Source organism: Eleutherodactylus coqui, chromosome 6 (genome assembly GCF_035609145.1).
Source record: "Eleutherodactylus coqui strain aEleCoq1 chromosome 6, aEleCoq1.hap1, whole genome shotgun sequence".
Lineage (NCBI taxonomy): Eukaryota > Metazoa > Chordata > Amphibia > Anura > Eleutherodactylidae > Eleutherodactylus > Eleutherodactylus coqui.
In genome coordinates, this window is record NC_089842.1 from 23,063,077 (window position 1) to 23,135,165 (window position 72,089).

The window sequence follows — 72,089 nt, forward strand, 5'->3', positions numbered from 1 at the left end:
AAAAAAAAACGTTTCGGCGCGGGACAACCCCTTTAATGGAATTCGCAGGTTTGAGAAACTATCAAGTTGGACCAACAGGTCTCACAACAAATATAAATCTATCTAGCTGCCATGGTAACTACGCTTTTAACCTCATAGCATATTAAATTTGAAGTAGGTAGTCTTGGGCCAAGTGTATTGCCTCATGCTCATTCATTGGCTTAGGCATGGGCCCCAGCCATAATTTTTTCTTTTACTTTATACCTAGTCTTTGCATTCCTTGCCTTCTCAATTTAGCCTGAAGTGCCTTTGTAACTCATAACATCCAACCCTCTTCATTCTTTCCATTTCTCCTCCTTCACCCCCCCCACTTCCCCTACCTTAACCCCTGTACCTATTCCCCTTCTTTTTACCCTTATTTCCCTTGTTTTCTACTTTACATATGTGTTTAGGAGGTTGAAAAATGAGACATTTCTTCATTGTAGCAGTGTAATCGTTAAAAGAAAATGTATGTACTTCTTACATCTACCATTGTAACGCATTTGTATTTGATTTCAATTAAAAAAGAATTTACAAAAAAAAGATACTACTTTGGTTTTTTTTAGAGACACGTTTTCACAATTAATGCTAATCTGTTAAAGACTTTCAAACTTTCCAAAAACAGTATTCAGCATTTTAATTTATATTTTCAACTTTGTAAACAAAGTTATACTGCTGTGCATTTATTTTTCTTCCAGGAAAAGAGGTCTGGGTAAAAGCTTGTCACTAGAGGCCTCTCAAACCAAGATGGAAGGGTCTCCACACTGTTGTTATATACCCCCCCCCCCCCCATTACGACTGCTGTTAAAGTTGCTGATCCACCTTCTCATAGTCAATTTGGCCTACACTGACTGTGCCTGCATAGCACACCCAACAGATCCCCTGAAGCTCATCATCAAAACCTCCAGAAGTGTTCTGGACAAGACAGACTATGCCTCCTATTGGTAGCCCGGAAAGTGGGGAGGCATCTGCTGACAGATAAGTGTGCTACACACAGAGACCGTTTTCCCTTTAATACCTAGAAGAGTGTGAGAGGCACAGATGCAATACAACAAGAAGAATGAAAAGCCTACTAAAGACTGTGTTGGGTGTGGTGGGATTTCTTCTGATGATCTGTTTATAGATATGATAGGCTATAAGCAAGGGATAGCTATCAAAGGGAGGAAAATGTAGTACAAGGAGATAGAAAAAGTAATATTCTGTTATCATCCAGAAAACTGAGGTATATTATACACTTCTCTGCTGTTTCTAAACGTTTCTATGCACATAGGATGTAGCTACTGTATACTAACGTTTGCCTTATTAACTTCTCTTCCTCTTATGGAGAATGTAACTAACTAAAATGTTTTCTTCTAAAAATACTATATACTGTTGGACTGTATCTAAATGACACTATTGTAATTTGATACGGATAAGGCCCTAAGTTACATTCCCCCCTCCCCCTTGCTCTACTGTTAAAAGTGAAAGTAGATTTTCTCTTCCGTGTTCTTTGATTGAAGTGAACGTGTATTTTAAGCACTAACCATGAATCTGTGAATAAGACAACCTACTTGGTATAAAACTGTGTGAAATTCCTTTGTTAACACACTCTTCGCATTGGAAGTGATATCCCCCAGGGTCTATATATACACAAATAAAATTGCTCACTTCCTGAAGAGAGATTCTGATGTGTCCTGTCTAATCTCATACTACAGCGTTGCTTTCAGGGTCCAGGAGCGTCTGCTCCGCAGACCGCCAGAAGTTAGGGAGGTCCACAGAAAGTAGGAAACAGCGGTCAGACGGGTGAGTGGTAGTGACGGCTGCAAGTAGTAGTCCGGCCCGAGGCTGGATAGGCCGCACTAAGCCTCAAGATGTTGCAAGCCTCTGCAATGGTTTTCAGGCTGAAGAAACCCCTCTTTCCCTTGTTTAGAGGGACTCTGTCTCCTTGTTCCGAGGGGCGGATGGAGTCCAGGAGATGAGGGATGACCCGGCTTGCTGTGATGTTAGGACACACCCAGCATTACTTTTTTAAAGCTGGCTGTGCTTTTATTTTCTTTTTAGATAGATATAATTTGGCGCTCATTAGTTAGATACTTTTGAGAGGGAAATATATGTGTATGTAGGTAAAAGATATGGATATATATATATATTGCTATATGTCCTTCCTTTTTTATGTGTGCAAATACTATGCAATACTGTAATGGAAAAACTTAATATGGACTTAAATGATAATTGAGGAGATATTACACCAGAGTTTTGCAAGAACAGAGAGATGTAATCTGAAGCCAGCAAGAAGGACAGAATGCCTGACCACGTAACTCCTTGCAAAAAGACTGGAAACTGGAAGTGTCTCACCTGGATAATGATTAACTTTACTGCCTATATGATTAACCCTGCCTCAGGCGGAACTGCGGACGTTACATATATGGATATGCGATGGATTTGAGCCAATGGGACAATAAGACAGTCACGCATTCCTAGTGACACAGCAAGGGTTATAAATAGAGATGAGCGAGTATCTCCCCACTTGAGACTGAAGGTTCGGGTGCCGGCAGCAGGCAGGGAGCTGCGGGGGAGAGCGGGGCGGAACGGAGAGGAGATCTCTCTCTCCCTCTCTTCCCCCCCGCTCCCTCCTGCTGACTGCCACTACTCATCGCTCCCCCGCGCTGGCACCCGAACCTTCAGTCTCGAGCAGGGGAGATACTCGCTAAAGGCAATGCTCGCTCGAGCAATTGCCTTTAGCGAGTATACTCGCTCATCTCTAGTTATAAAACAGCATGTAACCTGCAATAAAGTGCACAGTTACTCCCCGTGTGAAGAACTATACCAGACCTTCGTGTGTGGTGTTATTTCTTTACCGCCGGCAATGGGGCATTGAGGTGGGCCTGATTGGTGCTGTACGCAGAATTACCCTGACACTTGTAAGACTATGAGGACCCTTGGCGTGGGTTGAGAGCTTAAAATAATTTTGCAATATTTAAATATTTTGTATTTTATTAATTCCACATTGGCTTCGCAGGAAACTTTAATATGTGTAAATTTCTGCAAAATTAATAGCCAATCAATTGTTTAAGGCGTGTCTTAAGAATGGTCCATATTACTTTGTAGTGAAAAAGCGTTTTGGTCCAGTATGAACCAAACCCATGTGTTGTCTGCCCCAATATTGGCTTAGCAATGTGGTGGAAAGCGGGGGCATTGCCAGCAAGGGGCAGCAGGCACATGAGTGCTCTGTTTCTATGTGGTCTTTTGCTTTCAGACATTGTGAGAACCGAGATTGGAGCAGACTGTCAGAAAGCAGCGTTATACCCATAAACCACCAGGCGTTGGTTTGTTTACAAATTATATAAGAAGCGAAACAAACAAATACTGAAACCTTTTCTTCATTTTTCAATAAGATTGCAAACATTTTTTAGCTAATTGCCAGCCTTCACACCTCCCGCCAGTGCCTCAGGAGGCTCATGCCACTGGTTTCAGCCTGGAGGAGGGGGGGGGGGAGGAGGTCAGGGTAGGAGGGGCGATTTGGAGCAGGGTAAGCACTCCCTTTTGTAAACAATCTGAGACCCATGACCAGTTTCAGAGGACATATATCTAGGGTAAATGGAGGGGGTGGAGGCGGGGTGATGTGCTGCAGCATGCAGTTGCCGCTGATGGCTAATGTGCCACTCGTCTAAAGCGGGAGATTGCTAGTGAGTCACGTCGTTCTGGTCAACGGGCAATCCCGGAAGGGGCTGGGCAGCTGTGCCATGCCGCCTTGCACGAGGCATCTGGGTAATGTCTCCAGAAGTGGAGGAATGGGAAAGCTCCTCTGCTCTGTTTTGACCCTCTGGAATGCTGTGCGGGAAGGAGGATGTGGCAGCCGTCTCCGCCAACCCACCTTCCTCCTGATCATCTTCTCCAAAGTTATTAGATGGCCTAAGTGAAGGAAAAACACATTGTATAAGCCAAAGGTGTGGACAGTGGATATGGTATAAGCAAAGTGACACACAGGTGACACATATACTTCTATTATGCCATGAAGCACGGGTAGGCATCTATTTACTCTTAATGGATCCAACATTGTGGATGTAAAACCCCCGTAGTGTATTGAATGTCGACCATTTATGTGGCCATTACCAACATTGCACACTGGTAATTTATAGGAGACATGAAGGACCAACATGGCCCTGCATACTGTGAATCTCCCCACACTTCGTAATTATAGAAAATAATGACCCCCCAAAAATAGCATACTAATAGGACCTCTAACAATTGGCACAATATATAACTTTTTGGGCAAACAATAATAACGCATAGAGAATAATCAGTGAAGCGCTGAATTCAATTGGCAATTCAATCCTATAGAAAAAAAGAAAACACTTACGGAGCCATTTCTACAACACATTTCTTGAGGTGCTGGTAATTATATGGCCTTTTGGTAGGGGCCCCGAAGCGGCTCCGCGGGTGTGTGCTGGCCTCCTGGCAGTATTGGTCGCAGGCTGTCCGCCAGCTCGTCTTGACTTCTGCCACTATATGGTTACATAAAATATAGGAATCAGTATATACAATAGACCTCTGAGGCATGCTAGCCGGCCCCCTTACTGAGGGGCGCAGGCACTATGGGCGCTGTAAGCTCTGCTAGAACAAAGCTATCTTTATAGCTGGAGTAACCAATGCCAGTCAGCTGCTGCAAAGGCAAATAAAGTCTTAGGGTGCATTAAAAGAGGTATAGGGGCGAGGGACAAAAACATTATCCTTCCATTATACAAGGCACTTGTCAGGCCTCACATGGAATACTGCGCACAGTTCTGGTCACCGGTGCTCAGGAAACATGTTACAGTACTGGAGGGGGTTCAAAGAAGGGCAACTAAACTAATACATGGAATGACGGGACTGGAATACCCAGAGAGGCACCAAAATTGGGACTATTTACTCTAGAAAAAAAGACGGCTAAGGGGCGACCAAATAACCATGTATAAATACATGAGGGGACAATACAAGGATCTCTCCCAGGATCTGTTTATACCCAGGACTGCGACGGTAACAAGAGGGCATCCACTACGATTAGAGGAAAGCAGGTTTCATCACCAACACAGAAGAGGGTTCTTTACTGTAAGAGCAGTGAGACTGTGGAACTCTCTGCCTGAGGACGTAGTGATGGCAAAATCCATAGAGGAGTTTAAAAGGGGACTTGATGTCTTTCTGGAGAGGAAGGATATTACAGGATATAAATCTTAGGTTAAGTGTCAATCCGGGTATACAGGCAGGTAGGAACTATTAGGGGTTGATCCAGGGAACAGTCTGATTGCCATTAGGGAGTCGGGAAGGAATTTTGTCCCCAAAAGGGCTAATTGGCTTCTGCTCTTGTTTTTTTTTTGCCTTCCTCTGGATCAACACAGGAGGATAAACAGGCTGGACTAGATGGACATTGTCTTCATTCGGCCTAACGAACTATGTTACTATGTATACTGTTGCATTGTACCGGGCTTTGCTATACTCAAACAGAACAAAAATAATAGATGTAAAGTGAAATAGTAATGCAGACTTAAAACTAAAGTGTCATAAAGAATAGGCTTATAAATATTTTTATATTGCCCCATGTCCTGCTTGGAGTCAGAACTTGATAAATATGATTCAGAGACATAAAAACTGCAAATGTGACAATATTTTAATAATTTACAATATTGCTATTTTTGGCTGGGCATTGCCTGTGTTCCACCGTTCCACAAACCCCTATTCCACCTCCTGCCAGCAGGTGTCCTTCTGCAGATCCCCCTTGTACTCGGAGGGGCTTGCAGAGTGCCGCCTCTGCTCTACTAAAGTTATCAGCAACTCCGTCTGCACTTGATGTAGCTTCCGAAAGGAGTTTCTCAAACACCCTCTCCAAAACGTCTGTCGTGCCCTCCCTGCAACTAGCTGCAAACACCCTGCCAGGTGGCAGCGAAATTACTCCACTTTTTACATATGTTTGTGCGTATGTTGCACACCCCCATAGACTACTATGGGGACCTTTAGTGCGCAGATGTGCACAAAAATAGAGCATTTCACATGAAGAAGCCCTAAAGGGAATCAGAATAGATCATCAGTATCTGATCAGTGGGGCCTCCTCCACTCAGGACCACCACCAATCAACTGAGGCAGTGAAATGAGCACCACGACCTCTTTACTGCATACCAGGCACAGCGCTGTACATCTCATAGTGACTGTGACCGGTGTAGCAGCTCAATCCTTTTCACTTCAGTGGGACTGAGCTGCTCTCACACCACGTCTGATGAATGTGATGTCACTTCAGATCGCTGATTGCAGGAGTCCCTAGCGGCAGATCTCCACCCATCAGATACTGATGACATCCTGAGGATAGCAATACAAGCTAGACAAGCTGATAGGCACCACAACGTTATACAGTAGTGTGTAGCCACCCAATGGTCATGAACATAAGGGGTTAACCCTATTAATATGCCTTTCTTTACATAGTTTACATTATACACAGTAAGGCCTCATGTCCACGGGTGGGGTCTTTGGGGGGGTGCGTGTCAGATTTTGCATGTGGGAGCCCGCAGGCGGCAACCACATGTAACTGACCAGGTCTTCATTTTTCTGTACTGCAAATATGTGTGAAAGCGGCGTCCAGCCTACCGGCGCACATGCACAGTACAGGTTTTGGTTTTTTTTAAACTCCTGTTTTCCCACAGAATCTGCGGCCTGTCCCCTATTCAATTGCAGATGGGCCGCGGATCAGACGGCTTCCATTAACTTCAATGGAAGCAGTCCGTGCGGGAACCGCACTGAAATGGAGCATGCTGGGATTTGTTTTCCGCACTCAAATCTGCATGCTTTAATTCAGTTGCGGATGCCCATGATTCCGTAAGTTAAATCTGCACATTGGTCCTAAGTGTATAAGGACCCTCAAAGGGGTCACATGGTTAAACCAGTAAATCCCTGATACAGTATAATGGCATATTCATCTTTAAATTCCGAGCATGCTTAGAATGTGGAAAACACAGAAACCAGACCTGTAGTAGTGGGCAGATAAAGGGAAGGGCAGACAGACCTATGTAACGTGACAGCCTATTGAAGTGGCGGAGGCCGCTGCAACTTCACAGTGCTGCACAGACTGTGGAGCAGCCTCATTGTCATGTCTCATCTACCTGACTCTATTCATTAACATGTATAAGCTGTATTGTATCTCTAAGGCCTCATGTCCACGGGGAAAATCAAATCTGCTCCGGATTTGTAACGCGGATTTGGGCCGCGGATGCAGTGCGGATGAGCTTAAAATAGTATTTTATTGTATTTTATTGCATGCGGATGACACGCGGATGCGTTTTTTTTCACGCGTGTATGCACGCGGATGGCATTTTTGCATCTGCGTGTGAAAAAAAATGCAAGGCCACTGAAAAAGAAGCCAAACCCCTGGCCAAGCCCCAAATAGTAGTCCAGCCCAGTGGGTCACACCTCGGAGCCATTTTACTTTGCTTTAAGCATTGTACCGAGCAGGATGGCAGTTTCTGATGCCGCAAGAAAGGCCCTTACGTCATGGCTGCTGTACTCCACATTTGTGGAGGATGATCTATCTACAGAAGAGGAGGAGGAAGTGGTGGCGGAGCCGGTCCCCAAAAAACGCCGGTTTTGGGTGCACCCACTAAGCTTGCAGCGCCCTGAAAAGGGGCATTTTGTCACGCTGTATGAGGACCTGCGGATGCATGAGGACAAATTTTCAGCATTCTGCAGAATGTCAGTTGGCACATTTGATGGCCTTTTGGAGTTGCTGCGCCCCCATCTTAGGCGTCAGGACACGAACATGAGAAAGTCCATCAGTGCAGAGGAGCGTCTGCTAGTCACTCTCCGGTAAGTTTATAAAAAAAATAATCTTTATTTCTGTAATTTTTTTTCTTTAACATTATGTGTTACCCTATTTCCCCTCCTCTGAAATATTTGCGTTGCCGCAGCTAGACACGTTTACCTGCATGAACACACCCAGCTGTGCCTAGCTGCGGTAATGCAGCTATTCATGCCCAGCTGCGATACTGCAACTAACCATACGTACCTGCTTTACCGCAGCTATACATAACTACGCATAAATGTTCCCTTTTTGCTTTTTCATTCTGCATTTTTGGCATTTCTAAAATATTATCTTTCTTTCTTTCTTCTTGTTACAGATTCCTGGCCACGGGCAACTCTTTTGCAGCCTTGCATTTTGAATTTTTGCTTGGCCAATGCACGATTGCCCGCATCGTGACGAGGACGTGCAATTTAATTTGGGAGCATTTAAAGACAACTCAACTCCCGGCTCCCTGTGAGCAGCAATGGCTCGCCATTGCTGATGGTTTTCAGCAGGCTGCGCAGTTTCCTAACTGCATTGGGGCCCTGGATGGGAAACACATCCGTGTTAAGAAGCCGCCACGCTCAGGGTCCCGATATTTTAATTACAAACATTTTTGTTCAGTAGTCCTGTTGGCAGTCGCTGACAGCGACTACCGTTTTGTAATGGTGGATATCGGGGCCTTTGGAAGCTCTGCTGATGCTCGCATCTTCAAGGCTTCCAGAATGGGCAAGCGGCTTCTTGCCAACCAGCTGGCCCTGCCAGAGCCGCGGTTACTGCCTGGTTCTTCAGGTCCAACAGCCCCATTCGTAATTGTCGCGGATGAGGGCTTTGGCCTGTCAACCCATATTCTGCGACCATTTCCCCGCAGAGGGTTGGACACCAGAAGACGAGTCTTTAACTATCGACTCACGCGTGCTCGGCGTTTCGTCGAATGTGCTTTTGGAATCCTCTCTAGTAAATGGCGAGTTTTCCTGGGCACCATTCAGATGCAACCTGAAAATGCGTGCTCAGTGGTTAAAGCAGCTGTGGTTCTGCATAATTTTTGCCGGAGCAAAGACGCGGGTTGGGCGTTTGAGGATGGTCAAATACCAACAACTCCAACAGTTGACGGTGTTGACCAGAATCAAGCGATAAGGCCTGCGTCTACTGGCCTTCGGATTAGAGATCACTTCGCAGACTACTTCCTGACTTCTCAGGGAGCAGTTCCGTGGCAGCTGGCCTCTATCCGTTAAGTCTGAAGGTCAGGACTTTCCAAACCGTGAATTTGTTTTTTTTTACCGGCCCAAATTTTTTTTAGGTAGTTTTTTTTTTTTTTTAGTTAGGGACTTGCAAGACAATGAGGACCCTTGACGTGGGTTGCAAGCTCAAGTAATATGGTCAAAATTTGCTCTAGTGACTATTGTCTTTTAGCTGACTTTGACCATATTATGAACCAATACCTCATTTTTTCCTTGTGTTGGAATTTGAAAAAACAATTAGTCCTAATAAAAACTGTTTTTAGAAAATCTGCTTCCTGTCATTTATGTTATAACTTTATGCAGTGTCTTTTGAGCGATGATCGTTGTGTGTAACTGCACTTACTTTGTCCTGTTTTCTTTAGCAGTCACCCATCATTGTCTTTCACCATGCTGAAAGACAGAGATGAGCCTTTTCAGCGATTCACAGTGGGATACAGCTGATACTATTGTTTCAGCTGTATCCCGCTGCCTGATGACAGGCGGGGTATGGAAAACAGAGTGGCCCAGCTGTCTTCTGCATTCCCTGCTGGGAGCACTTCACTGTAAACCAGCTGGGTCCCCTTTGACCAGACAACCCCTGCATGTACAATAAAAGCGGCTCCCCGCTTGTCCTCTGCATCCTCCACTGGGAGCACTCGGCTGTATGACAGCCGGATGCTTCCAGTGGTGAAACGCCAGATACTGAAGACAAGCGGAAAGGCTTGACCTCTATATCCCCTGCTACGAGTGCAAGGGAGAAACACTAACATGGAAAGCAGACTACATTAAATTACACATTATAAATGATTACATTTAAAAATGGCTAGTAAAAAAAGGAATAGCAAAATGTATATTAACAAATTTTTTATTGTAATTTTTTATGATAAAATATTTAACTTAAATCTTTTTCCTTTGTAACAAAAGAAAACAAAAAACATAAATAACTTTGTAGTATTAGCATTTAAAAAAAAAAAAGGCCAAAAAACATTAACAGACTACAAGTTGTGGTAATGAGGGACATTCGTTTCTGATGTTGAGGGCAATTCCTGGGCCCAATCTTGCCCGGAGCTGCCGCTGCGTTCAAAATGACGGTTGTGCGGCTGCCAGACCGTTGAAGGGCCAAGGTCCCTTGATTGATGCCCATAATATGGATAAGGACTTTGTGGGGGATGAGTCGGTGGCGGTGGTGCTGGACGCCCTGCAGCAATTTGCCCTTGCAAGAATCTTAATTTGGACTGGTCCACGGATGCAATCACCTCATATGGGTTGTTTGGTGGCGTTGCCATTTCTATAATGTAGGTGAAGCACCCCTGTACCCTAGATCGGATGTCATGCGGCATAGCGCGCAGAGAGGCGGTTAAATATTGTCCATATGCCTCTATGGTGTCTGCAGGTTCCTTTGACCGCCGTACAACTTCTAGGACCTCTTGTCTGATTTCTTGTTTAGTAGCTGCTGCCTGAGCTTTTGCAGCTGCGGCTTCAGCGGCTAATGCGGCGACAGAGGGCCTGCCTCTTTTTCTTCGAGCTGGTACAGCAGCAGAAGTAGAAGATTCGCCACAGCTATCTGACTGCTCTTGAGCTGCGACCACTGACGCTGGTGAAGTCGGTGAGGCCACATTGCCTTCCATGGATCCAATCGTAGGGCTATGCTCCGGTTCAGGTAAACTATCTGTTGTCCTGTGAAGAAGAAATGAAAAATTAGTAGTTGACCTCTCTGAGCAGCTGTTTGTAATCCCTTCTCTTCACTTGACGTCAGGGTAGGTCTTGGCAGTGGGGTACTTTCTACTACTGAACGTATCCTTATGTCATAGGGATAGCACGAGATCATAACAGATCTAACGCCATATGGCAGAGGGAGCTGGTAGCCACTGAAAGATCAAAATTATGTACAAAAATTAAAAATAGTAAGAAAAAAGTAAAAAAAAAACCCTTCATATAAAGAGAGTTCTTCCATACTTCTCTCTTGAGTTATATGAGTTGCATATTGAGCTATACTTATACTAAAGAGAGCTTACCGTTCTTTCCAAATGATATGGACTGATACTACTCTGAGCCAAATACTTGAGGTACTTTTATGGTTTCCTCAAATCATATTATTGGCTAAGTAACTATCAAATCCTGTGATCATCAACCTATCCGAATGTGACCACTTTGTTACAGACGGTCGCCACACTGATGCGTGACACTCTTCTTATAGTTTATAGGTACTGCGGCCCCACTTTAGTGACCATTGGATTAATTAATCGCAAGTGACGACTAAACCAGTGCGATCTCCATACGTTTTTTGAGCAATTTTGCTCCAGTACCAAAGTGTTCCTAGACTTATATCTGATACCCGTGGTTCTACTCATTAAATTACGGACTATCTGATGCATCACTAGCGACTCTTCAGTCTCGTCTTTACCATAGCCTAGGTGGGGTGATTCTAATAACTCCATTTACCCACCTATCCTTAATATTCTCTGTCTTTATGTTTGTCTTGTTCTTAGCCCAAGTCATTATTTTATGTTAGTCTTGAATAAAAGTTATATTTTAGTCTGTCTGTCACTGTGAAGGGCTCATCTTTACAGAATGTTTCTTCATCATCTTTGTTGTCATCGTAAATTCTGTAAATGACAAATTTATAGAAATGACTGTTTTTAGCTTTTCCCGCTGTATGTTGGACAGTGTTTCACTATCCTACGACTCTCCAGCAGATACAACACTACAACTCCCAGCATGACACTTGTTGGGAGTCGTAGTCTAATATGTGTTAGAGAGCTGTAGGCTGAGGAGCAGCGGTGTAGGGCAATGTAATCCCTTGTATTGGTGACAGCTTACCCCTCCAGTGTTGGCTCTTGGATGAAATTGTTCTTTCTCAAGAAGGACAGGAAAAGAGACAATAGATGAACTAAAAAAAAAATATATATATATATTAGATTTTCACTCCACAACATGATGTCTGAAGAGCACTCCAGCAAATCTGGGCTCAGGAAGCCACACAGCGCTCTTTCCCTTCTGAGTCCGGCCGTGTGCCAGAGCAGCAGCGAGCCACCACATTTATGGCGTTTACGTGAAGCCAACTGTCGGGTGTTTTTCTCCTACTTTTCTCTGTAAAAGTAAATGATTTGGGACTTAAAAACATTGGAAAAAATGTTATTTTTAAGGGCCAATGCGGATAAAGTTCTATGAAACATTAGTGGGGTCGGGACAATCAATATACACCTTGTTGAACGCCTTGAGGGTGCAGTTTTCAAAATGCGGTAATTTTGGGTGAGACACATTAATTTTGGCACCTTAGGGGCTCATGCCCACAAGCGATGCGGAATACACCCGCAGATTTACGCCCCAGGAGTACCGTGAATCAAAACAAAAATATGACAGCAAGTAATCACGTTTTTCCACGGTTTTGCTTCCATTGATATCGATGGAGCCCGCCCGCTGCGAATCCGTGGTAAAATAGATCATGCTGCAATTCTTTCACTCTCTGGGTAATCTGTGGTAGAAATCCCCACATGTGTGTTGGCAGGCAGAAAGCTATTAGCTTCAATAGAACCTTGCGACTGTGAAATTCACACTCGGATTGTCCGTGGGCATTCACCCTAAGGGTGAGGTCAGATGCGTGTTTTTTGGCGTGCGCCTATGTGTGTAAAAAAAACTGCATCTGATAGAACTATTGGTTCCCTATGGTGTGTTCACATGTCCCTCTTTTACAGGCACACAATAATTGCACCTGCAAAAGATAGGACATCCGTGCAGCGGGAAGGTCCGTGCTGCACGAAAAATATCCCCGCAGGGACTCCCCTCATCACTGAACACTGTGACAGTGATGATGGGAATTCCCGTGGGGATGAAAGAATTCCCTGCCACAGCTGTGGTAGAGGATCGCGATGTTCTCCCATTGCTTTCAATAGGACCGGCGCTATTGCAGCCCCCCCATTGAAAGCAGTGTGATGCAGTGATTTTCGGGTAAGGGCTTAAAATATGAGCCCCACCCTGAAAATCATCCCTAGCTGTTTTAAAAAATATATAAACATTACCTTCCACCGCTGTCAGGGCTCTGACGCGTCTTCCCTCTGGCTCCCCAGCTCTGCTCTGAAGCACTTTCTGCTGGCCGGGAATTTAAAAATCACCGCCTCCAGAAAGTGCTGGGTCTGATTGGCTGAGTGCTCAGCCAATCACAGGTAGCTTTCAGGCATTCATTGAATTCAATGAATGAATGATTTTTAAATCCCCGACCAACAGAAAGTGCTTCAGAGCACTCCCGGGAAGCCAGCAGGAAGACGCGCCGGAGCCCTGACAGAGGCGGAAGGTGCTGTGTAAATATATATAATTTTTTTTTTTTTTTTAATTTCCAGCATCTAGTAATGATTTTCAGGGAAGGGCTTATATTTCAAGACCTTCCCCGAAAATCACTGGGTACGGAGCTTCAGTGACACGCATTTTTAACATGTGTGGAGTGGGTTTTTTTTTTTTGCTCAAATAGGTGCGCAAAAAAAAAACACTCGTCTGACTGAGCCCACATTTGTGGGCTCCATTGACTTCTATAGGGATATTTTGTGCGCAAATATACAGGGAAATATGCATCGGAAATGCTCATGCAAAATACGCGCATGCGAACGACCCCATTGAAATTAATGGGTTATATTCACTGTGTATTGTCCATGCAAAAATATCTGTGTGAAGCCGGCCTCAGGCTACATTCACGCGAGGAAGCACAATATCGCGCTTGACAACATCCGATTTTCATGGTGAATAAAATTCGCATCGCACTGCTTCTGTGAAATTGGGAATTTTTACACCTGTTAATTGATTGCAATCTTTTCCAAGGTCCCTTAGGAAACAACAGGCGATTCCTTCCATGGGAATGCCAAAAACAGAAAATATGGCGATTTATTTTCCTCGCAGCATCGCTTCCAGGAGAAGAGAAAATAAATAAAATCACAGCAAAAAATCGCTTACGTGGATTTCAAATTTGTGCGAGTGTTCTCGTTTGTGGGAATAAGCCCTGAAGCAGGTATCCCCTGTATATAATTATATATGACCAGCAGGTATAAGTTATATATCCTGTATATAGTGATATGGAGCATGCTGGTATAACCTGAGTATATACTGTATATAATTATACATGTACGGGTGGTATAAGTTATACCAGCTATACATATATGATTATATATCAGCATAGTCCACTGACTCTGCTCTACTCCTCTGATCCCCGCCACTGTCACTGCACCGCCGTCCGGACATCTGCCATCGATGTGCTATCCATAGACTAATAGAGACCCCCATGTACAAACCCTTCCCCTCAAAACTTCAGTCATATGAGAAGAATTTCAAGCAGTTGCCTCATTAGCCTCATTAGCGTTGGAGCTCCTTGCAGAGCCCGAGTCCCAATTCTGTCCCATGTCATACATTAAGTGCAGTATGTATAAGACACAAGGAAGAAGTTAGCACTCTGCAACGAGCTGCAACGCTCTAATGAGGCAACCGCTAGAAGATAGTTTGGATGCTCTGCTTGTGTGACTACTGACCAGCTTGATTCTAAGATAGTGGGGTGATTTGGGCAGCCTTGGTCTGGGGTGGTCACCCAAACCGTTCCAATTATAACCAGTGCCCCCTCCTCAGCTGTGCCCGGGGCACATGCCCCAGTTGACCCTTCCTGCCTCAAGGCCTCTGCAAGCCTGAAATGGTTCCTGGAAAACATTCTAATAAAACAGAGGCCCCAAAATCCAGGAAGTGCTTCTGTAAGGGGTTAAAGTGGCATTGTGGTGATATTAAAGGGCACTCCTATAATTTTTATTTAATTTATTATGTAGCTATTCCCTCAGTACATATAAGTGGGCTAGTGAATGTGGGAGGAACCCGGCAGCAAGGGGAGTCAGTTGTTGGGTTCCAGAGTAACATGTGAGCCAAGAACAAAGGGCAGACAGATAGAAAGCTCCTGGGATCTTAACCCACTCTGCCATTTTTTGTGCCAGTCCACGCTGTGAAGGGGATTATTGTGTGATGAGCTCTGAGGAAGCGAGACAGAGCTGGAGCTAAAGACAGAGAGGATAAGTTGTACAAGGACCTCCCTGCGTATGCTGTTTCTAACTTTTGGTGGAGAGCAGTATTGGTCAGCTAGCACGCTGATGAATTGGCCCCGCATGCGTTCTTCCAGGTACCGCGGGACGGAACGGAATTGTGAGTACCAAGTGAAAATTGTAATGCAATGTGAATGGAGCCCCACAGCAGAGGTTAATCTAAATTGGACTGTGTATATCGAGAATTGAATCTTTTAGCAAAGATATTCCTGCTACTGGCTAAGTAAAAGACATTTCCAAGAGTATCAATCGCTGTATCGTCAATAACTCTGCTGAAGCAGCCATCTTTAAAGTCACGATAACCAAATGATCATCCATCAACTGCTTATTTGTAATACCGCATGTTATGCTTTGATTGACTTGTAACCTGGAATGTACATAAGCAACTGCAGTAAAGTTAAAGCTGTTTCATGAATTCTAAGTGTCAGAAGTCCATCCTGGACTCCGTATAACTGAAGCAGCTCCCTTGACAAAAGGGTGTGGTGTGGAGCCCGGGACCCTCAGGTTAGTGAAGGCATCCTGCCATGTGACATGCGAACTACAGCCCTTGTTAGTCTGTTGTATTAACCCCCAGTGCAACACACATGTGTTCCCGAGATGATCCAATCCCTAAATATCTGAGATGTTTGGATCTGCATGCATGGTTGCCAAATGGCACAGAACCCAAGATACTTGTTTTCATCTTCAGCTCTTATTTCCTCATATCTCATAAGAATGTTCATGGCTTCTACCCACAACACCTTGGAGGGAGTAGTTGTGGTACTTGGGATGGTCTGTCTGGCCGCCACAACAAGAAGCGCAACAGCTCTTTCTTTACTTTGGAAATGGGTCCTAGAAACATTGATAGGAGGGCAGTTTCCTGATTTAAGGCAACAGAGGAATTGCACGCCAAGTTGTAGAAGGATGTAATATCGCCTCATAGGCTGGCTACTGGAGAACATTCCCACCATCGGTGGATCATGTTGCTCACCTCAGAAGTGCATCTCCAACATAGGGGAGAGTGCTGGCTATACATTTTATGAAGTTTCTCTGGGGTTCTGTACCATTGGGTTAGGATCTTTTAATTAAGCTCCTGCAGTGTACAGTTTGCCACCACCTTGTGCGACAAGAGGAAGGCCTTATGCCAGAGCTCCACCGGGAAGCACATGCCTAGTTCCCTCTCCCACACAACCCTAAAGCTCAGCCTAGAGTCCCCCATCTCTCGACTCAGCAATGCCCTTTAAATCACTGAGATAAAGTGTCCTGTGGGGGGTCTGCAGATACATACAGAGCCTCGAATGGCATGAGGGATCTGGTGAGCGTCATCCCAGGTGTCAGGGAGCCAACAAAACCACTTCACTGAAAGTATTGTAGGCAGACACCAGCAGGAGTCAGACTTTCCAAAGAAGTCCCTTAGGGGTCTCAATCCTGTTTGTGAGTAAATATCTCTCAAGCAGAGGGTAGGAAAGCCAGGGAGAGATAGCAGAGAGGAGCACTGCGGTGTGACCTTAAATTGAAGATTACCTTCCAAAGGGGTTGAACGGGCCTGGGGAGGTAACTAGTTTAAATGAATCAGGGAATCCCACCCAGATTTCCAATATCCGCTCAAGGAGTAGTGAGGATACCTCTATATTGTTATGAAACTTCCTCGGCATCCTGAATACTCCCTGTAATCAATCTGTTTCCTGGTCATATTCTTTTTCTACCCATATTTTGTTAGGGCTGTGGCGTAGAAGGTCAAGAACACAATTACTGATACGCGCTCTATACTATAAGGAAAAATCAGGTAGACCTACTCCATCCAAAAGTCTCACATGCATTAGTAGTATGTCATGTTTTAATCTTGGTCTACGTCCCCTCCATGCAAATCTGGAGATAAGATGGATGCTTATTAAATGGAACCTGTTTAGTTTCACGGGTAGGGTCTGGCATAGAAAGAGGAACCATAACAAGATATTCATCTTAATGGCATTAACCCTGTCAAACCATGGTAGATATAGTGGGCTCCATCTCTCCAATCCCTCTACATAGCCGACAGGAATGGTTTCAAGTTTAGGGAGAAAGCCTGAAAGGGGTCTGCTGGCAAGTGTATCCCCAAGTATTTGATGGAGGTATGATGCCATCTAAAGGTGACCTCCAGAGATGACACCTCGCTTTGCAGCATTGTGATATTTAGGATCTCTGATTTTGGTAGATTAAAGGGGTGGTCTCGCGAAACCAAGTGGGGTTATACACTTCCGTATGGCCATATTAATGCACTTTGTAATGTACATTGTGCATTAAATATGAGCCATACAGAAGTTATTCCACTTACCTGCTCCGTTGCTAGCGTCCTCGTCTCCATGGTTCCGTCTAAATTCGCTGGCAGCTTGCTTTTTTAGACGCGCTTGCGCAGTCCGGTCTTCTCCATTCAGCACGAGCCGCTTCAGTGTGCTCCCCGCTACAGCTCTTCTGCGCATGCGCAGACGAGCTGTCACTGCTCGGGAGCGCGCTGCAGCGGCCATTCTGTACCTTCCTCTGTTAGAGGAAGGTGCAGAAACTGGAGCTGCCCAGCGGAGAAGCCCAGCCCAGCCCAGCAGCCCCGAGAAGCCTCCCAGGTAAGTGATTTGTGGGGGGGGAGGGGGGCTGCCGCTGCGCCGGGCTGCGCCGGGGGGGGGCTGCCGCTGCGCCGGGCTGCCGCTGCGCCGGGGGGGGCTGTCGCTGCGCCGGGGGGGGGCTGCCGCTGTGATGGGGGAACTAGCGCTAGGCCGGGGGGGCTGTCGCTGCGATGGGGGGGGCTGTCGCTAGGCCGGGGGGGGCTGCCGCTGCGATGGGGGGGCTGTCGCTAGGCCGGGGGGGGCTGTCGCTGCGATGGGGGGGCTGTCGCTAGGCCGGGGCGTGCTGCCGCTAGGCCGGGGGGGGCTGCCGCTAGGCCGGGGGAACTAGCGCTGGGCTCCGGAACCTAGCGCTGGGCTCCGGGGCCTTCACCTGGGCTGAGGGTCTAGCGCTGGGGAGCCGGGGGCTAGCGCCTTACCTGCTGCCTGGCGGTGGGCGTCTGGTCGGCGGCTGCGGGGCGTCTGGTCGGCGGCTGCGATGCGTCCGGTTGCCATGGAGACACAGCTGGCGGCGTCTCGGGAGCGCGCACGTCGGGCTGCAGCGAGCGACGGGGAAAGAGCCGGCGGCCATCTTGAGGAAACTTTTATAAGTTGCTGAAACGCTGGAACGGTAAGTACGAACCAGCTAGAAATGTCATTTACAGGGGGGCTTAGTAATGTGTACTTAATGGGGGAGACTGGGCAAAAAAAAAATGTAACTGCTTCCTCGAGACATCTCCTTTAACTTTGAAATTACTGACCCTCCCGTATTTCCGAAAATTCTTGTTGTAGCACCAGGATCCCCACCCTTGGGCATGACAGATTTAGAAGAAAATTATCCATGAAAAGTGATATATTAAACTCAGATGTGCACACTGTTGCCCCTTTAGTAGAGTTGTTTCATCTGATCGCATTAGCTAAGGACACCATGACAAGAATGTACAGGGTGGGAGAGAGGGGGCATCACTGGCATGTGCCATTGTGACTCTGGAGGGGTTTGGAGGAAAATCCATTGACCCTAATCCATTTGCTGGAAATGGTATAAAGGGCCATTTTCCAGTCCTCGATCCGGGGGCCCATCCCGATTCCTTCCAGTATTGCAGCCAGGAACTCCCATCTCACCCTATCACATGGCTTCTCCGCGTCAGCCGTCAGACGGCATAAGGGGGACTTCCCTCTAAGGGTCCAAGCTATCAGAGACAGGGATTGAAGGTATTATCCCTGGCACCCCTCCCTGGGATGAATCCTACCAGGTCCTTATGGACCTGAGATGGTAGGTGTGCCTGCAAGCGCGTTGCTATCACATCAATATTTATAAGCAATATTGGTCTATAGTTGCTGCTAACTGAGGTGTCTTTCCCTAGTTTGTGGATGACTACTATGTCCGTTTGAAGGGCCTGTTGCGGGAAAGGACATCCACCCGAGACCACATTAAAGGAATTCAACAGCAGGGGTGAGATATCTTCCTAGAACATTTTGTAGAATCTTGTGGTAAAGCTGTCTGGGCCTGGGCTTTTACCAGGTTTCAGATTTTTTATAGACTCTAAAATCTCATATGCCAGGAAGTCTGTATCCAGGGCCTGGGCCCGTGTTCTCATCGATAGGGCTGGGTGCATATTTGTGAACATAAGTGTCCTGTTCCCTTCTGGAAGAGGGCCCCGAATGATCCTTGCCCCTCTTAGCATATATAGCTCTCATAAAATTCACAGAACTCTTCCAATATATCTGCTGTAGACTGAACTATCCCACCTCTTTGGGACTGAAGTCGATATACATGGGTTAGAGGGAACCTAAGGTGCAGGTTTCTGGACGGCATCTATCCGCATTTATCCCATATTCAAAAAACCCTCTTCCTGTCCTATCCCATAGCCCCAAGAATCCCTTATCTAGGATAGACAAAATGTGCTGCTGTATGTAGGAGATTTAAGCTTTTATGTATCTGCAGGATGTTTTTATTGGCAGACTCCTTGGTGTTCAATTCTGCTAGGAGGGATGTCAATTTAAATGAATGTTCTTTTTTGAGTCTGGCCCCGTTGGAGATGAAAACTTTTCTCAGGACACATTTCAGCACCTCCCATTGGATAGGCGCCCCTGTGGTGTTGCATTGGTGGAAGTGTGCAAACTTGACTATAGCTTCCTTAATGTTTTTCATGCAAAGGAGGTCATTAAGGAGATTGTTGCTTAGTCTCCTGGAGTGGGATCTACGATCTTGCTGGTTCAAGACATGAAGCAATCTCCTAAAAAACATTTACCTGCGTTTTGCAGTTTTAGAGGCAATGTGCTCACCCTAGAATCCCCTGTACAGTTCACCTAGAAGGCCCTAATGCCAAACACAGGGTAACCACCCTGACAAGAGCGACCCTGTCCAAAACCTGTGTTGTCGAGGGAGTGCTAGATATGGGGTAGATTTTTAAAGGCCTCACCTGGTATAAAATCACAGAGGTGAGGAAAAAGAAAAAAACAAACACATTATTCACTGAAAAAGCCTAGAGTGCCAGCTGTCTCACCTGGCGATTATTTTCCATGTGGTCCTATGTCCAAAGGCATCCACTTGTCCAGGGGAGAGCTGCTGGAATTCCTGGGGTTCACCAAATATAGTGTGCTCCCATACAAAAAAAGGAAAAGATATTCAGTTAAAAATCCCTGCGCTCACAGGACCCACTTTTCCATGGGATAGTATAGTAAGGTGACACTTTCCAATTGTAGTCACTTACTTCGAAGGAGGGGGTTATGATATCCACAATTCCCCCTCCTATTTCCGATGATCTCCATAGGAGTTATACATCAAATGGTTGGATTAGGGTAAACCTCTTCTTTATTCCATATAAAAGCACTTGACACAGCAAAGTACAGCGAGGCAACGCGTTTCGCTACTTCAAGTACCTTTTTCAAGCCTTAATAATATGTACAAATTACAGATATATATATAGTTTTTTACCTGCTGGATATTCGGTGTCTCTCATTCCAATGCCCATAGTGGGGGAGTGGTTTCCAGTGTGCGCGTCATCACATTACTCACGTGTGACGCTAAAACTGTCATCACGTTGGCGTGTGCGCCATCACGCTGCTCCCATGTGACTCTAAGGCCGTCATTACTTTATTCCGGCGTGACAGACGTGTTCCCGTCATCGTGCCGGTCTTACATGGATGGCGTCATCGCATCATTGACGTGATTAATGTCATAGCGCCTATAATTTTATAATAAAATTTTGTATAGAATTAAAAACTGTTTGCTTACCGAGTATGAAGTGATATTAAAAGAAAGACACTAAATCCAGGAACAAACTAATTGTAGATCAGAAATCCCAGAAAATTACTGTAAACTAGAGATGAGCGAGTATACTCACTAAGGCACATTACTCCAGCGAGTAGTGCCTTAGCCGAGTATCTCCCCGATCGTCTCTAAAGATTCGGGGAGCGGCGCGGGTGACAGGTGAGTTGCGGCGGTAAGCAGGGGGAAGCGGGGGGGGGGGGAGAGAGGGAGAGTGAGATCTCCCCTCCGTTCCTCCCGCTCTCCCCCACCGCTCCCCGAATCTTTAGAGATGAGCGGGGAGATACTCGGCTAAGTCACTACTCGCTGGAGTAATGTGCCTTAGTGAGTATACTTGCTCATCTCTACTGTAAACCTATAAACAATTTTACTTGTTCATTTTTTTTTAAATTATTTTCACCATTAATATATGTGTCAATTCATTAAAAAAATTAATCTACAAATATATACGATTCATAAACTTTATAACATGTAAATATATATATATATATATATAAACATATCAATTATATATATTTCATATTTTTTCCAGAATTTCAGTTAAACCTCCTGGTTGTTCCCAACTTAAAAATCCCAAGCATTTCTCTGCTTTCTAAAGCTGACCACACTCCTGTATATTCTCTATTGGTGTCATTTTCAATAACGTAAAATCTTTATTATGGTATTTTAAAAAATGTTTGGACACACTGTGATTTAAAAAACCATTCCTAATGTTCCTCCGATGTTTTTTTTTTGGTCCTTAGAGCATTTATTGTACGACCCGCATACCTCAGTCCACAAGGACCCCCAATAGGTAGATCACATATATTGTACTGCAATTCATGGATTTCTTTATTCTATACGGTGCCCGACCTTCTCCCATACAGATCTCTTTTAAACCATGGGATATATTCTTGCAGCATTTGCATTTTGATATGCCCCATCTATAAGATCCCTGTATGGGTACCTGTTCTAAAAGGTTACCTTTTTCTTTCTTTTTTGATAGCCTAGTAACATTACAATGTGGACTGGAGGGGGAGGGGGGGGGCAATATCATTTTTGATTGTTTTATTCCTCCTAAAAGTGACGGTGGGGTTAGATGATGATATTTTGTTTAAAAAAGGATCTTCTTTAACAATATTCCAATGGTTTTTTTACAACTGTTTTTATTTCTTTGTGTTGAGAATTGTATTTGGTTATAAATCTAGATTCCTTTGGTAAATTTCTCCTCCTTCCTTCCAATTGTGTAGATTGGTGTTTATCTTGAAATGTTTTTTGATATGCGGCTTCTATTAGATGTAAAGGATATTTCTTTTCAGAATTACAGCTTGTTCTTTGTATTCCTTAATATCCGTACAGTTGTGTTTTATCCGGGCATATTGGCCATAGGGTATGTTTGTCTTCCAACTTCTTGTGTGAGAGCTTTTGTAATCCAAATAGCTGTTAGTATCGGTCTTTTTAAAAAAGGAATCTAGATTTATAACCAAATACAATTCTCAACACAAAGAAATAAAAGCAGTTGTAAAAAAAAAACATTGGTATATTGTTAAAGAAGATCCTTTTTAAAACAAAATATTATCATCTAACCCCACTGTCACTTTTAGAAGGGATAAAACAATCAAACATTATATTGCCCCCCCCTCCTCCCCCTCCCATCCGCATTCTAATGTTATTAGGCTATCAAAAAAGAAAGAAAAAGGGAACCTTTTAGAACAGGTACCCATACAGGGATCTTATAGATGGGGCATAGCAAAATGCAAATGCTGCAAGAATATAAGCCATGGTTTAAAAGAGAAATGTATGGGAGAAGGTCGGGCACCATATAGAATAAAGAAATCCATGAATTGCAGTACAATAAATCAAAATAAATCATGGTATTTGTATAGCGCCAACTTATTCCGCAGCGCTTTCAGGTAATATGTGATCTACCTATTGGGGGGTCCTTGTGGACTGAGGTATGCGGGTCGTACAATAAATGCACTAAGGACCAGACTGAACAAACATCGGAGGAACATTAGAAATGGTTTTTTAAATCACAGTGTGCCCAAACATTTTTTAAAATACCATAATAAAGATTTACATTATTGAAAATGACACCAATAGAGAATATACAGGAGTGTTGTCAGCTTTAAAGAGTTGGGAACAACCAGGAGGTTTAAATGACATTCTGGAAAAATATGAATAAGATATAATTCATATGTTTATATATATATTTACATTTTATAAAGTTTATGAATTGTATATATTTGTAGATTTATTTTTTTATGAATTGACATTAATGTATATATATATATTAATGGTGAAAATATATATTTTTTTTAAATGAACAAGTAAAATTGTTTAGAGGTTTACAGTCATTTTCTGGGATTTCTGATCTACAATTAGTTTGTTCCTGTATTTAGTGTCTTTCTTTTAATATCACTTCATACTCGGTAAGCAAACAGTTTCTAATTCTATACAAAATTTTATTATAAAATTATAGGCGCGATAACGCCATTCATGTAAGACCGGCACGATGACGGGAACACGTCTGTCACGCCGGAATAAAGTAATGACGACCTTAGAGTCACATGGGAGCAGCGTGATGGCGCACACGCCAACGTGATGATGCCTACAGCGCCGCTAGAGAGCGGCGTGATGACGCGTCCAGCAATGTGATGACGCAGATCCTAACGTGATGACAATGTTAGCATCATACGTGATGGCGCACACACCAACGTGATGACGCGTCCAGCAACGTGATGACACGGATCCTATCGTGATGACAATTCTAGCGTCATATGTGATGACGTATACACCATCGTGATGATGGTTTTAGCGTCACACTTCAGTAATGTGATGACACGCACGCTGGAAACCACTCCCCCACTATGGGCATTGGAATGAGAGACACCGGGATATCCAGCAGGTAAAAAACTATATATATCTGTAATTTGTACATATTATTAAGGCTTGAAAAAGGTACTTGAAGTAGCGAAACGCGTTGCCTCACTGTACTTTGCTGTGTCAAGTGCTTTTATATGGAATAAAGAAGAGACTTACCCTAATCCAGCCATTTGACGTATAACTCCATTGGAGATCATCAGAAATAGGAGGGGGAATTGTGGACATCATAACCCCTTCCTTCGAAGTAAGTGACTACAATTGGAAAGTGTCACCTTACTATACTATCCCATGGAAAAGTGGGTCCTGTGAGCGCAGGGATTTTTAACTGAATATCTTTTCCTTGTCCACAACCTGACAAATACCCTAGATCACATATATCAAACTCAAGGCCTCCCACCCAAATGTAGCCTGCCACCGTGCAGCAAATGTTCCGAGCCCAGGTTAAAGAAGACATAGACAAACTGGAGCAAGTTCAGAGAAGAGTTACCAAGATGGTGAGCGGTCTGCAAATCATGTCCTATGAGGAATGGTTAAAGGATCTGGGAATGTTTAGCAGAAGAGAAGGCTGAGAGGAGACTTAATAGAAGTCTACAAATATCTGGAGGGTTGTCACAGTGCAGAGGGATCAGCCCTATTCTCATCTGTACAAGGAAAGACCAGAAGCAATGGGATGAAACTGAAAGGGAGGAGACACAGATTAGATATTAGACAGTGAGGGGGATCAATGAGTAGAACAGGTTACCTCAAGAGGTGGGGGGTTCTCATTTAATGTAAGTGATCAAACAAAGGCTGGACAGACATCTGTCTGGGATGATTTAGTGATCCTGCACTGAGCAGGGGGTTGGACCCGATGACCCTGGAGGTCCCTTCCAACTCTACCATTCCAGGATTCTATATGTTGGTACATATATTTAACTTGTTATCTGCCCTCTAAGGAGACCCTTTAAAACGGGGTGCTTTAGGGTATCTGTTGACTGGGAAAGGTTCCGGTCACCCTGTGTTAGGCATTAAGGCCTTATAGGTAGACTCTACAGGGTATTCTTGGGTGAGAAAATTGTCCCTGAAACTGTGTGAATCATCAGAAAAAGATTTTATGGAGACTGCCTCATGTCTTGGATCAGCAACCTGGAAGCATTCTTCGTCCTTTATGCATACTGGGTACTGGAGCATTGGATTTGGGTGAGGCACAACCATTATTTTCATGTATTGATGTTATATGTACTCATGCCTTGAGCCGTATATTACAGATTTCTATTATATTTTAAGTTTTAAAGTGTTCATACCCCTATACATACTGTTGTCATCTGTGGCTATATTTATGAAACCGTCTAACAGATGACTGGCTTCGTTGTCCCTAACAATCAATCAGAGGTCAACATTCAAAGCAGAAAACAAAATGTAGACTGCACTGTGATTGGTTGCTAGGGGTAACTAGAACAGTTTTTTTTTTTTACTTTTTATTTAAAAAGTTTTATAAAAGTCCCCAAAAGTTCTGTTTTTGCATATTCAGTGATTATCTCTAGGGGGAGATCCTTATACAGATGGATTGATCCATAATGTGGGGACAGATTTTGGCTTGGATGCTTAGTATGAGACAGATGAAGGCAGATGGCAGCAATAATGAGTGAACTTTCTAAATACTCACCAAATATTGCGATGATTAGTTCACATGAACACAGGATGAAGTGACAGCATTTGAGCACCAGCAGCAGCAAATTATAGACAATTAGGTTGACTTCAGAGCAACATCTGCAGAGATGATGGAGAAGTTTCCAGATGATCTGGCAGATGTGCCAGAAATTCTTAGTTACATTCCTCCATGACTCTGATATAGACAGCTCATATGATTGGGTTCCTCCAATTTGGTCAGTGACCCCTTCACAGGACCCATTCTCTGGATCAGGAGATTCCGCTGCTCCATCGCTCCTGTCTTCATTCCTTCCTTTCTGAATTTTTCCTCTAGATAGATTATTGAATCTATCGGTTTCATCGATGCTCAACTTGATGCTCCTGGAGACAAAAGGTGAAGATATTTGTATATTAGAGTCTACTGTTTGTGCAAGAAACATTGAAATTAGTGAAGATTGTGGATACATTAATCATGGGCCCATAGAAAATGTCAGAATTAGCTTGGAGTGCAGCCATTGAGGTGCGATGCAGACAGTGCCAAAAGGAACAGCCACTGCTTCTTTTAGGCTTACAGTGGTTCTCCACTTCAGAAATGTCCTACTTTCTACACAGATCCCTTAAAAATAAGCTGATCACAAAGTGTCTCCCTGCTGGGACCTTCAGCGATCAGCTGTAATCTGTGGGACAACCTGGCAGTAAGTGTTCAATTTCCCTACAGTGCCCCCACAGGGAATATGAAGCATTACACAGGGTCTATTCACATCAATGGGCCGTCAGTGTAATGCAGGACAGATCCTTCAGAGAGACATTCTTTATAATTGCTATTAACTCTGGCCAAAAGATGATGATCCTGACCGGAGGACCCTCCGCTTCCCCTTTATTAAAGAGGTTGTCCCGCCACCCAAACTGATTTTGTTTCCCCATTAATGCCCTGTGGAGTAGAAGCATCACACACTACAGCTTTACACATAAAACAACATATTTTGCTCACCTTTTTATTCCTTTTCTTCCCCCTTATAAAGCTGTCCTGACGGATTTTTTAAAGATGGCGCCGCTGGGTAGTTCCCATGATGCACTGCTGCCTCTCTCTCCTCAGCGTGCGTGCTCCCGATGACGCCGGTCACATGACTGGAGGACCGGCATCATAATGGCGACGCACGCTTCACTGCTTTGAATGGAGCCAGCAGCCGCCCGGCTCCGTTCAAAGCAATGAGAGTGCAGGGAGAGCGGTGCGATCTCCTGCTGTGACAGCTGTAGTAGGAGATTCCTTCATCTCCCCGGCATGTCTCCTCATCACTGGACACTGGGACAACAGTGTCAGAGTGTCCAGTAATAAGGGGACAAGATGAGGAGATGAAGGAATCTCCTGCTAACAGCTGTCAGAGCAATAGCAGGAGATCGTGATCTGTAGCAGCACTTTCAATAGCAGAGGATCGCGATCCTCTGCTATTGAAAGTGAAAGTAGCACCAAACAGGCCCTACACACACACATGCCCCCCCCTCACAGTGCCCACACACAGTGCAACCCCCCACAATGACCTCCCCACAGTGCCGCCACACAGTGCACCCCGCCACAATGGCCTCCCCACAGCACCGCCACACAGTGCACCCCCCACAGTACACCCCCTCAGTGCCCCCACAACACATATGCCCCTCCACAGTGTCACCCCCCACAGTGCACCCCCACAGTGCCCCTACCACAGTGTCCCCCTCTAGTGACGCCCCACAGTGTCCCCACCCAACCCCGCAAGAAGTCTATGTGACAGCACCCCACAGCGACAAGTCTGTGACAGCACCCCCACCCCCGCAAGAAGTCTATGTGACAGCACACCCTACAGCGACAAGTCTATATGACAGCACTCCCACCCCCGCAAGACATCTATGTGACAGTACCCAACAGCAAAAAGTCTATGTGACAGCACCCCCACCCCAACAAAAGTCTATGTGACAGCACTCAACAGCGACAAGTATATGTGAAAGCACACCCCACAGCGACAAGTCTATGTGACAGCACCCCCGCAAAATGTCTGTGACAGCACCCAACAGCAACAAGTCTATGTGAAAGCACACCCGACAGCAAACAGCACAGCGACAAGTCTATGTGAAAGCACCCCCACCCCCGGCAAGAAGTCTATGTGACAGCACCCAACAGCGACAACTCTGTGACAGCAAACAGCACAGCAACAAGTCTATGTGACAGCACCCCACCCCACAAAAAGTCTATGTGACAGCACCCAACAGCAACAAGTCTATGTGACAGGAAAAAGCACAGCGACAAGTCTATGTGACAGCAAACAGCACAGCGACAATTCTATGTGACAGCACCCCCACCCCCGCAAGAAGTCTACGTGACAGCACCCAACAGCGACAAGTCTGTGACAGACAACAGCACAGCGACAAGTCTATGTGAAAGCACCCCCCCCCCCCCCAAGTGACAGGCCGCCCGACTCCCGCTAAGTGACAGGCCGCCCGACTACCGCACCAACCCCCCCCCCCCGCTAAGTGAAAGGCCGCCCGACTCCCGCCCCCCCCCCCCCAGCTAAGTGACAGGCCGCCCGACTCCCGCACCCCCCCTGCTAAGTGATAGGCCGCCCGACTCCCGCGCCCCCCAACACCCTCCCCCACCCGCTAAGTGACAGGCCGCCCGACTCCCGCACAAGAGACCAGTGACTTACCCAGAAGGACGGTCCGCCGGGGGAAGCTACTCCTCTTCTGCCGGAGCCAGGGGAAGCTGTTGCCATGGAGCAGAAGACTGCGCATGCGCCTGCATCAGGCTAAATATACGGGGGGGGGGGGGGGGCAGGATCAGGTAGGTATATATCTTCTGTATGGCATAATTACAAAGCACACATTATATTACAAAGTGCTTTGTAATAGCCATACAGAAGTATATAGAGCCATTTTGCACAGTGGGAGAACCCCTTTAACTCAAAATTTGCTCAGAATTACCACCGTGTTATACAGTACAAGTCTCCCATGTGACCAACTATGGAAGCTACAATGACAACAAACTACAGCCATGGGTAGGACATATGTACTTACTCATCTGCTGCTGCCGCCATTATCTTCCTTGACTTCTTCTGTAAACGAAAAGAAATTAAACTTAAAGGGGTTGTAAGAACTCTGGACAATTCCTTCTCCATGCATTACAATAAGAAACGGTGATATACTTACTTCAATCCGCAACAGTGCTTAGTCCCTTGCTCGAGTATTTCTTATTGGCTCACAACACGGACAACCCTTTTAAGAAGAAACATTCATCAGCAAGATCATATGCTTGTAGTAACTCAAATTAGACTGTGTCAGTTTCCTGCAGCCTCGCTGTGGTCCCGGTGCTTGTAGGGATAGCTGCCTCCACAGAAACTCAGCTGAAAATGAGAGGCCGTAGCGTCATGTTCCTGAACTCCTGGCACTCAGGATGGGAGCACCGATGCCAGGAGAATGAGCGGTGACGCTGCAGCCTCTCATTGGCAGCTGAGTTCCTGTGCCGGCAGCTATCACCACAATCAGCGGGACCACAGCAACGCTGCAGCGCTGCATCCAGTGTCAGTGGAGGGGTAAGTTTTAGAGATGTGCAAGCACCAAAATGCTCGGGTGCTTGGTACTGGAGTCGAACTTTTCGTAATGCTCAAGAGATTGTTTTGAGTAACGAACCCTATTGAAGTCAATGGGCGGCTTGAGCATTTTTGTGTGGGACGGATGCTCCGCATAGGGGTTGATTTGTGAAACACCTGAAAACATCAGAAAGTCTTTGAAACACCACAGAAACTGATAGAGAACGACAGGGGCAGCATGCATGGCTGCATCTGAGGCATCAAATGGGGGCAAGAGCCTGGCGGTCACCCCCCTAATTATTTACTTGGGACAGACCCTCATTAGCAAGGCATTGCTGTCCAGCCCCCCGCACGACCCTGCGTCCACAGCGCACACAAAACTTTCCCTGCGCAGCATTTAGCTGCCCTCATGCCACACGCTCGCTTCATAGCTACACCGCCCTCATGTCAATTTATAATTGCATCTGCGATGAGGAGGAGCCGGAGGCACACACTGCAGAGGGTTGGCAGGGCCAGGCAGCGACCCTCTTTGAAAGTGTGGGCGATAGCCCAGAATGCTGTTGACAATTGATGATAAATTGATGTACGATCATCATTCCAATACCGTGCCACCTCCATCACAAAATTGTCAGGAGCTGCAAACGTGGGCATAAAGGGGACTCAAGTGCCAGCACTTCTACACATCTCCACAATGCAGCACATACTAACACCAAAGATTGGTTCAAAACTGGAGGTGCTACAAAAGTAGCCACCACACGTATACAGTGACCCTGTGAATGCTCCAATCAAGTATCTCGGATAACTGTGGTAATTTGTAGCATGAGAGATAATACATGCCGAGCAATGCTGATCCCCAGACCCCAAGCAGGAGGAGGACGTGGCATAATAACCCCGAGAAACCATGACCGAGGTAGGACCCGCAATACTCTGTGTGGGAAGCACGTGAGCGGGCCCAGGGTCAGGCTCGGTCACAGCCCCCACCTTGTGTGACCCAAGGTGCTGCGAGTTACATAGCAATGGGAAATCTAGGTGTCCCCACACAACTCATTCTGTGTAGGTGTTAGATAGCTGAACACCGCAATGGGAAAGCCTTCTGCACCCTACCCAAGTCAGTCAGTGTATTTGTGCCAGATAGGTAAAACACCGCAATGGGAAATATTTGTGCACCCACAGCATAGGCGAGCCCAACTCAAAGATGGTATTACACATAAAGAAATCACAGTGCCCAGACATGGCAGAGTTTCACCCCACCAAGGACCTCATCCTCGGACCACATTTCTGCCCAGTTCATTCTTTGTATGTGTCAGATAGCTGAACAACGCAAAGGGGAAGCCTTTGTGCACCCACAGTATAGGCGGGCCCTTGGAACTCAGGCATGATATTAAACAGGAAGAAAAGAGAGTGCCCAAACATGGCAGAGTTTCACCCCGCCCAGGACCTCGGCCCACACTTCTGCCCTAGTCAGTTAGTGTATTTGTGCGGAATAGGTAAAACACCGCAAGGGGAAAACCGTCTACACCCTTGCCAAGTCAGTCAGTGTATTTGTGCAAGACAGGTAAAACAACGCAACAAGAAGTATATGTGCAGCCACAGCATAGGCGAGCCCCTGCAACTCAGGGACAGTATTAAACAGAAAGAAAAGAGAGTGGCCAAACATGGCAGAGTTTTACCCTGCCAAGGACCTCGGCCACGGCTCACACTCCCAGTAATCGTGGGCATAAAGCAGACTCGGACGCTAGTACAGCTGTGAACGTCTCATTAAATCAGTTACGGTTGCTTTCATCGCTCCAAAGACTGGATGAACCACAAAGAAGTTCCACAGTCCAAACCTGGCGCAGTTGCCCCCCCCCCCCCCGGAGTTCGGCCTATGCCCACACCCTCAGTAATCATGGGCGTAAAGCGGACCTGGATGCTAGGACAGCTGTGAATGTTTCATTAAATCAGTTATGGTTGCTTTCATCGCTCCAAAGACTGGATGAATCACCAAGAAGTTTCACAGGCCAAACCTGGCACAGTTGATTCTCCCCCCCCCCCCCCCTTCCCCAGGACCTCGACCTCTGCCCACACCCTCAGTAATCGTCGTCATAAAGTGAACTCCGATGCTAATACAGCTGTGAATGTCGCATAAATTCAGTAACGCTCCTTTTGTGTGGCCCAAACCACTGTCACAGATAACAGTGGTAACACGAGAGCAAAGACATGTTTCCCAGCACTGATTCCCAGACCCCAAGCAGGAGGAGGAGGTGGCATATGAAGGCCAAGAAACCATGACCGAGGTAGGACCCGCAATACTCTGTGTGGGAAGTATGTGAGTGGGTCCTGGGTCAGGCTCAGTCCCAGCCTCCACCTTGTGTGACCCAAGGTTCCGTGAGTTAAATAGCTATGGGAAATCCATGTGTCCCCACACACTTCATTCTGTATATGTGTCAGGCAGCTGAACACCGCTATGGGAAACCTTTGTGCACACACAGTATAGGCGGACCCCTGAAACTTTTCTGTTGCAAGAGTATAGGCTAAGCCCAGTAACATTTATGTAGCAAGAGTATATGCGGACCCCAGTAACATTTCTGTAGCAAGAGTATATGTGGACCCGAGTAACATTTATGTAGCAAGAGTATATGCAGACCCTAGTAACATTTTCTGTAGCAAGAGTATCGGTGAACCTCTCAAACCTTTCATTAGCAAGTGTATAGGCGGACCCCAGTAACATTTATGTAGCAAGAGTATAGGCGGACCCCTGTAACATTTGCTCTGTCAGACCCTGCAACAGCTCGGGGGCCGTGTGCCTCTTGTTACCTAAGCTAATTAGTTTCAGCACAGCTTGCTGACACCTTCCCACTGCTGTGCTGCCACGCCGCGTGCTACCGACTGCTGGCGACATGCTCACACTTCTTAATTGAGAGGTAGACGTGGCGGAGGAGGAGGAGGGGGAGGAGTTTGGAGGAGGTGGCATAATACGCTGCAGATACCAGCACCAAGGTAGGACCCACTATTCTGGGTGTGGGTAGGACGTGAGCGGTCTCAGGCTTTGACTCGGTCCCAGTCTCCACCAAGTTCACCCAATGTGCTGTCAGGGAGATATAGTGGCCTTGCCCGCCAGTACTTGTCCACGTGTCCATGGTTAAGTGGACCTTCCCAATAACTGCGTTGGTGAGGACACGATTTATATTGCGGGAGACGTGCTGCTGTAGGGCGGGGATGGCACACCAGGAAAATTTGTGGCGACTGGGGACCAAGTAGCTCGGGACCGCCGCCGCCATCATGTTTTTGAAAGCCTCCGTTTCCACAAGCCTGTACGGCAGCATTTCCAGGCTGATTAATTTGGCAATGTGCACGTTTAAAGCAAGTGCGTGCGGGTGGGTGGCGGCATATTTCTGCTTTCGCTCCAATGCTTGTGTTAGCGACAGCTGAACGCTGTGCTTAGAGACATTGCTGGATGGAGTGGAGGATGGTGGAGGTGAGGGTGTGGGTGCAGGCCAGGAGGCACTTGTGCCTGCGTCCTGGGAAGGGGATTGGATCTGTGTGCCAGGTTGTGGCACAGGGGAAGAGGCAGTGGTGTGACCCGGAGGCAGTGAATGTCCTTTGTCCCGCCTTGTGGGGTGCTTGGCCGTCATATGCCTGCGCATGCTGGTGGTGGTCAGGCTGGTGGTGGTGGTTCCCCGGCTGATCTTGGTGCGACACAGGTTGCACACCACTGTTCGTTGATCGTCTGTGCTCTCACTAAAAAACATCCCCACCTTTGAACACCTAGCCCTCTGCACGGAGGCTTGCCGCGAGGGGGTGTTTTGGGAAACAGTTGGGGGATTCTTCGCTCTGGCCCTGCCTCTACCCCTGGCCACTCCACTGGCTCTTCCAACCTGTCCTGCTGCTGCACTTGCCTCCCCCTATTAAGCCCTGTCCTCAGTAGACTTAGCCAACCAGGTGGGGTAAGTCACCTCATCGTCCAGCTTCTCTTCCCCCGAATCCTCTGTGCGCTCCTTCCTCGGACTTACTGCCCTTACTACTACCTCACTGACAGACAACTGTGTTTCATCATCTTCATCCACAAAAAGCTCTGAGACAGTTGCCGAAAGTCCCCAGCCTCATCACCCGGACTCCGGGAACTTTCCAAAGGTTGGGCATCGGTCACAACAAACTCCTCAGGTGAGAGAGGAACCATTTTTTCTGACTCATGGCAGGGACCCGAGAACAGTTCCTAGGAGTCTGCCTGCTCAGAATATGTCATTTTCGTGGAGTGAGGAGGCTGGGAGGAAGGAGGAGCAGCCAGAGGATTCAGAGTTGCAGTCCCTAGGCCGGGAGTAGTGGACTGCGTAGAAGACTGGGTGATCGATACATTGCTGGACGCGTTTTCTTCCATCCACAACAGGACCTGCTCACACTGCTCTGTTTGTAATAAAGGTCTACCATGCGGACCCGTAAATTGTGATATGAAGCTGGGGAGCCCAGAAACTTGCCTCTCTTCTAATCCCCCAGAAGCTGACTGTGATTCACCACGCCCAGGAACTCGGCCTGTGCCCACACCCTCACTTGGACGTCTGCGTCCATGTCCTCAACCCTTACCACTACTCCTCATCATGGCAGATTAAGAATAGAGCAGGGCCCAAATAAATTACCCCACTGTACAGCACTGACAACTGTGGCTTAATTCACCGCACACAGAGACTTGTAGATAGCGGAGGCTCTATGCTGTGACTTGGAAAAATTAACCCGCTGTCTTGCACTGTTACCTAGGGGTAATTTACTGCTCGCAGAGACTTGTAGATAATAGAGGCTGTGTGGAGTGGGAGAAGACTCTAAAGCCAGTGGATAGTGCTGGTAACTGCGGCTATCTCAGCGCCACCAAGGAAAGGGTATAGTGAGACGCTCTGCATGGTGGCAGAGCTGAAATAGTTTGGTGTTAAATTACCTTGGTGTAATGCACTGCAGGCTGAGAACGCTATAACTGAAAGGCTGGGAAAAGGCCTAGATGGGTAATACAAAAATTGATGCACTACTGCTCCCAGCCAGCCACAACTGTAAAGCACACAGTCAGATGTAGCCCTAAGAAGGACCGTTGGGGTTCTTGTACAGAGGATCAGGACTGTAAAACTTTCCCTATATAAGTAGCTGTGTCACTACACTCTGCCTTATGCACTGCACACACAGAATGCTATAGCTGAAATGGCCTGCACAGCCCAAGATGCTTAAAAAAAAATGGTGCACTACTGCTCCCAGCCACAACAGTAATGCACACTATGAAGAGTAGCCCTAAGAAGGACCGTTGGGATTCTTGACCACAGGATCCTACTGTAACACTTTCCCTATATCAGCAGCAGCACTATCCCTAACTTCTGCCAGCATGCGTCTGAGGCGAGCCGCCGGCGGGACCAGTTTAACCCTTTAGTGACCAAGCCTATTTGCGCCTTAATGACCAGGCCAAATTTTGGAAATCTGACGTGTAATTTAACATAGCATAACTCCGTAAAGGCTTTACATATCCAAGTGATTCTGACATTGTTTTTTCACCACATGTTGTACTTCATTTAGGTGGTGAAAATAGTCTAATATAAATTGTGTATATTTATTAAAAGTGCCAATATTGGGAATATTTTCAAAAAATTATCGTTATTTCCCATTTTCAATTGTAATATATCAAATATGTGCAAACATACTGTACAGAATTTTGCTAAGATATATATTCCCATCTGTTTACTTTATTCTGGACGCACATTTGAAAAATGTTTATGTTTTTTTAACCATTTAGGAGACATACAAATTTAACATTACTTTTCAGCATTTTGAGGAAAACTTTATTTTCCTGCACCAAGCCAGGATAGCAAAGGCTCACAGGTGTCAGAATGATAGATACCCCCACAAATGACCCCATTTTAAAAACAACACCCCTTAATGTATTGACTGAGGGGGATCATGAGTATTTTGACCCCACAGTTTTTTTTCAGTTTAGAGGTGAAAAACTAAAATTTCATATTTTTGCAAATATGTCATTTTAAAGACAGATTCTCTTCTATAGTTTACATGAAAATGAGGATTTACACCCCAAAATGGATCCCCCTGTTTGTCCTGTGTTCAAAAGTATACCCATTGTGGCCCTAATCTTATATCTTAGTGCACAACGGGGCCCAAAATGAAAGGAGTAGTCGGTGTCTTTCAGAATAGAAATTTTGGCTGAAGACCTCTTAGGCCCCATAGCACACATGTAGAGCTCTTGAGCACTAAAAACCATAGAGAACCCCCACAAATGACCCCATTTTGAAAACTAGACTCCTTAAAGAATTTATTTAGGGGTGTACTGCCCATTTTGACCCCACAGTTTTTGAATGAATTTAGGAAAAGCAGAAGGAAAAAATTGTGATTTTTGTTTTTTTGGCAATTCTGTCATTTTAATAACAGCTTTTTTTGTACAGCACACATATGAATGAAGACTTGCACCCCAAAATGGATACCCCTGTTAGTCCTGTGCTCAGAAACATACCCATTTTGGCCCTAATTTTATGTCCGCATGCACAGCGGGGCCCAAAATGAAAGGAGTAATCGGTGGCTTTCAGTACATAGATTTTGCTTGAAGACCTTTTAGGCCCCATAGCACACTTGTAGAGTTCTTAAGCGCTCAAAACAATAGAGAACCCACACAAATGACCTAATTTTGAAAACTAGATCCCTTAAAAAATTTATCTAGTGGTGCACTGACCATCTGGACCCCACAGTTTTTTAATGAATTCAAGCAAAGCAAAAGGAAAAAAAATGTGATTTTCCTTTTTTTGGCAATTCTGTCACTTTAAAAGCAGCTTTTTTTGTATAGCACACATATAAATGAAGACTTGCACCCCAAAATGGATACCCCTGTTTCTCCCGTGTTCAGAGACATACCCATTTTGGCCCTAATCTTATGTCTGGATGCACAACAGGGCCCAAAATGAAAGGAGTAATCGGTGGCTTTCAGAACATAGATTTTGCTTGAAGTCCTTTTAGGCCCCATTGCCCACTTGTAGAGTTCTTGAGCAACCAAAACCATAGAGAACCCCCACAAATGACCCAATTTTGAAAACTAGACTCCTTAATGAATTTATCTAGGGGTGTACTGCGTATTTTGATCCCACAGTTTTTAAATGAATTCAAGCAAAGCGGAAGGAAAAAAATTCAGATTTTCGTTTTTCTGGCAATTCTGTCATTTTAAAAACAGCTGTTTTTGTACAGCACACATATGAATGAAGACTTGCACCCCAAAATGGATACCCCTGTTTGTGCTGTTTTCAGAAATATTGCCATTGTGGCCCTATTCTTATGTCTGGATGCACAACAGGGCACAAAATGAAAGGCGCAGTCGGTGGCTTTTAGAACATAAATTTTGCTTGAAGGTCTTTTATGCCCCATACCACACTTGTAGAGTTCTTGAGCGGCCAAAACTATAGAGAACCCCCACAAATGACCTCATTTTGAAAACTAGACCCCTTAACGCGTTCATCTAGGGTTGTACTGTGTATTTTAACCGTACAATTTTTGAATAGATCTAAGCAAAGCAGTAGGAAAAAATTACGATTTTCATTTTTTGGGCAATTGCGTCAATTTAAAAACAGTTTTGTTTGTACAGCACACATATAAATGAAGACTTTCACCCCAAAATGGATACCTCTGTTTGTCCCTTGTTCAGAAACATACCCCTTGTGGCCCTAAACTACTTAAAGGACACATGGCAAGGCCTATAATGGAAGGAACCCCCGTTGGATTTCAGGGTACAACTGAATAAATTCCAGGCCCCATCGCCACTTATAGAGACATTGAGTGGCCAAAACAAAAAGGAACCCCCTCAAGTGACCACATTTTGAAAACTAGACCCCTTAACGAATTCATTTAGGGGTGTACTGCATATTTTGAGCCCACAGTATTTGAATGAATCTAAGCAAAGCAGAAGGAAAAAATTACAATTTTCAAATTTTTGGCAATTTTTTCAATTTAAAAACAGTTTTTTTGTACAGCACACATATAAATGAAGACGTTCACCCCAAAATGGATACCCCTGTTTGTCCCGTGTTCAGAAACATACCCCTCGTGGCCCTAATCTACTTAAAGGACACATGGCAAGACCTATAATGGAAGGAACACCCGTTGGATTTCAGGGTACAACTGAATAAATTCCAGGCCCCATCGCCACTTATATAGCCATTGAGTGCCCAAAACGATAAGGAACTCCCTCAAATGACCCCACTTTGAAAACTAGACCCCTTAACGAATTCACCTAGGGGTGTACTGCATATTTTGAGCCCACAGTATTTGAATGAATCTAAGCAAAGCAGAAGAAAAAAATTACGATTTTCAATTTTTTGGCAATTTTTTCAATTTAAAAACAGGTTTTTTTTGTACAGCGTACATAGGAATGAAGACTTTCACCCCAAAATGGATACCCCTGTTTGTCCCGAGTTTAGAAACATACCCATTGTGGCCCTAATCTACGTACAGGGCCCATGGCAAGGCCTATAATGGAGGGAACACCCGTTGGATTTCAGGGCACAACTGAATAAATTCCAGGCCCCATTGCTCACTTGTACGGAATAAAAATTGACTCCTTAAAATTATCTCCCCTCCCCTCTGCACCCTTTTTGGCTTTCCCCAAATCTTAGATAAAAGTAATAACGTGAACTGTGTGGTATTTCCGAAGACAGGGGTAATTACGGAGGCTGGTTGGAATGGGCCCATGGGGCAATAACACTGGGTATCCTCCCTCCTCTCATGCTTTTTGGGGGTCATTTCTCGACCTCAGTGGCGGGTATGGGGTGTAAAAAGTGGCGTTCCGTGAGTCTTCGTAAGCTTGCGGAGGTGCGGCGGTCTCGCACAGAAGGTGCTCAACAAGCTGCTCCTGGAACTGCAGGAAGGCAAGGGTTCCCGGAGCTTCTTGTAAAATACGTATCACAGGTAGCGGTCTGAATAACGCCGGGCTCACGCAGCCGTAGGCGGAATCTGCTTGCAGAGGCCCGCAGCGGATCCCAGCTGTGAGCCCGGCTGTGACCCTGCGTACAGCCGCGTAATGTACTGAGCAGAACTGCGTACTTACACGGGCGGTCATGCGCAGTACACCTTTTTTTTGTTTGTATTTCCCGCACCATCACTTAGCGACAACACGGGTACCCGCAGCCCTATACAATGTAGTTGCGTATGGGCAGTGGGTATTCCACGACCATGGAGCACAATGGGCTCTACGTTGCGGATATCCAGAGTAAAATAGAACCTGCTGCGTTCTCTTTTCTGCGAGTGGATTACGCAATTCCGACCCACTAATGTGAGCAGAATTGTGTAATCCAATGCGATTGATCTGCGGATCAGACTCATGCAGAAACTCATTCTTATCCGGTCATGTGAGACCGGCCTAAGGTAGATCGCTACTTTTTTATTGCGTGACCGGGGACTGCTCAACGAGACCACCTGTCACTGCTCCAGGCTCTCGGGGACCGCAGGTCACTGAAAAAAAAGGAGATTTTAAGTTTCCTGGGCTCTCCGACTCCTGCACGTGCCCGACATTTTGCCGGTGGTCACATGTGCAGAATCCGGCAAGGTTCACAAAGGAGGATCGCGTCGGGGTTCAAATACGGAGGCCTCCGGTAAAAAGTTTCATCCCCTCTCACCTATCGCATCGGTGAGGGGAGATGGAACTTCAATTTTTTTTAAACTTTTATGTGTCCACCATTATCCATTGGATAACGGCGAACACGTGATCAGGAACCGCTCACCGCGGCCCCCCTGTGAAATCTCCAGGCTCTTGGCTCAGTTTTGTAGCCAGGAGCAGGGAGAATTTAAATTATCCTGGCAATCCACAGCTTTTGCGCAAGCGTCCACTATTTTGGCGACGGGCGTGTGCGCAGAAGCTGGGGTAAGGTCCGCGGAATAATTCCGTCGCCTTATGTACGTACTTTTATCCTCCCTCACGGATATGATCCGTGAGGGGAGATGAAACGTAAGCTTTTTAATCTTTTTTAACCTTTTTTTACACTTTTTTTTACTGTACATGTTCACTGTTATCCATTGGGTAACAGTGATCATGTTCACAGTGAAATCTCTCTGCTCCTGGCTACACATGGCAGCAAGAAGCAGAGGGATTTTAAATTTCCCGGGGCTCGAGCCCCTCTGTGCACGCGCCCGATGCATGCACAGAAGGGGACTTTGGGTCCCGGAAGACCAAGGACATCGGCGGACCTGAGGTGAATATTTTCACCTCCCCTCATAGATCGGATCCATGAGGGGGGGTGAAACGTGTACTCTTTTTTACTTTTTCAAACTTTTTTGTGATCGCCGCAATCCATTGGATAGCGACGATCACAGGGCCGGGCACCGCTCACCGCGGTCCCTGGTAACAACTCCTGGTTCCTGGCTACCTTCAGGAGTCGGGAGCCAGGAGATTTTGAATTTGCCAGGGGCTCCCGGGCTTCTGCGCATGCGCGTTACGTCATCCGTTTGGCGCCCATGCGCAGAAGAGCGGCGGCAGGTCCGGGAGGACCCCCTCACCGCAGAAGACGGCGGAGAAGGCGGGTGAGTAATTTCAGCTGTTATACCCTGATATCCATCGCAATGCCGGGGTGGGGTCCCCGCAGCCCGGGATGACAGCTGCATGCTGTCGGCTACCTGCGGACACCGATAGCATGGAGCTGTCACGTCCAGAGCCCACATGGCTTTATTCACTGCAAGACACATGTTTTTACGTTCTCAGAGAATAAAGCCCAATTGGGCAGGACGTAAAAAGGCAATGGGCTGGTCACTAAGGGATTAAGTACTCGGGGTCACCTGATCCCGCCAGACACTCACTGCTGTTGCCGGGCAGAGGGCTGGCATGTCACAGAAGGATGTGGTAATGCCTTCTCCGCATGTTTATTGGCTAGAAAATGGCGCTAAACATGCGGGGAAGGAAATTAAATTGACTCGAGTACCGTGTGGTGCTCGTCTCGAGTAACGAGCATCTTGACTACCCTAATACTCGAATGAGCATCAAGCTCGCTCATCTCTAGTAAGTATGCTTCTGTTCATTACTTTAACCCATACAGCTCTATTGATGCAGGATTTTCCGGTAACTGGACAACCCCTTCAAGGACGCAACAATTTTTTGGGATTTTCATCTCCACTTTTTTCAAAAGCTATTTTATTTCTTTGTCAACATAACTATACATGGGGTGTTTGCTGCGTTATGAGCTATTGTTCTTATTGGTACCCTTTTGGTGTAAAAATATAATGTATTGCATAAGTTTAAAGAAACATTTGGGGGGGTGAAAGAACACATCACTTCTGCCATTTGTTTTTCTTAAACTCGTCCACTATGTGCTGTAAATGACACAATACCTTTTTTCCACAAGTCAATACAATTACAACAATACCAAAATTTCATTTTTACCTTATCTTTTAAAGGTTTTTCTAGTTTTGCAGAATATGAACAATTTGTTTTTGGTATTATTAAATTCAAAGACCCAGTATTTTTCTATTTTTACATGGATGGAGGAATATAATCACTGAGTTTTTTTTAAATTAATACCATTTGTCATGTGTTTATTTTAAGGGTCACTGCAGATGTGGCGATACCAAATATGTATTTCTTTTCTTCATTTATTAAAGGAAAAATGCGAAAATGTGTGAAGTTTTGTTTGTTTGATTTTGTTGACTTTTATTTTTTTCTATGTCCTTTAACCTGTGATTTTGTTTGCTCAGATAATACACTGAAGTACTTGTGTACTGCAGTGTATTATCTATATTCATTCACCAGCACCCAGTTGCTATGGAAAGCTATTGCCCCTCTACAGCTGGATGGCGTAGGGCTGTTGATGTCACAGAGGAAGCTCACTCCCGTTGTTACCCTTCTACATTCCAAGAGCAAAATTGCTTGTGATGTCTAAGGGGTTAATGGCATGGATCAGTGTTCTCTGTCATCCCTGCAATTGCAGCGGGGCAGGCTGCGCATGATGAAGGCTCAGCTCCTGAGCCCATGTCATCCGTATGTAACACGTGTGACATTTTGCAGAAATAACTTCCCTCCCAAGACATACATATAAGACTACCTGCAATCTAGTCAGGGCCGGCCATTTGGGTGAAGAAGAAGCCCCTCCCTCTGTCAGGCTATTTAAATTCCCCTAGGGAGCATATTGATGCTGCTGTTAACAACGTTGATTGTGGCATGTACAGATTTAACAGAGACAGGGAAGTTCCCTCTGTAACATCATTGTCCCTCTGCCATTCTATCATGGAGGGCAATTGGTTGCCATATTAACCGGGCATGAGTCAATGGTCTCAGGGTTTGCTACAGCTTTCAATGTAGAGATAATACACTGCAGTACAGAAGTACTGTAGTGTGTGGTCTGAGCGCTCATAAGATCACAGGTTCAAATCCTATGCATGGATATAGAAGAAACAGTAAAAAAAACTAAAAATGGTAAAATCCCCTTAAATCACCCTTTTATCCCACACAGCGAACGCTAGGAAAAGAAAAACAAAAAAGTAGAGCCAAGATGCTTTTTTTTGGTTCATTTTACCCCCCACCCCCCTCCCCCCCAAAAAAGGAAACTATAAACGTGCTCAAAAAAGTAATATGTGCCCCCAGTATGGTACAAATAAGATCTACAGCTCATCATGCAAAAAACAAGCCCTCACAGAGCTCCGTCCATGTATAAGGAAAAAACATGCTGGGTCTTTGAACGCATCGATGCAAAAAACAAATTATTCTTCAAAAAGGGGGTTTATTTTGCAAAAGTGGATAAACCATAAAAAGAATTATTTTGGAAATGTAATCCTACCGAGTGGCAGAAAAAGTTATCATATTTACATCACATGGTGCACAATGAGTGAAGGATTTTACAGTACACTAATCTACCCCAAAGTCGTGCCAATAATGACTACAGGTCGCCCCGCAGGAAATAAGCCCCATACAGCTATTTCGAAAGACAAATAAAGAAGTCATAGATTTAGAAAAGTGGAGATGGAAATTTTACTTGCATTCATCTTAATTGTTGCAAAATACAAGGTTCTTCTACTCTCTAATATACTTTGTGTTTCCATTTTTCTCCATTTTCAAGATCTTTTTTTTTTCTTACCCATTTGAACCCCTTTAGTAATTCCCTGTGCAGTAAATGATGGGAGTATTACTCCATAAGTGGCGTAACCCTATACCGCAACTCTAAAATACATGAACATTGTGTGCAGACCACCACCCAGCAAGAGTAATGATGAACTATAACAGCAGCAGAAATACAGATAATAGTACTCACCAAGTGTCTGCTATGGCAGAAAGAAGTGGTGTGTTCCGGCGTCTCGCACCCTCCTCTTATACCCAGCCAACCAGTGGATGACAGCCCACTCTATGGTGGACAAGGATTGGTTAGATGTGACACGTCAGCTCATTCTCTTTATGTCATTGGAGCACCAACAAGATTTATATTTCCCTCCCTCTGTGACACATGGTTCGATGTGACGTTCCAGCTTCAGGCCACGCCCTTCTGCTAATTCACCGTTTAACCGCGCGAGGACGTCGCTGTGAGCGCATAAAGCAAGCGTTTCAGTTGTTTTTTTTTTGAAGTCCTTACAATGCTAAATGATATCACCCAGCTCTCTAGAGATCCTGAAGGACAAGACCTACCAGCAATCTAATGGTGGCCATTACTGGTTCCCCCTGAGACAATAACTTAGATAGAATATATATATTTTTTTTTCACAGAAAAAGCCAAAAATACAATACCTGAAGGTCTGCAAAGCAGACACGGTCTTAAGGCTTAAGGCCATTGCGCCTGCCCTACGGCGATTGTGCCGGTGGCGATTGTGCCTGCCTTATGGTGACCGTGCTTATGGTGACCGTGTCTGCTTTGCAGACCTTCAGGTATTGTATTTTTAGTTTTTTCTGTGAATAATGTTTTTTTTTTGTTTTCCCTCACCTCTGTGATTTTTTAATAACTGAGAAAGAAGGTTCAAAAAACATCTCAAGAGGATTCACCGCCACCCATTCAATCAATGGTCTTACACTGAAGGGATATTGGAGCTCCTCCAGGGCAGACACCAGAAACCCTCTAGCTAAAAGAAGTCATCTAAAATAGAAGACCCCTTTAAGTTCCACCAATAAGCACAATAGAAGGTATATAATAAAGTTGAGATCTGACCTGTAAGATCTTTGTCAATCCTGAAGGAACAGGGAGGCAAAACCAAATTCAGCATTAAATTACTCTGATTCAACTCCATGCTAGCCATGATCCTACCACTAGTCCATTGTGGAGGCTACCATGAGAAGATCCAGGTCACAGCTTCTTATCCAGATACTAGAAGCTGATAGACAAGAAGCAATAAGAAAAAAATATCCAAAATTCCACGTTTGATTTTTGGATTTCTTATGTAACACCATCTCTTGGCAGAAAGAAACTCCACTGAACATCCAGTGGAACCATCAGCCAGAAGTTTCTAACGTCCAGCAGATGTTGTTGAGGACTTTGGGGTGATGTCTCCCATGAAGGAGATATCAGGAATAAAGTCCTACAATGTTGGATGACTGTTCTGATAGTGAACGCCCTAAAAAATTAATTCAGGTATCTAAACCTCTTGTCACAGCTTGTAACTGGCTCATCCTTAAACCTGAATTCCTAGGCTAACTTCACACGGAAGAGTGTGATATCGTGATTGCTAACATGCGATATCCCCACAGACATGAGGCATTTTTCTATCAAAATCGCCTCAACTCACTCCAGGGAAGTCGCGATCCTCCAGCGCAGCTGACAGCCGCGGTGGAGAATGGCGGACTTACTCCCATTGTTTTCAGTGGGGAAACCTTGCATCGCACCGAGTACACCTAGCAAGTGGTGCGATTCTGCCGCCGGACCAATTGACAGTGAGTGATGCTATGCGAAAGCAGACCCAAATATAGGATTGCTGCTCATGTGTATCACAGCATTCAAAAGAATGTAGTTAACATTCATTCAAGATTTGTGTGGCTCGCAATGCACAAATCTCGCGTGATTCTCTCAGCCGTGTGAAAATGGCCTTAAGCAAGAGCCTATTTTAGGCCCTAATCACCAACTGATTTTTCAGTATTATTTTTTATTTATTTTTTCACATTAAAAAAATACATATGTTTAATCCCTCAAAGATCCTCTAACTTTTTGTTTCCATTGACAGTGCTATGTGGCGTTTTTTTTTTTTTTTTTTTTTTTGGGGGGGGGGACTTTTTGATTGTTTCCTATTCCTTTTTTGTGAAGCGAGACACGCAAAATTAGCTATTTTCACCCTGGTCTTTATACTATTTTCATGGTGTGCATCATGCAGATTACATAGTGCAATGTGGCATCGGGTCTCCTGATCCTGTTTCTTCCAGCAGTCACGGGTTACTGTGTCCAGCTCCTCCACCCAGCTGGTAACCATTGATAATCAAGCTCCCATATAAACCCTGCAGTATGCATCCTCTATGCCCGCTGTTGTAGTCACTTCCGGTGTGACTGCTTGCTAGGTCCTGGCTGTCTGTTTCTGAATGCAGTTCAGTGTGCCCCCCCATACCAGTGTACGGGGTCTTAGTATATTCCCAGCTTCTTGTGTACTGCTGGGTTCTGTCTGTCTATACTTTGTATATGTGATCACTGTTCAGGTCGGCTTCTGGTTCCACTTTCTATTTGCTCCTCCGTATCTGCGTGGCTCGGTGATGTGACCTTGGATTTCCTCATCTCCAGATAGGGAGGGACATCTAGGAGTCAGGGTAAGGAAAGGCGGCCTGGACCTCTTCACCTTCTGGGGTACCTCCAGGACAGGGACACCTCATCCATCTGAGTCCAGGGTAAGGCCCCTTTTGTTATTGTGCCGAGTTCCTGCATTTTGTTCTATCTTTGCCTTGGTGGTGGCTGTCTCTCCTGCCGGGTGGTTTCATTGGGCAGGGAGACACATTGGATCCACAAAATCCATAACACAATCAGTTTTATACACCATTCATTTTGGACAAAAATGTGCTGATGTTTTCTTTCTTTTTAACATAGTAAGGGGGGAAAGATTTGTTTTTCAGTATTGCAGTGTATTATATTGGCCAATAAAGCTCAGCTGGAGCCTGAACCTCATAGGCCTCTGTAGATAGTAGACCCAGAGATCAATCCTTCGGGTGCCGTAGTAACCCACTGGAATCCCACAATCACATCTCTGTGGTCCAATTGGTGAGAAAGGAAGCCTTCTCCCTCTGTCATCCCATTACATGTCATCAGACAGCCACACTCCTGTCCCAACCATCAGTGCCAGTATTCAGATGCAGTGCCGTAAAAACATATATGCATCAGAATAGGGCCCCTTAGTGACTACAGTTAAAAGGCATATGGTGGTCACTGAGGGGTTTAGATGCCCCAGGATAGGTCAGCGGTCTAATGTATAGGAGGGTGTTTCAAATTCCTCACAACAGCAGATGTTGGAGGGGACATTTGATCGGGCACGTTTGAGGCTGGCAGTGCGTTATTCCGCTCACCTTTCTTAAAGGGGTTGTGCCAGGATTAAACCTTGGAATGGTATCCAAAGCCAGTCATTTCAGTGGGTCTCCTTGAGATAGACGAATGTTTCAACTCAACTATCTCCGGTAGTCCTGTAAAAATGAGTGTCTGTGGAGTGGTTTAGCCCAGAGCAGGGGGGCGCCCAGCATGTTAGCATTGGTGCTGCCAGGCTACTAAAATGCTCTCCTCATGGATTGTGTATTTTGGCAGGGGGGCACACCCAGTAGTGTAAGGAGCCACTAAAAAGAGGTCACCGTGATATAGATGTGCAAAATATGTCTTTTTTTTCCCCTTCAAATGTCATGAATGATTATGGTTTGACAAGGAACATGAAAGTTTCCCAATTAGCTGTACTGGACAACACTCTGTACCCATTTATCGGTTATTGACCTTCTAGGGTCATACTTATATGGCCAAGATCATGTTGCATTGAGATTCTTGGACACAACTCACAGCACACGGTCACCTCATGTGGGAGATCAGACAACACTAGTCTATTCCTGGACAAAAATAGGACATGCTATAAATCTTCTATCTCGCAGCGTCATTGCTATAAAAAAAATAATCGCATATGCAAATATACCCATTACAAATGATGGGTTGTATTTCCATGTGAGTTGGGCATCTCACACAATTTTGGCTGCATAAATACGGCCTTACACAGACCTTTATCATCACCCAATCGATCACTAGAACACCGCCTCTCAGCAGTCCTCTGCGTTTATGCCTACTTGCCCTCTAAAACTACCACCCAACTGTATCAACATAGCCACGGAAACGGGCATCGGGCATCACCTTCCATCCTCCTGTTTTTCCACCCTTCCAATTTGACCCACCATAAAATGCTTTGTCATGTCCCTGACCCCATGAAGCTTCAACAAAAAGACAACTCCAGAACAAATCCAATGGCTGAGGAGCCATCTTCTTTTGGTACCCTACTGCCTGAACACAACAGCCACAGCATGCTTTAGGGCAGTTTCACGCTGCTGATCATGATATTACTGTGTGAAAATTGGGGCAAAATCACAGTTTTTGAGCGTTGGCGAAGAGATTTTCTGCCTAAATCTTCACGCATTTCATCACAAGTACGTGTATTTTCTTGTGCAATTTCGACATGCGAGTGAGTGAATTAGGCGCAGGTGAAGTTCAAAATTTCAGATCCAACCCTTGCCATTTTTTGGTTGGAGAGCAGAGAGGTGGTTACTAATTTTGTGTGTTCCAAATTTGTCATCTAGCCATGACTTCCCAATTTAACTTGGTTCTTCTGAACTGGCTAATTTCCTGGGCCTGGGGAGCAGCGCAGTATGCTTCAGGATGCTTCATAGCCTTCATGGAGAATGTGGGGGGCACCTTATCTTAGAACAGCGGCCAGTGAAAGGACATTTTTGGGTGTTATATGCAGACTTGTACGGGGTCCGTGGCTTGGGACCCTGCGGGCACATGCTGTCATCACCTCAATAACTTCCGCTCTGAGCTTTATGCAGAGGCCGGTGCTAAAATCAATGAGAGCCGTGCCTGCACTTACAAGGCTTCTGCTCCGACGTCCGTTATTGTGGTGCTGACAGCATGTGCCTACACAGCTGATCAGTCAGGGTCACAAGCGGTGGATCAACTTTTGATGGCCTATCCTGATAATAGGTTATCAATGGTATTTCCAAGTAAAACTCCTTTAAGGTGTGTACCTGAGATTAACCCTGTTAAAGGAGGTGCAGCATCCGAGGAGCGGGCCCACGGCTGAGGAGACAGCGGGGTAGAGAAGGGCCTTTTCATGGAGCCCTACCGTCTCCTCCCCTGGGGGTAGCTCAGGACCCAACCACGTTACTGCTGGGGTAATCACAGGGGTTGTGACCTGGGGTTACCTTAAGTCCATTTGTCACTTGTGATGCCACCAGATTGCCAATCTGCAGACATAAAACTCTAGGAGTATTCAGAAATCAAACATAAAGTTCAGTGGAATGGCCATAGAATAAATACTTGCCAGAGTTCATTTAGCATGAAATGGTGCAGAATACATGGTGTCGCTAATCAAAGAAAAGCTAGCTACAGTCAGCAAGGAAACTCTGGAAATTGTTAGCTCTATTGTTGACTTCCGTGGGGGTAAATCTAAACTGCAACTTTTTTGGGCTCACCCTTCTCCCGGGCCTTTAGACTGTAGAGTATCCTCCTCAGTATGTGTGGCCCATGTGTCTCCCAGCTCAGCCTCTGTCCCTCCCCATGTGTTGGCCAAGCTGCAAGCTTATGTCTGGGTGCACCAGAACAATGGACACTTACTCGTCTACAGGAACTCCTGCCCAAATTGTTTTTCCCATTTCTGGCAACTGTGGTTGCCGAATTCTGGTTTGAGATGTGGTGCACGTGGGTTAATCATGTCTGGCGCAAAGCATGCAGCATAATGCATGTTCAAAACCTGGGTCGAAGAGCGTGTTAGCCATTGTTTCATATAAAGGCCTGGTCACAACGAGCTTGCACATGGTCAAGCTCCCAGGACGTATTTAAGCCAAGCATGAGGAAGATGCGTCTGCCACTCTCTTCCCACCTTTTTTAACACATGCGCACAGCCTTGTAGCTTAAGCATTATGCACTGGGGAAGTAACCAATCTCATTCAGGGGCAAACAACATCCGTGCTGCCCAGCATTGCTGCACCTAAACGTGACAGATGACTTCTCCATATCCTGCTGCGTAAAACCAGCGCCTATCCACATCATTTTGTAGAAAGTGGTTGGAAGGCAGGGTCTGTCTGACCTTCCATGAATGTAGTTTTAACGCACATGGGGAAGAGAGAGCAGGACCTTTTTTTGTTTCCACCACTGCCAAAGTAGTGGGGGAAACAAAAGCACTGCAATGCAATAGAGGAGAGCGCCTTTGTTTTCCACCGCTCTTTGACTGAGATTATAGCAACAGCGTTTGTGTTGTCAAACATTGGTGGGTGCTTCCGCCTGGTGCGTGTGGCTTCATTGTACACCCAGGGGATAAAGGTCCTGTCATATCAAATACCAAAGCTGCTTTTGTTATATTATGAAAAGGCAGTCCACATTCCTCTCGGATTTAACGGCCCAAAACTTGATAAATTTCCTATTAGTAAACGGTATTAAGGCCAAGGGCATTTTGGGATGTTGTGTGGCCCAATCAATAGGCATGCTTTGCAACGCCCCATAAAGGGCCAAGTCCGTGCCCATGTAAATAGATCCAATGCACGGAACTGCATGGCATAAAATAACTATCCTGTGGTGGGTTGTGATTCATAACCATATGGTGCAGCGTGTAAGTAATTTGGGTAAAGGAAACATCAACAAGGTAGAAGAAAGGTATGTTGTAATATTAAATAACATAAAATCAGACAACTGAATGCAAATAAATTCAGACCAAAGAAAGCCAACAGTAACAAAATAACATGGCTCAGTCCAAACATAAACTGGCCTATAATGCAAAATCGAGGACACCTTGGCTGTCCCCAGAACCTTCAATAGGCAGGGTGCCCGGCTGTTGGTGGGAGGGCCCTGGTTTGTGCTCTTCCTTGTGAGCCATATGTTGGGGCAGCATATCCTGGTGGGCAGCTGGCCCTTCAACCATGTGCCCATAATGCTGTTGGCCATAAAATGGCTGGTGTTGGGCACCCTCATATGGCCTCAGTTGATGTGGCTTATGAGCCTGCTATGGCCTAAGATGCTGTCTCTACCTGTTCGCAGACCAATCTAGGTAGTACTGTTGAATTTGGTGGGACAGGGTTATTTCGCCTAGGGGGTCCTAAGCCACTGTCATTAGATGCACTTAAGATGGCAGATTATGGCTGGTGATGGAAACACTTGTTTGTTCTTGAGCCTGTAGAAAATTTAGGACTTTTTGGTCCACAAGCCGGCCAACAGTGGGCTCCTCCCTAGTCCAACAGCGACAGGTGGGGGTGAAGGGTGGCCATTTTGTCTGGGATGGAGCTGGGCAATTCAGCTCCGCCTCCTTTCACACTGCAGCTGCTTGGACCTTTCACACTGCAGCTGCTTGGACCTTTTGTCCACTGAGATCTTGCTGGTGGGCTGGCATCACTTTCTGTGCTAGATGCTGTCTGGTTGCCTCCAAGAATGTTATCTGCTGTCCTATAAACACAATTAAAAAAATGAAAAGGTTAGGGGATGTAGAAGGTCTAAAATAAAGCAACACAGTCCATTCAGCAAGAAGGAGCAGGCACAGGGGACGCATTACCCATTTACTACCAGATGTGAAAGCCTCCCAAAACAGTTGGAAAAAGTGCACCCAGGGATGCTCCCTAGACTGTCCAAATATTCTCACGTTTTCCTAAAAATCACAACCATGTGCCCGACTGCTTTAAAATACGATGAAACGTTGCTGGAACATTACCTGCCGACATTAGCAGCAACAGCCAAAGTAAATGCAATGCAGGAGCCTAAACACCCCAAGTGACCCTGAAAACCATCCCGATTGCAAGTTTGTGCGTTGCGGTAAAACAAAGGCTCCATAAGGAAACATGGGCGAAAGAAAAGAGTAAAGCGCAGAAGATAGGACAGGCTGCTTCTCGTTTTTCATGCAACACTGCATGAGTGAAAACCTTGCAAATATGAAGGAAATCATTGAAAGACATGGGTTTCATAATTCTGCATTTTCACGTGCTCTCGCGTCGTGTGAAAATAGCACACAACCGGGTCGTATTCCGCATGCGTGAGCCCACAGCATAATGTCCCTGACCGCAGCCGGTGACCCTGCGTTCCTGTCTCTTTTCTTCATCTGTACTGCGGATGGTTGCAGCAAGCCGCTGTCAGTCATTCGCAGTACAGATTTTTTTTTTAATGTTACTTTTACCCGCGCTATCGCTAGGCAATGGCATGGGCACCCACAACCTATACGCAATGCCAACTGTGGATGAGCCGCAGGTCGGACAGTTTCCATTGACTTCAAAGAAAGCTGTCCATGCGGAATCCATACTAATAAGGGCTCCTACCCAATATCGCAGTTTTTTTTTTTTTTATGCGATTGTCAATGGGACTTTCTAATGTTAAAAACGCATCGCAGGCTTGTGCTTTGCAAATTTTTTTCCCCCCCACACTCACGAAAATTGCAATTTGTTTCCACGAGTGAGTAGGAAAAAGGGATTTTGCAAAGCATATTTCAACCGGCATTTGCTGCGGATCCGTGGTGCGGATTCCACGGTGTAAATCTGTTCGTGTGCTACCAGCCTGAGGGCTTTTACCCACTAGCGTGTTTTTTTGCTGCGAATTCACTGCTTTTTTCCCCCAAATGTCAATGGGACTTTCTGATGTTTAAACCGTAATGCACAAAAACCGCAAGTTTTAACATTAGAAAGTCCCATTGACACTTGGGGAAAAAAAGGAGCGAATTTGCAGCAAAAAATGCTAGTGGGTAAAAGCCCTTCCTGTGATTTCTCCACAGAGCTGATGACACTGACTGCCCTACTAAGTCACCGGAGTTCACTGTCCTCCACAACAGGCCCTGAAGTGGTACATGTGGGGACCGGATGAGGCGTCAGCTATTACACTTTGTATGTAGTCACATGCTTGGCCTTAAACTAAATATCCCTACTGGTATACTGATACAAGCGGGCAGGTACAAACATCACATCCCGAACCGCCCTGTTAGCTTTGGGATTGGCTGGCAGCAGTGGGGTGTGGAAAGCCTCAACATGTAGCAATTACTTGCTTTGATGTAGCTTTCCACCTTCAGGCTGCGCCCTTTTGCTGATTAACCCTGTAGCTGTGTGAGGACATCGCTGTGAGCGCAGAAAACAGGCATTCTCATTGGAATGTGTTGTCACCCAGCATGATATATAAACCTACATTGGTATTAACAGTGGATTGCCTTACAATGCTAAATGATAGTGAGTGATGCAATACAAAAGCAGACCCAAATATAGGATTGCTGCTCATGTGTATGACTGCATTCAAAAGAATGTAAGGTAATATTCATTCAAGATTTGTGCGTCTCGCAATGCACAAATCTCGCGTGATTCTCTCAGCCGTGTGAAAACAGCCTTAAAGGGGTTCTGTCATTACAATCTGTATTTTTTTTTCTCCAGTAAATCTGGCCCGCTGGCACAACCTGTGGTAAATAACACATATAAAACGTTTTTTTCAGAAGTAGTACTTACCTAGGCTCCATTTTTCACCTCCATGCTCTGTTTACATCTTCAGCCCCTCCTGCTAGGAGGTCATCTCCCAGCACCCCTTGCTGTGCTGACCACTTCCGCCCTCACAAAGCTACTTCCGCCCATCCAGTGCAGTGAATAGTCCTGCCTGCAGTCTACCAAAATCTGCTAGTGTTTCTCCCTGGGTCTCTGAACACCCAGAGTTTCCCAAGGGCCTCCAGATCTTCCCTGCAATCTCACAGTAGTCACTCAAAGCAGTCACTCATAGCAGTCACTCATAAAAATCACTCACAGTAGTCACTCCACATGGTAAAAACAGGAATATTCCCCATGCAATGTATTGTATGAGTGTATGTATATATACATTTATCTATGCGTATATGTATCAAGATGTGTGTGTATAGATATATGTATGTATGTGTGTGTATGTATGTGTATATATATATATATATATATATATATATATATATACACACATACATACATACACACACACACATATAATATGTATAGTAATATATCTACACACTGCATAGGACATGTACGTTCCACGCTTACACCCATGTGCGGCTGCCCTCAGAGAGACAAAAAAGTGCACAAAAGTGTGCGCAACTGCACTTACATCTGTATAAAGCTGGTCTTATTGTATGTATATATGCATGTCCTGTTGTACCACCTCTAGCTTGGATACAAGATGTGATATAGGCGGGCATGCAGGCTCTAGTACCCTGTTGTACCGCCTCTAGCTTGAATACAAGATGTGATATGGGGAGGCATGGAGTCTCTAGTACCCTGTTGTACCACCTGTAGCTTAGATACAAGATGTGATACGGGGAGCATGGAGGCTCTAGTACCCTGTTGGGCCACCTCTAGCTTGGATACCAGATGTGATATGGGCGGGCATGGATACTCTAGTACCCTGTTTACTACCTCTAGCTTGGATACAAGATGTGATACAGACGAGCATGGTGGTTCTAGTATCCCGTTGTACCAACTCTAGAATCGATACAAGATGTGATACAGGCAGGCATGAAGGCTCTAGTATCCCTTTGTACCACCTCTAGCTTGGATACAAGATGTGATATGGGCGGGCATGGATACTCTAGTACCCTGTTTACTACCTCTAGCTTGGATACAAGATGTGATACAGGCGAGCATGGTGGTTCTAGTATCCCGTTGTACCAACTCTAGCTTCGATACAAGATGTGATACAGGCAGGCATGGAGGCTCTAGTATCCCTTTGTACCACCTCTAGCTTGGATACAAGATGTGATACAGGCAGGCATGAAGGCTCTAGTATCCCGTTGTACCACCTCTAGCTTGGATACAAGATGTGATACGGGTGGACATGGAGATTCTAGTACCCTGTTGTACTACCTCTAGCTTGGATTCAAAATGCGAAACGGACGGGCATGGACGTTCTAGGACCCTGTTGTATCGTCTCTAGCTTGGATACAAGACGTGATATGGGTGGGCACGCTGCCACTTGGGATGCATTATGCATTGACACTTGGGGGTCAGGATAACAGCATGCTGACAATAGAGGGCAATGTATAGCTTTATGTCTTTGGTGATGTTAAATTCATTCTCTGTGGCTAATTTTACACAAGTGAGCACTATATCAGCCCGAGAAACTCAAACCAATATCTTGCATGGCAAATATGCGAGTGTGTCTGCCAGTGCAGTGCGCCTTGTAAGAACAATGCCTTGTGATGTGCGTATGTGTGTATCATATATATACACATACATACATACATACAAACAAACACACACACCGCTGTAGGAGCAACTGTAAGAAACAAAATAAATGGTGGGAATACGGCGGCCGCCTGATCTTTCACGCACATAGTATTCATAGGGGAGGTCCTATATTTTCTCGGTCAAGTATTAACGAGAGAGAAACCACAGTAATCATAGGCTTAGTTTTGTCCCAATATACGGCCGTGACAATCATGGCCGCATAAGGGAAGAAAATTACATTCGCCTGAAACCGCCATATACACACACACAGACAAATAAAGCTAGATAGATATATGTGTGTATATACACATAAACATATAGATGAATAGACGCGGATGGATAGACGGGCAGACGGATAATTACAGACGGATAGATGGATAAATACAGATGCATAGAGAGATAAATGTAGACGGATAAATACAGACGGATAGACGGATAAATACAGACGGATAGACGGATAAATACAGACGGATAGACACAGACAGGTAGACAGATACAGATAGCATATATATGCATATAAATATATATATATATATATGCATATATGCTTTTTATATATATACTTTTATTTTTATATATATATAAAAAAAAGCATATATGTGTGTGTATATATATATATATATGTGTGTGTGTGTGTGTGTGTGTGTGTGTGTGTGTGTATATATATATATATATATATATATATATATATGTGTGTATATATATATATATGCGTATATATATATATATATATGCATATATATATATATATGCATATATATATATGCATATATTTATATATGCACACACACATATATATATGCATATATTTATATATGCACACACATATATGCTTTTTTATATATATACTTTTATTTATATATATATATATATATATATTTATATAAATAAAATATATATATGCTTATATGCAGAAGCTTGCATTTCCATTGGCTAATAGAAATATATTCTGCCTGACAACAGTGTCAGGGATACATTTCTATTGGCCGAGAGGCAGCAGAAGCTTGCATTTCCATTGGCTAATAGAAATGTATTCTGCCTGACAACAGTGTCAGGGATACATTTCTATTGGCAGAGAGTGTGCACGTGTAAAGTGCTCCCAGGCGAGCGCGAGCGCGCCGCAGACTCGCGCATGCGCAGTCGTGTGCCGCTGTCTCGCGCGTGCGCAGTCGTGCCGTTGTCTCGCGCGGCTACCTTCATTCCGCGCTTCCTCACAAGACAATGTACGCACACGTCACTAGTGACGTATGCGTACATTGACCTGAAGGAAGCGGAAGGTAGGCAGTGTACGCTTTTTGACCGGATGGAAGAAAATCGGGTGCTGGAGGTCACGTGACCGAATTGACAAGCGGCTCCAGGAGAAGATTTGGGATAAGAAGAAGAGGTAAGCAGGCTGCCTGGGGAGCAATAGGTAAGTATAAATTTTTTTGTTTTTAATGACAGAACCCCTTTAAGCAAGAGCCTATTTTAGGCCCTAATCACCAACCGATTTTTCAGTTTTATTTTTTATTTATTTTTTCACATTAAAAAAATACATATTTTTAATCCCCCAAAGACCCTCTAACATGTTTTTTTCCGTTGACAGTGCTATGTGGCATTTTTTTTTTTTGGTGGGGGGAGGGGACTTTTTGATTGTTTCCTATTCCTTTTTTGTGAAGCGAGACACGCAAAATTAGCTATTTTCACCCTGGTTTTTATACTATTTTCATGGTGTGCATCATGCAGATTACATAGTGCAATGTGGCATCGGGTCTCCTGATCCTGTTTCTTCCAGCAGTCACGGGTTACTGTGTCCAGCTCCTCCACCCAGCTGGTAACCACTGATAATCAAGCTCCCATATAAACCCTGCAGTATGCATCCTCTATGCCCGCTGCTGTTGTAGTCACTTCTGGTGTGACTGCTTGCTAGCGCCTGGCTGTTTTTTCTGAATGCAGTTCAGTGTGCCCTCCATACCAGTGTACGGGGTCTTAGTATATTCCCAGCTTTTTGTGTACTGCTGGGTTCTGTCTGTCTATACTTTGTATATGTGATCACTGTTCAGGTCGGCTTCTGGTTCCACTTTCTATTTGCTCCTCCGTATCTGTGTGGCTCGGTGATGTGACCTTGGATTTCCTCATCTCCAGATAGGGAGGGACATCTAGGAGTCAGGGTAAGGAAAGGCGGCCTGGACCTCTTCACCTTCTGGGGTACCTCCAGGACAGGGACACCTCATCCATCTGAGTCCAGGGTAAGGCCCCTTTTGTTATTGTGCCAAGTTCCTGCATTTTGTTCTATCTTTGCCTTGGTGTTGGCTGTCTCTCCTGCCGGGTGGTTTCATTGGGCAGGGAGACACATTGGATCCACAAAATCCATAACACAATCAGTTTTATACACCATTCATTTTGGACAAAAATGTGCTGATGTTTTCTTTCTTTTTAACATAGTAAGGGGGGAAAGATTTGTTTTTCAGTATTGCAGTGTATTATATTGGCCAATGAAGCTCAGCCGCAGGCCGAGCCTCATAGGCCTTTGTAGATAGTAGACCCAGAGATCAATTCTTCGGGTGCCGTAGTAACCCACTGGAATCCCGCAATCACATCTCTGTGGTCCAATTGGTGAGAAAGGAAGCCTTCTCCCTCTGTCAGCCCATTACATGTCATCAGACAGCCACACTCCTGTCACAACCATCAGTGCCCGTATTCAGATGCGGTGCCGTAAAAACATTTATGCTTCAGAGTAAGGCCCCTTAGGCCTCATGTCCACGGGGAAAATCAGATCCGCTGCAAATTCTCCATGGAGAATCTGCAGCGGGTCCCTCCTGCCCCGCGGACATGAGCACTGAAAATAACAATAAATAAGAATAAACTCACCTCCCATCCGCTCCGTTTCTTCTCTTCGCTGCGGCGTTATCTTCTCTGCGTCGCGGCCGGATCTTTTTTCTTCGGCTCGGCGGATGTGCATGATGACGTCGGTGACGTGCCTCGCGCATGCGCCGGGCCGAAGCAAAATGATCCGGCCGCGACTGAGAGAAGATGGCGCCGCGCCGAAGAGAAGAACCGGAGCGTGTAAGTAAAATATGATTTTTGTCTCCCGCGGATCCGGACGGCTGCCATAGGCTTCAATAGAAGCCCGCGGGAGCCGTCCCCGCAGGAGACCCGCATGAAAATGGAGCATGGTCCAGATTTTTTCATGCTCCATTTTTTTTTAAATTCCTTTTATTGACGATCCGCGGGTATTTATCTACCCCGCGGGTGGTCAATGCATCCCTATGGGGTGCGGATCCGCGGGCAGGAGAAGAGTTAAAATCCACTGCGGATTTTAATTCTTATTTTGCCCGTGGACATGAGCCCTAAGTGACTGCGGTTAAAAGGCATATGGTGGTCACTGAGGGGTTTAGATGCCCCAGGATAGGTCAGCGGTCTAATGTATATGAGGGTGTTTCAAATTCCTCACAACAGGGGGCAGAGCCTGACTGCCGAGCCTGATGGCCGCTTGAGATCGGAGCTCCCGCAATACGGCGCCCACAGAGGTCTTCTACAGCTCCAAAACCTGCAAACATGGGGAAAACAGGCAGGGAGAAAGGCACCGAGCAGCTGGGCACCCCCCGATCGGTGAAAAATCAGTCGGGAATGCAGCGGTATTTGAAAGAACGGACGGCTCGTTCCCCGCACCCAGCACCTAAGATGGCGCCGGCTCACGAGGCAGCCGCAACATACAGTAAGGAGGGGGAGGGAGAGCTCTCTTCTGATGAGGAAGATAGCGAAAGTATCACCAAAGGCTTCATGAAGGAGCTGATTGTAAATGCCCTGCACCCAGTACTGACAGACTTAGCTGAAATAAAGGAGGAGATGAAACACCTGGGGCGCAGGGTGGAGGATTTGGAGTCCTCCTCAGCAGCATTCTCTTCCCATGCACTAGCTATGGCTAAGGTGCTCAAAGACCAGCATGACCATATAAATCAAGTGCTAATCATGCAGGAAGATCAGGAAAACCGCAGCAGGCGCTGCAATATTCGATTCAAAGGCATCCTTGAATCCTGGGCTGCCGACTCTCTTTCAAAAGTAGCTACTGAAATTTTCGGCTCACTGCTTGGCGCGGAGAGAGCGACATCCATAACAATAGAGCGCATCCACAGGGCACTTAGACCCCCCCCCTCCTCATCAGATCCCCCAAGAGATGTCATTTGCAGATTACTCTCTTTTCAAGACACCGCAGCCATCTTGAAAGCTGCAAGATTACACAAAGACCTGAAATACAAAGATTCTACCATACAGATATTTCAGGACTTGTCCCCCTCGACGCTGGCAAAGCGTCGCCTTCTACGCCCCCTGTTGGAGGCTCTGAGGGCAGAGGGAATAAAGTACTCATGGCTGTTCCCGTTTGGTATTGGCATCACCCACAACGGTCGCCAACTAAACATTCGTTCGCCAGAGGACTTGCGCAAATGCTGGGAGCACCTTTAACTTGACCCCATCGATCTGACCTGTTGGCTCCCTCTCCCGGAGTTCCCGAAACTCCCAAAATTGTCTCCCCCGGAAGCCTGGCAGCTGGCGGGCACCCCCAAATCGCCGAGAGAAAAAAAGAAAAGGTCCAAGGACCCCCCGCACAGTGTGGACACTTGATTGGAGCAGCCACTTTTCCTGTGGTTGCGATGAAGCAGAGACATCTGTGTGGACCCGCGGACCTTCCCGGCTGCCCGGAGAAGACCCAGTGTAATGGTGAAACACTCTGGTTGTGCTGTTTGATCCTACCGCTGCACACGTTCTGTTTTGCAAGATGCGGTACCCGTTTCTGGTTACAAAGTTCGGAGAGTGTATGTTATGTAGTCTGGAAACTTTGCAGACCTGCTCTCCCATCCCCAGAGAGCTGATTTACATTAAAGTTTTTCTTATCTTTGATGCTTTAAGCCCATGCGACCTCGTGGGCAACTGACTGTTTAGGCTGTTCGTGCGGTTGTCTGTCCTTCGTAGTAGAAGCTCAGACAACTAGCCCCCCAGTCAGGAGCGAGGTCACGTATTCAGACCTCGCTCTACCTGTTTTTTTTTTCTTTTTTCTTAATAAGTAATAGATACTTGTATTGTTGTTGTGTAAGTGCTCCTGAACCACCCTTCCCTCCCTTCTCTCCTTGTGGTACCTTCCCTACCCCCCCCCCCCCACTCCCTGCATCTCCGTAGTGGGACTGTTCGCTCCCTTTAGCGACAGACCTCAAATCACCACTAATCTATCTTTTTCCTTCCACATCTGGGCGACCACTCTGACTGCATGCCGGGCTCCCCTGCCGTGGATACCTCCCTGCGTATTACAACACTAAACGTCAAGGGGGATCAACTCCCCCTCCAAGAGACACCAGATCGCACTTCTCCTTAAGAGGTATGGTTCTAAGATCGTTTTCTTGCAGGAGACCCACTTCAGGGGAAATAGGCACCTATCCCTCCCGGGCAAACAGTTCCCGCAGGGATATCACAGCACCCACCCTACTTCAGCCTCGAAGGGGGTCTCCATCCTCCTGCATAAAACCATTTCCTTCTCATGTGAAGCCCGTCACTCTGACCAGGAGGGCAGGGTCCTATTCTTGAGGGGATATTTAAATCACACAAGAATAACCCTTGCCAACCTGTATGCCCCTAATACGGACCAGATAACATGGCTAATCAAACAGCTGGAAATCCTAAAGCACTTTGCCAATGGTCCGATCCTCCTGGGAGGGGACCTAAATCTTACCATAAGTCCACTGCTAGACTCCTCTACCGGTAGGTCCCAAATCCCCCAGAGGAAACTAAGAAAGCTTATCTGCACCCTGGCGTAAGTTGAGGTAATCGACGCGTGGAGGTGCTTGAATCCCACAATCGCCGGTCCATAAATCCTTCCATCGCCTCGATTATATCTTCGTTTCCCCTTCCCTCCTACAAATTACAAAAAGGGCCAAGATAGACTATATCCTTGTCTCAGACCACGCACCTGTACACATTGACCTAAAACTACCAGACCCCTCCCCCAGGGAATGGCGCTGGAGATTAAACCCATCCCTCCTTGATTTAGAGCAGGACAAGAAACATCTGAAGGAGTCCCTGGAAGAGTTCTTCAGCATTAATACGGTGGAAGATCAGCGATTCCCGATAGTCTGGGAGGCCCACAAGGCCTTTATTAGGGGACTTCTAATTGCCCTGGGCTCTAGAACCAAAAAAAAGCAACAGAAAGAGATTGATGACATTCTACGGCAAATTGCTAAATATGAACAAAAGGCAAAATATTCAGAAGTCAAGATGGCACATGACAAACTCGCTGCGTTAAGGAAGGACCTTAAATTATTGTTGGAAGCCAAATTTAACAAGAAATGTCTCTTTCTCAAGCATGCAGTCTACACCCAGGGCAATAGAGGCAGTAAATTTACCTCGGCCCTTATTAAAAAAGCTCACTCCCGGAACACTATTAAAGCTATTAAAACCCAAGATGGACGTCAGGTCACCTCCACAGCAGAAATAGCTCTGCAATTTCAGAAGTTTTACTCTCGTCTCTATAACCTCCGTGAGCCACCCACCCCACTGACTAAAGCCAATCTTATATCCCAGATTGACTCCTTCCTAAAGGACCTAAACTTACCTAAAATTCCCTGTAACGAAATCTCTGACCTCCTAGCCCCTGTAACTACCCAGGAAGTAGAAGACCTACTCTCTACTTTCCCTGCCGGGAAAAGTCCGGGCCCGGATGGTTTCCCGCTTATCTATTATAGAACGTTTAGAGGAACACTAGCTCCCCATTTAGCTCATCTATGTAACTCACTTTTACTAGGTAATCCCCTGACAAAACAGGCACAAGAGGCCCACATTGCATTAGTTCACAAAGAGAATAAGGATCCGGAGCAGTGCGGAAATTACCGTCCTATATCTTTAATAAATTTTGACTTGAAACTTTGGGCCAAACTGCTCACAAAAAGACTCGAAAAACATGTCACAGAGTTGATCAACCCAGAACAAGCGGGTTTTGTTAAAGGGAGAGACGCTAAAGATAACTGCCTGAGACTCTTACATGCAGCAAGGTACGCCCAAACCAATAACATCCCATTAGCCTTTCTAAGTACTGACGCAGAAAAGGCGTTCGATCGAGTGAACTGGCTATACATGGAAAGAGTTCTCCTGCAGTATAATATACCCCCGCACTTTGTCAACGCAATCCTCTCTCTTTACGCCATGCCACATGCAAGGCTCAAAGTAAATAATAGCCTCTCCCCCCCAATTTAATATAAACAACGGCACCCGTCAGGGTTGCCCCCTGTCACCCACACTTTTCATATTAGCACTAGAGCCCTTTCTCCAAAAAGTCAGAAACGACCCACTGATCCATGGCCTAAAAATAGGTAAGGAGACCCTGTCGTCTGCCTCCTATGCGGATGACATAGTATTTCTTTTAACAAAACCGGAGGATAGCTTCCCCAGATTCGCCGCTCTCTTAGATGAGTTTGGATCCCTATCGGATTTCAAAATCAACTTTGGAAAATCTACAGCGCTAAATATTTCTATCCCCGCCATCCGATATAAACTGCTAAAATCCAGCACCCCCTTTCCATGGTCGGAGACGGGGATTGATTTCCTGGGTGTTAGACTCACTAGGAGAGCGGAGGATCTTTTTTCAGTGAACTTTCCCCCCGTAATAACTAAGGTTAAAAATCTCTTACGCTCATATGAATTTCTGTTCATCTCATGGCTAGGTAGAAAAAACATACTGAAGGCATATGTCATCCCCATTATACAATACAAAATTAGACTACTCCCAATATTCATTCCAATGGCTTTCTTTAAGAACCTCCACTCAATTTTCTCCAGATATTTGTGGGGTGGGAGGAGACCGAGATTGGCTCACTGCCTACTGGTCAGGAAGCGCACGGAAGGAGGCGTAGATTTCCCCTGTATTCGGGAATTTTACCAAGCTACTCAATTAAAATACTGGACAGAACTCACACATCCCACCAAAGATACTCTCATTCAGATGCTGGCAAGGGGCACATACGGTCCCTCCTTTCAGGAGGACCTTTGGTTCCACGACAAAAAGAAGTGTCCCGCGGAGATATGGGATAGTAGGAGAGAGACCTTGGCACCTAAGCCCTCCCCATGTACCCCTATGCGTGCAATTTATAAGATATTGGAGGTACCTTTTTATGCCAAATACAACTAAAATTGCATGGATTTTTTGAAAAGGGGCACGGCCAACATGCAACACTATGTGTCAAAAATTGTGGCAAAAGTTTGGTGCAACTGTTAGTGTAGACTCAGCATAATGTAACTAGGAAGAAATACAGGCTTATTAGAGCCAATAACCTTGATTAATCAGAGACAGTAATTATACACATATTTCAGATGCCCACACCCACAGTGCCCTATATAACCCTGCACATCCCTGCACCAGCAGAAGACCACAGCCGGCACATCACACAGGTAGGTACCCGCTACTAACCTATAACTCTTCATATCTATACAGAGATAATCACTGCACAGTATCTTGTATCCATCACTAATCATACTAGAGAGTTCTGATACATTGTAACAACACTGCACATGTGTCAGGCTCAGGACAGATCTTTATCCACTGACAGCAAGCAGAGATCTTGCAAATGCTGAACTTTCTAATTGTATTTTTTATTTTACAGGACGAAGGTGAAACCCCAGAACTGACCATGAGACCGGTCTCTGTGCTGCTGCCGTTATAGCTGAGTGAGTATTTCTTCATGTTTAGAGCGGATTCCCGCTTTTCAGAACATTTCTGGTTTAATCTGCAGAAAATTCTTGATTTACAGTTTTTGTAGTGATTTTTCGATATTTGATGCAACTTTTTGCATTTACCTACAAAGATGTACTCAGAGTTCTAAGTGGTGACACAGAGCGTCCCCACGGCACCCCGCTGTCATGTGACCTCCGAGCTGTATTCTCTCTGTGTCATCAATATACGGTAATATATACCGAGTGGGCTTATTCCGGTGACGTACATATCAGGGCTGCAGCAGTTGTGATTAGGTTCTGTTGTCCCATCACCGAGGCTGATGGATCCTGTACTACACATTGCAATATTTTACAATAAAATCTCAGACATAACTAAAAAAAAGGGAAAACAAAAAAAACTAAAAAATTATCCCACTCAAAATAATCCATGTATGGTCCTCCTGGTCTGGCTATTCTCCATATCTTTCTCATATACTGTCTTCAGCCTTTCCTTTCTATTATACCTAACAATATTATGACAGCTCTGATAAACTGCCTGCCGCCTACTATTCCTCTGCCCACTGCTCTCATTCTCAGCCTCGTCTCCACCACTGACTTTTCTGATTCTTCTTCCCTTCACCCCTACTGTCACCTGCAGTGCCCCATCCGTCGGTGGACCCCAAGGGGTCAGGTTCTTCTTTACAAATTTGTGCATGAAAACGCCAGAGTGACTGAAGCCTAAATGTGGTAATTTGGCTTGTACCTCATTATTTATTTGTTTTATGCTTTCCTCTGGATCAACATTCGGGGTATCATAACTAGCATATAGTGAAATACCTGTACAGACTCCATTGTTACCTGTGTGCTTGTAAGTAAGTGTCATAAAGTATCTTATTTCTATATATACTTTGGTGCCGTGTCTTAAGGCGACTTCAGAAGACCAATTGCGTATGCTTGAAATATAGCCTGGAGAAGCCCTCAGACAAGGTGGCAGTGTTGTTGTATGTAAGGCACAGGGCGATTATTGTACGGCTTATAAGCCCTTTTTGGAGTTACCTCTTACATACGGACAATGTCACCTCAGAGTATTATTTCGTGTTATGTTTCTTTTCATTCCCAGAACCTGTGAAACCTGAAATCATTTCCATATGTAATAAGAACATAAAGGAAATCTTCCTAATACATAAAAAGAAGTCTGCATATAATGAGACCCGCCCTGACAGCTCGGTGCAGGAATGCTGTAAGCGGTGGTTTCACAATAACTGGAGAGTTCCAGTCTGGAGCGCAGTGCACTATAGTAACAGCACAGGGGGGGAATACAAGCTGCCAAGGGGACCTTCAAATCAGTAATGGTCCCATAGTAGCGCCCCCACCTTGTGCCTCTCCAGCTGTAGTACAACTCCCACATTTATCGTGTGTTTGATACTTTTGGATACTTTTTATGCCAAATACAATCAAAGGGCATGGATTTTTTTAAAAGGAGCATGGCCAAAATGCGACACTATGGCCCCCTGCACACGGGCAGAAATTCCGCAGCGGGATTTCCCGCAGAATTTCCACCCTTGCCCGCTGCCATAGGATTGCATGCATGCATGTAATGTTCTATTTCTGTCTCGCCTTCAGCCTTTCCTTTCTATTACACTTAAAGGGGTTGTCCCGCGCCGAAACGGGTTTTTTTTTTTTTCAATAGCCCCCCCGTTCGGCGCGAGACAAACCCGATGCAGGCATAAAAAAAACAAACTGTCCAGTACTTACCTGAATCCCCGCGCTCCGGCGACTTCTGACTTACCTTGTGAAGATGGCCGCCGGGATCTTCACCCTCAGTGGACCGCAGGTCTTCTGTGCGGTCCATTGCCGATTCCAGCCTCCTGATTGGCTGGAATCGGCATGTGACAGGGCGGAGCTACGAGGAGCCGCTCTCCGGCACGAGCGGCCCCATTCAGAAAAGAAGAAGACCGGACTGTGCAAGCGCGTCTATTCCGGCGATTAGACGCTGAAAATTAGACGGCACCATGGAGACGGGGACGCCAGCAACGGAACAGGTAAGTGAATAACTTCTGTATGGCTCATAATTAATGCACAATGTACATTACAAAGTGCATTAATATGGCCATACAGAAGTGTATACCCCCACTTGCTTTCGCGGGACAACCCCTTTAAGATTATGCTTTATATGGTCTTATGATGGATGTATTCTTCCCCATGTAATGTTTATGATAAAATCAATAAAAATCTCATTTATATAAAAAAAAAAAAGAAAAAAATTCCTCACACCAGCAGATGTTGGAGGGGACATTTGATCGGGCACGTTTGAGGCTGGCAGTGCGTTATTCCGCTCACCTTTCTTAAAGCGGTTGTGCCAGGATTAAACCTTGGAATGGTATCCAAAGCCAGTCATTTCAGTGGGTCTCCTTGAGATAGACGAATGTTTCAACTCAACTATCTCCGGTAGTCCTGTAAAAATGGGTGTCTGTGGAGTGGTTTAGCCCAGAGCAGGGGGGCGCCCAGCATGTTAGCATTGGTGCTGCCAGGCTACTAAAATGCTCTCCTCATGGATTGTGTATTTGGCAATGGGGCACACCCAGTAGTGTAGGGAGCCACTAAAAAGAGGTCACCGTGATATAGATGTGCAAAATATGTCTTTTTTTTTTTTTTTCCTCTCAAATGTCATGAATGATTATGGTTTGACCAGGAACATGAAAGTTTCCCAATTAGCTGTACTGGACAACACTCTGTACCCATTTATCGGTTATTGACCTTCTAGGGTCATACTTATATGGCCAAGATCATGTTGCATTGAGATTCTTGGACACAACTCACAGCACACGGTCACCTCATGCGGGAGACCAGACAACACTAGTCCTATTCCTGGACAAAAATAGGACATGCTGTAAATCTTCTGTCTCGCAGCGTCATTGCTATAAAAAAAAATAATCGCATATGCAAATATACCCATTACAAATGATGGGTTGTATTTCCATGTGAGTTGGGCATCTCACACAACTTTGGCTGCATAAATACGGCCTTACACAGACCTTTATCATCACCCAATCGATCACTAGAACACCGCCTCTCAGCAGTCCTCTGCGTTTATGCCTACTTGTCCTCTAAAACTACCACCCAACTATATCAACATAGCCATGGAAACGGGCATCGGGCATCACCTTCCATCCTCCTGTTTTTCCACCCTTCCAATTTGACCCACCATAAAATGCTTTGTCGTGTCCCTGACCCCATGAAGCTTCAACAAAAAGACAACTCCAAAACAAATCCACTGGCTGAGGAGCCATCTTTTTCTGGTACCCTACCGCCTGAACACAACAGCCACAGCATGCTTTAGGGCAGTTTCACGCGGCTGATCATGATATTGCTGTGTGAAAATTGGGGCAAAATCGCAGTTCTTGAGCATTGGCGGAGATTTTCTGCCAAATCTTCAAGCATTTCATCACAAATACGTGCATTTTTTTGCGCAATTACGACATGCGAGTGAGTGAAATAGGCGTAGGTGAAGTTCAAAATTTCAGATCCAACCCTTGCCATTTTTCGGTTGGAGAGCAGAGAGTTGGTTACTAATTTTGTGTGTTCCAAGTTTGGCATCTAGCCATGACTTCCCAATTTAACTTGGTTCTTCTGAACCGGCCAATTTCCTGGGCCTTTGGGGAGCAGCGCAGTATGCTCCAGGATGCTTCATAGCCTTCACGGAGAACGCGGGGGCATCCAATCTTAGAACAGCGGCCAGTGAAAGGACATTTTTGGATGCTATATGCAGACTTGTACAGGTACCCAGCTCAGTTCCTAACACGCACCTCCTTCGACAGGCTGTTCGAGGATCTTTGCCCAGAGCTCACCTTCCAGGATAGCAACATGTGGAGGTGCATTTCCACGAAGGAGCGGCTTTTGGTGACGTTTTCCGTGGAAATACTATTGATGACCTATCCTCAGGATAAGTCATCAATAGTTGTTCGGCGGGGGTCCGTGGCTTGGGACCATACGGGCACATGCTGTCATCACTGCAATAACTTCCGCTCTGACCTTTATGCAGAGGCCGGCGCTAAAATCAATGAGAGCCGTGCCTGCACTTACAAGGCTTCCGCTCCGACGTCCGTTATTGCGGTGCTGACAGCATGTGCTTACACAGCTGATCAGGCAGGGTCACAAGCGGTGGATCAACTTTTGATGGCCTATCCTGATAATAGGTTATCAATGGTATTTCCAAGTAAAACTCCTTTAAGGTGTGTACCTGAGATTAACCCTGTTAAAAGAGGTGCAGCATCCGAGGAGCGGGCCCACGGCTGAGGAGACAGCGGGGTAGAGAAGGTCCTTTTCATGGAGCCCTACCGTCTCCTCCCCTGGGGGTAGCTCAGGACCCAACCACGTTACTGCTGGGGTAATCACAGGGGTTGTGACCGGAGGTTACCTTAAGTCCATTTGTCACTTGTGATGCCACCAGATTGCCAATCTGCAGACATAAAACTCTAGGAGTATTCAGAAATCAAACATAAAGTTCAGTGGAATTCTATAATAAATACTTGCCAGAGTTCATTTAGCATAAAATGGTGCAGAATACATGGTGTCGCTAATCAACGAAAAGCTAGCTACAGTCAGCAAAGAAACTCTGGGAAGTGTTAGCTCTATTGTTGACTTCTGTGGGGGTAAATGCAAACTGCAACTTTTTTGAGCTCACCCTTCTCCCGGGCCTTTAGACTGTAGAGTGTCCTCCTCTGTATGTATGGCCAATGTGTCTCCCAGCTCGGCCTCTGTCCCTCCCCATGTGCTGGCCAAGCTGCAAGCTTATGTCTGGGTGCACCAGAACAATGGACACTTACTCGTCTACAGGAACTCCTGCCCATTTCTGGCAACTGCGGTTGCCGAATTCTGGTTTGAGATGTGGTGCACATGGGTTAATCATGTCTGGCGCAAAGCATGCAGCATAATGCATGTTCAAAACCTGGGTCGAAGAGCGTGTTAGCCATTGTTTCATATAAAGGCCTGGTCACAACGAACTTATGTATGGTCAAGCTCCCAGGACGTATTTAAGCCAAGCATGAGAAAGATGCGTCTGCCACTCTCTTCCCACCTTTTTTAACACATGCGCACAGCCTTGTAGCTTAAGAAGTATGCACTGGGGAAGTAACCAATCTCATTCAGGGGCAAACAACATCCGTGCCGCCCAGCATTGCTGCACCTAAACGTGACAGATGACTTCTCCATATCCTGCTGCGTAAAGCCAGTGCCTATCCACATCATTTTGTAGAAAGTGGTTGGAAGGCAGGGGCTGTTTGACCTTCCATGAACGTAGTTTTAACGCACATGGGGAAGAGAGAGCAGGACCTCTTTTTGTTTCCACCACTGCCAAAGTAGTGGTGAAAACAAAAGCACTGCAATCCAATAGAGGAGAGCGCCTTTGTTTTCCACCGCTCTTTGACCGAGATTATAGCAACAGCGTTTATGTTGTCAAACATTGGTGGGTCCATCCGCCTGGTGCATGTGGCTTCATTATACACCCAGGGGATAAAGATCCTGTCATATCAAATACCAAAGCTGCTTTTGTTACATTATGAAAAGGCAGGCCACATTCCTCTTGGATTGAACGGCCCTAAACTTGATAAATTTCCTATTAGGAAACGGTATTAAGGCCAAGGGCATTTTGGGATGTTGTGTGGCCCAATCAATAGGCATGCCTTGCAACGCCCCATAAAGGGCCAAGTCCGTGCCATGTAAATAGATCCAATGCACGAAACAGCATGGCATAAAATGACTAACCTGTGGAGGGGTTGTGATGCATAACCATATGGTGCAGCGTGTAAGCAATTTGGGTCAAGGAAACACCAACAAGGTAGAATAAGGGTACGTTGTAATATTAAATAACATAAAATCAGACAACTGAATGCAAATAAATTCAGACCAAAGAAAGCCAACAGTAACAAAATAACATGGCTCAGTCCAAACATAAACTGGCCTATAATGCCAAAATCGAGGACCCCCTGGATGTCCCCAGAACCTTCAATAGGCAGGTTGCCCGGCTGTTGGTGGGAGGGCCCTGGTTGGTGCTCTTTCAAGTGAGCCATATGTTGGGGCAGCATATGCTGGTGGGCAGCTGGCCCTTCAACCATGTGCCCATAATGCTGTTGGCCATAAAATGGCTGGTGTTGGGCACCCTCATATGGCCTCAGTTGATGTGGCTTATGAGCCTGCTATGGCCTAAGATGCTGTCTCTACCTGTTCGCAGACCAATCTAGGTAGTAGTGTTGAATTTGGTGGGACAGGGTTATTTCACCTAGGCGGTCCTAAGCCACTGTCATTAGATGCACTTAAGATGGCAGATTATGGCTAGTGATGGAAACACTTGTTTGTTCTTGAGCCTGTAGAAAATTTAGGACTTTTTGGTCCACAAGCCGGCCAACAGTGGGCTCCTCCCTAGTCCAACAGCGACGGGTGGGGGTGAAGGGAGGCCATTTTGTCTGGGATGGAGCTGGGCAATTCAGCTCCGCCTCCTTTCACACTGCAGCTGCTTGGACCTTTTGTCCACTGAGATCTTGCTGGTGGGCTGGCATCACTTTCTGTGCTAGATGCTGTCTGGTTGCCTCCAAGAATGTTCTCTGCTGTCCTATAAACACAATTAAAAAAATGAAAAGGGAGGGGGCGGAGCCTGACCGCGGAGTGTGATGGCCGCATGAGAACAGCGCTCCGTCACACAGGCACAGACACAGGCTCCTAAAACTGCTATCTTGAGCGAAAATGGGGAAAATCACTAAGGAAAGGGGAGGTGAGCAGCAGGGGACACCGCGACCAGCCCGATGTCAGTCGGATCTCCAGCGCTATCTAAAGGACCGGAGCTCCCGCTCCCCGCATGCTGCTGGCAAGATGGCGCCGGCTGCAGCCGCTGCACGGACCACAGTGCGGGAGGGAGAAAGCTCCTCTGATGAGGAGGAAGACGAACCCCTCTCAAAGGGATTCATGAAGGACTTACTCGCTAAAGCAATGAAGCCAGTCATGACTGAACTGTCCGAGATAAAGGAGGAGGTAAGGAGCATGGGGAGGAGGGTTGAAGATTTGGAAGGCTCTGCAGCCACTCTAACTACCCACTCAGGAGAATTAGCTGCAGTAGTCAGGGAACAACATCTGCAACTAAATAAGATGCTCCTCATGCAAGAGGACATAGAAAATAGAAATCGCCGGAATAATGTCCGTATTAAGGGACTGCCGGAAACCTGGGCTAATGATGCACTAAAGAAAATTGCCACAGAAATCTTCACAGATCTCTTAGGAGCAGACAGAGTGACATCTATAAATATAGAACGAATCCACAGAGGTCTGAGGCCACAACCTGCGGCTGGGGACCCCCCAAGAGACATTGTCTGCAGACTCCTGTCTTTTTCAGATACTGCGGCCATCTTGAATGCAGCACGAAATGCAAGAAATCTGCTTTATGATGGAGCAGCAATCCAGATATTCCAGGACCTCTCACCCACCACTCTAGCCAAACGCAGGTTGCTCAGACCCCTCCTTGAAGGTCTCAAGGCAAAAAATATTAGGTATGCGTGGTTATACCCGTTCGGTATCGGCATCACCCATAAAGGAAGGAGATTGAACATCCGCTCCCCTGAAGACCTTAAAGACTGCTGGCAGCACCTGGGGTTAGAGCCTATAGAGGTACCGAACTGGCTGCCTCTCCCGGAGTTCCCGACCCTCCCGCACCTCCCTACTCCAGCAAACTGGCACACAGCCAAATACTCCAAATCTCCCAGGAGCAAGCTTAAGAAAAAGTCCAGAGAGGAAATCACACCGGGTGACACATGAACCTTCTTGTCATAACCTCCGGACACTTTTCTAGAGACTGTTGGTGTACGACCCAGTTCGTTCCAGTTCCTTGGGCAAACACCCCCCCCCCCCTAAGCGTTAAGGGGCTACCTAGCATCCAAAAGGTTCATCTGCTATATCATTTTATAGACTCCTATAAGAAAAGAACTTTACACCTAAAAGGTAGTACCCGCCTATTCAGAGCATCCCCACAGAAGGAGGAGCCTGCCTGTGACCCTCCGATCAGGCACCTACAAAACCGAAGAAAACCAAGGGCAGGAGCCTTGGTTACATTTTGGTTGTATCCTGGACTAACTCTGTTGTTGCTTTTAATTTTCACACTACATAGTCCGCCCCACCCTATACAATCTATACAGAGAGACTCCCGTCACCAGGGAGATACTACCCCCTATTCTCCTCCCCCCACCTTTCTCCCTTTTCTCTCTGTATCTCTTGGAAAAGAGAATCGCTAAAGACCTCACTTTTTACTTTCATCAGGCAGTTAACAAAGGTCACTGATCTACACTCTCCTCTCCCCCCCCCCCCTCTATTTTCTCCTGCTGGTTTTATTCCTTTTACCCCCCCTCCCCCCCCCCTCCCCCCGCAAACCAGCAACACTTGTCTGAATCTCCGCCAGACATACACAGGCTCCCTACCAACCTCCGCTCTACTCCATCTTTGAGACTTCGCGGCCGACACCTGTGCACTTTCTTTCACAACAGTTGTTTAAGATTGTATATTGTGCCATAACTGCTTTGCTTTATTCCATTAGATTGCCTGTCTCCGCCGCGTCGTCTTCTAATCTGATCACAGCATAAACAAAAACCAAGTCGAGATCATGGATTTGGTGAAAGTCACGTCTTTCAATGTCCGGGGCCTCAATACTCCACAGAAGAGGTATAGTATTTCTCAACTTGTCAAAAAATACAAATCTAAGAGGGGGCGTGGCCTGGAGTGAATCCGAGACGGCAGAGTTTCTGTAAGCTCCGCTCGGCAGCTAGTCTCAGCGACACCACAGCACACAGCGGAGGAAGAAAACCTACCCGACCACCGGCTAAAACCCTCTGGAGCATGGCGACAGCGAAAAGACGGACTTCCAAAGCGGCTCCGACCCGTTTAGAGGAGTTGTTCGTCCCGCGCAGTGTGCTCCCGGAAATGGCGGCTGAAGAGATGATGGCCGCGGCGGCGGGAACCCCGGTAAGAGAACTCCGCAAATCTCTTATCCCGACATCCATGAGCAGGGAGGATGTGGATAGCGGGCAGAGGGGGCCAAAGGGAGTAGGACGGGAGGAGAAGGCTCCCACAGGAGGGAACAAGATAAGGTCCGGGGCGCCCCTGGGCCGCAGCTCCAAAAACAAAATGGCGCCGGTTGCTGCAGGGAGCGCTCACTCCGCTTCTGGCAGTCCGGCCAAACAAAAACAGAGACTGTTAAATGTCACAGAGGATGAGAACCCTGTCTTTACGGACATACATGCCTTCCCCCCTGAAAATAGTCTGGCAGAGGAGAATATAATGCAGCATAATCTGCCTGCAAACCGCAGCTCCCCCCAAGATTTGGCGCCAAGTGTGCCGCGGGTCACATATTCTGCTCCAAACAGCCCAGCCAAACAAAGGCAAAGCTTACCTGATGACACAATGGGAGAGTCTCCTGACGCTACTCCCCTCCATCTTGCACAAGATGAAGAAATCGTTAAATTACCGGCCTCAGACAAACCGGCCTCAGAGTCATATATCAAAGAGGCGATATTAGCTCTGAGAAACACCTTACAAGTAGACCTGAAAAGCCTGTACCATCACGTAGATAAGTCAATCTCTGAAGGGACTGTTATTAAACTACAAAACAAAATAAATGATTTGGAAGATAGGAACAGACGCAAGAACGTCAAGATCCGCGGCGTCTCCGAAAAAATTACTAACGACAAAATCCTTGAATATGTTATGCGTCTGATTCAGAAAGTGCTTCCGCACCTCCCCGAGCGTGATCTTAAGATCGACAGAGCCCACAGGCTGCCGCTTCCGAGATTTTTGAGGGACAATAGTCCTAGAGACATTATAGCGAGAATTCACCATTTCAGTACGAAAGAGGCTCTTATGCAAGCAGCGAGAAAAATGCAAACTTTACCAAGCCCATATGCTGACATTCGTATATTCATCGATCTTTCCCAAGCGACCATGGAAGCCAGGCGAAATTTCGCCCCCATAACCCTAGCCTTGAGAGAGGCGAACATTCCCTATAGATGGGGATTCCCCACGAAAGTCATTACTAACAGAGAAAATACAACGCATGTGTTTCACGATGTCGCCTCAGCTAGGACAACTTTAGCCTCGTGGGGACTGGAAGTGAGGGATCCTCCGCCTGCCCAC

At 45.8% G+C, this 72,089-nt stretch overlaps 1 long non-coding RNA gene across 1 annotated transcript; it reads right to left on the reverse strand.

Moving 5' to 3' along the window:
- Positions 1-25,416: 25,416 nt before the first annotated feature.
- Positions 25,417-43,400, reverse strand: LOC136572012 (uncharacterized). The gene is made up of 4 exons (XR_010785734.1): positions 43,060-43,400; positions 28,569-28,634; positions 28,437-28,474; positions 25,417-25,775 (listed from the first exon to the last, which is right to left on the reverse strand). It is a non-coding gene; the product is annotated as an uncharacterized lncRNA (long non-coding RNA).
- Positions 43,401-72,089: the final 28,689 nt, after the last annotated feature.